At 37.2% G+C, this 54,072-nt stretch overlaps 2 protein-coding genes across 2 annotated transcripts in view; both read left to right on the top strand.

Annotated features, from left to right (window-relative positions):
* Nucleotides 1–12,021: 12,021 nt before the first annotated feature.
* LOC149070502 (acetoacetyl-CoA synthetase-like) lies at nucleotides 12,022–43,476 on the top strand. Its single transcript, XM_089249048.1, has 15 exons — nucleotides 12,022–12,329; nucleotides 14,513–14,968; nucleotides 17,726–17,823; nucleotides 17,972–18,086; nucleotides 18,941–19,022; nucleotides 19,315–19,459; nucleotides 21,334–21,411; nucleotides 23,598–23,787; nucleotides 27,066–27,188; nucleotides 29,472–29,585; nucleotides 34,353–34,472; nucleotides 36,811–36,880; nucleotides 37,037–37,095; nucleotides 41,155–41,357; nucleotides 43,184–43,476. The coding sequence occupies exons 1-15, from the start codon at nucleotides 12,269–12,271 to the stop codon at nucleotides 43,325–43,327; spliced, it is 2,058 nt and encodes a 685-aa protein (XP_089105174.1). The 5' UTR covers nucleotides 12,022–12,268; the 3' UTR covers nucleotides 43,328–43,476.
* A 7,977-nt stretch (nucleotides 43,477–51,453) lies between these two features.
* LOC149070501 (acetoacetyl-CoA synthetase-like) overlaps nucleotides 51,454–54,072 on the top strand; it is a 26,149-nt gene continuing 23,530 nt past the window's right edge. Inside the window, exons 1-3 of the mRNA XM_089248980.1 lie at nucleotides 51,454–51,796; nucleotides 51,895–52,020; nucleotides 53,826–53,929. Coding sequence (XP_089105106.1) covers nucleotides 51,727–51,796; nucleotides 51,895–52,020; nucleotides 53,826–53,929 — 300 coding nt within the window. The 5' untranslated portion in view covers nucleotides 51,454–51,726. The remainder of the gene's footprint in view (nucleotides 51,797–51,894; nucleotides 52,021–53,825; nucleotides 53,930–54,072) is intronic.

Below are 54,072 nucleotides of genomic sequence, written 5' to 3'. Positions count from 1 at the left end.
CAAATCTGGAAAGGACGTTAACTATCATAGCACAAACTAACGGACAACACTTCCATCCGTCGTTTATGCTGTTCTTTCTCGAATTAAATATTTCTCAGCGAATATTGCACTTAGAAACGTGGAAGTTATATTGTTGATCTCAGGAGGAAGAGAGGGAGACAGGGCAACCACTTTCTAATTGGGTTTTTGGGGCACAGGGTGTCCATAAAAAGCTAATTTTTTTTCAGTTTAATAACCCCTTGCAACACGAATGACATGTCCGAGTACTACACGTCATTAAGATACTTTTTCTAATTGGAAGAACACCTCTAGGATCAACGGATTGCCAGTAAAGTGCCATACACCCTGTATAAACTGAGCACATTTTTTTTTAACTTAGCAAAATTTGCTCTTGCTTGTGTTGTATATATATGTGTGGTCTTTGTTGGATGTTTTGCTCACTTAGTATTTTTTAAATCTGCCATTAAGAATTTTAGTTAGTTTTTTGTTAAAAAGTCTCGCCGCAGAGAGCAACAGGCCTACACAACGTCACAATTATTCATTCATTGTATTTCACTCACTATGCGAGTTGAGGAAAAAAACTCATAGTTTAAAAAATGGATTGCAGATGGCAGCAAAATACATAACAAGCATTACACAGAAACAAACTTCACGAAAGGTTCACTTTACATACACACACATTCCAACATGTACCAATTCATTAGAAGTTCAACAGAGGAATATGGACGAGGTGCATGTCTGGTTTAGTAGTAGCAGTTTTAGTAGTCTGTTTTTTGTAATTTGCATATGCGTTCTTTTATTATATTGTTTATTTGACATTCCATAAATGTGAAGTAAAAAAATTTAGTTTCTTCCCCCCGTACCATGGTTGATTGGAACAATATTCTCCCCCTTTATAGTTGATTTGCCCACGATAGTTATTTCATTCATAATGTAAAAAGTCCTGTGTATCATATTTACCCAGCGTATTCTCTTGTATAGGCCTTGGCCTATAATATTGTATAAATAAGTAAGTAAATAATAAAGTAATTCTATTTTTTTATCGTCTGTACAGTTATTTTTTTGTCGCTAGATAGTGAATATGTGTATCTCTTAGATTGATTTTCGAATTTTTTTCTTCTATTTAAAACGAATGAAATTGATTTGAACTGTTCTATGAGAGAGAGTTGTAAGTCTGAAAATGTGATTATTAATTACAATTAAAAACGGTAAGATTTTTCCCACTTGGGTTGAATACCAAATCTTAACGCTCGGTTGCTCAGCGGAAAAAGTACGTTTGTTCACTTCAAACATCATGGTCAGAATGAAGCTGTGAGCCTGCGTGAGATACTAATGCAGCGTTCTGATTGGACGCTTGCGGAATAGTGCCATCCGATTGGTCTATTCGAATTTTCTTATAATTCCCGCTCTAAATGAATTTAAGCCATGGTGTTGCGATCGGGGGTGTAGATTTATTATCGTTCACTAGTAGATTTTTGAAGGCCCGAATATATGTGCCTTCGTAGAAATCTAGATCAATTGTGGACTTGACTTTGTGAAAAACTCTCTCTTCTTGAAATTTGAATTTATGGTCTTCTTGCCAACAGTGAGCGGCGATGGTCGATATTTCACATTCCTGATTCTTAACACAGCGAGCGTGTTCATTTAATCTTGCTTTTATGGGTCTCCTTGTCTGTCCTATATAACCAAGAGAGCAATCACCACATGGAATGTAATAAATGCCCCATTGTTTATTCTGCGGTATAGCATCTTTAGGGGGCATGAAACCAAAGTTTTTAGTGGGCCTATCTATGGTTGTTAGATCAAACTTTTTAAGAATCGGTTTGATCTTCAGTGAGAGTATTGGATCGTAGGGTATGACTACACTTTCTCTGAGGGGTCTCTCTGTAATATTTTCTAGAGTGGTTCCTCGTGCCGGTTTCAAGAATTTTCTACTTAATTCGTCAACGATCTTGGTGTTGAACCCCCTGTCTATCGCAATTGCTCTGATGGTTTCAAGTTCATGATCTAATGTGTTCCGATCTGAACAGATGTTAAATGCTCTCGCTACATAGGTGCGAAAAGCCGAAAATTTCTGTTACATGGGTGGACAAGATCTGAAATGAGGTGTCAATGAGACCGTGAAAGAGGCTTACATAGACCGAGGTTTGGAACTGTGATTTCTGTTTAGTTACTAATACGTCCAAGAAAGGGAGTTCATTGTTAGTATCAAATTTGGCTGTGAACTGAACATGGGGGTCTGTCATTCATAACGACTAACAATTGTTCCAAGTCATCTTTAGAGCCGTCCCAAACCACAAAAGTATCGTCCACGTATCTCCGATAAAATGAGAAGGGCACGACGTTCAACAGCTTACTCTCAAAGTCGTCCATATATATATCACACAAAATCGGCGAGATGGGATTGCCCATTGCTAGACCATCTGTCTGGGTGTAAAACTTGTCATCGAAACTGAAGGCTGTTTGTGAGATACATGTGAAGGTGAGATTGCATATTTCTTCTACTTCAGGCTGTGAAAAATTGTGTATTTAAGTCGCCTTTCTAGACAACATCTGATACTACCAACCATGGGAATGCTAGTAAAAATTGAAACTACGTCAAAAGACACCATGTCGAGCTGTTTGGGTTCAACTGTACGTATTATTTGAGCGAAGCTAGACGAATTTCTAACTGTATTATTATTTGCATTATTTGATTTAGTGAGTGGAGTGAGAATCTGGACAAGGAATTTAGTGAGCTTGTATGACGCTGTACCAATGTTAGAGACTATGGGACGGAGAGATAGTGTTGGTTTGTTAACTTTGGGTAGGCCATAGATACGTGACGAAATGGCGTTTGATGGAATTGCTCTCTTTTTTTGCATGCTCGGGAAGAGAGACACTCGTTTTTACCACTTTCAATTTTCTCAAGTGAGAATCGGATGGACCTTTCTTTAATTCTTTATAAGGGTCACTCGAAATACGTGATGTCATTAACTCCGAGTATTGCTCTTTGGACATTATCACAATTTTTGTCCCCATTTATCTGCTCTAAAAATTACTAAGTGTAAGTTGTAAGAGATGCTTCTTATGTCCGTATAAGCGTTATGCAAAACGAAGTACGCACGAGACGCCGATAAATAAACTATTCTGTTGGAATGCATTTGCGTTTCTGTGAATTTTTGTGTTTTTACAGGATGTCCCAAAATACTGCTGTTGGCAACTTTTCTAAATTGACGTTTTCAGTATCACCAAAAAAGGCGCTTTTGAGTATTTATTCGCTGCAAAATATTTTAACACTTAACTGGTGTTGTGGAAATTCTTTGCGTAACTGGCGTCGTGGGGTCATTTTGATCCCAGCAAGAAATAATGAATTTTAAAAATCAACCAAAAGAGTTTCAACAAAAGCAATGCTTATTTTGCATGACTTCATTCGTCTGTCAATTAATTCACTAAATAATTTTTCAAATTTCTTTAATTATTTCCCTAAAAATTTTCTTTTATTAAGAAATATTCGAAAAAATGGGGGGGAGGGCGGTATGTATATTAGATTTTTTGAACGCAACTTTCATGATTAAAATAGGAACAGATATGATTGAAATGTACTCAAAAAATAAAATTTCCAAATTAAAATATTATTTACTATATTTTTCACGAGAACAAAAATTATTCATATTTATCAATTAATTATTTATAATTTGTCTTATTATCGTTGTATCGAGAGAAGTTTAACATTACAGAGCATGGGCTGTTCCAAACAATATTCGAAAAATACCGTTGTAGTGGGATTTATTGTTATATCGAGTATTTTTGTAGACAGTTTACTCTGTATATGTATCTGTTTTGTGGGCATTGTAAGTAAATCGAGCAATAACATTTTTTTTTGACATTGAAAACCGTTATTTTGATACTCCCCCTGAAATGCGCTTTTCCTGTCATACAACTTCTATATTCGATACTATATCTACCTCCATCTGTTTTCTATGATATTGCTCTGAATTGTGAAGGTGGACATTGATATTCATAATGATTTCGGATGCCACCCTTTTTCATATTTCTATGGCAACGTGTTTATTTTGTGTATATTTTTTCCTTCGCAACATGTTTTATCCTCCACATTCTGACACATCGCATCGTATTGACGACGGACACTGATGTTCATAATGATTTCCTCTGCCATCTGTCATGGAGGCATGTTATTGCTGCGTAGTATCTGCAATCGATGTAAATCTGTTATCTCTATCGATGTAATATCGGTTATCCTATCTTTAGCACCGTATCATATTGATGAACATTGTGTGTGTTTTGTGTGATGTTCACAGTGTTTTCCGCTGCCGTAATTTTCAGATTTTTTTAGCAATATGTCGTATAATATGTGCGTGTTTTTTTTTTCCGGAGGAGTGACGTTGGACGTCACTTTGTGCTGGCTTTTCTGATTGTTCTGGGGGTTGGTTACTGCTGTTACGACCTCTGCGTGGTGGCTCTCCCTGTCTGGATGCTGAAAGGCTTTTCCAGCATGACTTCTTAACCGCTTATATCCCTTTTGGGGACAGAGTGGGAATCATGTTCTGGTTTAGTGGTGCAGAGAAAATCTTATTTTTTAAAAAAACTTGAATCATGCAGATAAACATTTCGCCATATCGTTTGAAAATACAGAGAAGCACAGAAAACATGAAAAATAACTAGAATTTATAGAATTTATGGTTCATCAGTATCATCGTTTAATATTACGTTTCCCTCTTAACATAGCTTTTGCTAATTTAACAAGTAGAGTTCATCCGCTGTAAAAACCAAGAACGTGGTGATTTTTTTTTGAGCAATCTAATTTTTAGGATGATAGTTGATAAATAATTCTGATTAATAAATAATTATATTTCTTAATTTATAATTAACAAGATATGACGTAATCAGGGTTTTTGAGATCACTGACATAAAAATTGAAAACTTTGATTCGAGTAGAAATACGATTTCGATCAACTTCTAACGGTAGATGTTAATCTACCAATAAAAGGTAATAACTAATTAGTAATTAAAATAAATAATTAATCGCAATCAAAGGGTCGTCTCAGCACTACCTAAACAAAATGGGTGAAACAACTCCCAAGGCTCGATTACTTAACAAAATAGAAGTTACGTCTCGATGCCGTCATTTCAACTTTTTCCGGCGGACGGGAGGGGGGGGGGAAAGAACATGTACTCAATTTTTGTATGTATATATATACCATTTTAGTGTATTTTCAAAAGCCCGGGGAGTGACTCACAACTGACGGACCTGGGTGTCGTTTTCAATGGTGCGCGTACATGCGCCCTAATCTCTGAGTTTTGGATTCAGAATACCCCTGGGCGTGCGTGGCAGCCCAGGTCGATCAGATTGTCGTCTGAAGTACAGAAGGATGTTTAAAGGTATCGTGAGTTTGATACCTGGTTCGTCCTTGTCAGGAACTTTTCTGACACAGGGGTACAACAGTAATGGTGACATGACCACAGAAAAAGATCGCTACCGCAAGGAGTTCCACATCGAGAGATTAGCGCACCAACCTCTCGATGAGTATAAAAACAGGCTGCCGTTCGGAATCGGAAATAAATTGTAAGGTCCCGGTCTAATTAGCCCTCGTGTGCAGAAAATGACCGTGGTGCGACAAAAATGATTAAAACGATGGAAAAACCAGTATGGCAGAAATCCCTATTTAGTGGTACGTCGAGATGAGGTTCGGTTTTCGGTCCACCAATAGACCAACATCGGCACGTTACTTTATTGCTACTGTCACCTAGTGTGGAAGTTACGAATGAGACGATATGAAAAAAAATATATTTATTTAAAAAAATCTCGAAAATTATTTAATGAAAAAAAATGAACAAAGAAAACATACGTATAAAAATTAAATTTGAAGAAGGTATAAAAATATTATCATGAAGTAATGAAAATTTTAGAACTTTTAATGCTTTTTCAGAAAAATAATGTTTATGTATTAATTCCATTAAAATAAAGTGCACTCAGGGATTTCCGCCACGTTAGATCACGAACAGCTGCTCTCGTTAATGAGCTGGCTTTTCCTGACATACTGTACATCTGAGGGTGCAGAATGACTTCCCACCCTTTTCTTTACCCTATCTTTCTCTCTGTCCCACTGGGTGCACGTGCAATTTTTCTCCCTAGTCATTGGGTTCAGCTGTCCATTTCAGTCAAATGTCTTGTACGTTGCATCGAGTTGATGGCTGCCTTCGTGGGGAGAACGACGCGAGTGATTCGATTCTTGTGAACACGGGGCAAGGAGAGCCATCACTATAAATCTGTGCTAACTTTTCCGACACAACTCTGCCTCTTTAGGTAACGGAAGTAAAGTGCTTTGCATCAGTCTGGGGTTGTGATCGGTTCTATCTATCTCTGTTTCCACCTTTTCAAATACACATCGGCCATTCGATTTCTTTTTTATAGCACTTATTGTTGTTGATGTCTAATCTTGTTTAGTTTATTTAATAATAGAGCATTTCCCTCTGTGAATGACTCTACACTCGTAAATTTTTGCAAAATCATCATTTTGGAGATAACTAATAAATAATACTTCAAAATTTGCAATTAACAAGGCATCACTCCACGTAGTTGGAGGTTTTTACGATCTTTTGCATTCTAACAAAAAGATTTTGATTCAAGTAGAGAAGTAAAATTTAAATACATTTTTAACGAAAAAATAGATTTTGATGTAACCACAGAGCTGTTTTAGAGCCATTCAGAACTAAACAAAAGCGGGGGACAACTTGACAACTTTCTACACCCGAGATTGATAAATAAAATCCTCCGCCAAAAAGACCCTTCCCCCCCCCCCAAAAAAAAAAAATATATATTTACGGCCTCAGTTTTTTTCGGTTTCAGTATACTTTATGGAAAAATCTCGAAAATTATTTAGTGAGGAAAAACAACGATCAAACAGAAAAAAAAAGAAAAGAAAAATAATACAGTATACAGGGTGTTCTGTTAATGGACCGACAAACTCAGAGGGATTGTTCGTAGGCATCAAGAAAAACATATATTGTATAACATCGTGTTATACAATTATGTTATAATTGTTATACACGATGTTATGTATATAATACATAACATCGTGTCGCAAACCACGTTGAGAGGGTGTATTAATAATTCATGGTCCATCCCGTCGAAAATTTTGAACACTTCTATCATATCCTCCAACACCTGCGTTCATCCAATGTGAACATATTCAAAAAATGAAGTCCCTCTTTATAGTCAAGCCCCCTCGGCGGGATTGGTTCCTGTGGCTTACGAGCCGGGGATGCCTGCCGGGACCGGACATCAAGAGAGTTTTTCCAGCATGGCTCAGCCGCTAGGTAATCTGCCTCAGATCAGAGCTGGGCCATGTTTGATGTTAGTGTCTGTAGTCCTTTGCGTGGGTTGGAGGTCGGTCCGTGGTCTTGGTGGCTAGCGGGCTTTTTCTTTTTTCCAGCATGGCCCAGCCACAAGGTGGCCTGCTTATATCCCACAAGGGACAGAGTGGGGACCATGTTTGGTGTTTGCATAGTCAATCCCCGTGTGCCAACAAGGACACGCGTAGCTCTTCTCTGCTCCCCTTCAACCAAGTCAATGTCCCTCTGCAGGTACGGTCTCTAAAACCTTACAGCAGCTGTTCCCAAAATTTTTCAGTGTGCGTACCGCCAGTTTGCTCGATTCCTTTCCGCGTACCCCCAACCCCGAATCCTCCAGGCATCTCCCCCAATCTGTTTCACGCATAGCAGATTCCGAAAACTTCCCTGAAAAGGTATACGTTGAATTAAATTACATGGTATATTTTTTTCATTATAGTTTATTTTTTATTTTTGAACTAAGCAAACAAATGAACAAGATTGGGAGGGGGGGGGGGAATTAATGTGATATTAGGGACTGTATTGAATTACAAAGTTTTGAAAAATTAGGCTCAAAAAAGTATAAATACAAACTCAAATCCGGTGCTGCGTTCAATTTGCTTCTATTTTATTTTTCATGTAAGTACACGAAGGGAACGCTCGTTCAACAAGCTCCGTGCTAACAAACGGCAACAAAAACATTATGGTTTTTCTAGGAAGTTCACTGTATTCGTCGCTGCGACGAGCTCAAAAACTGACTAGGTTCACCATTCCGCCTCGGCGGAATGGAGGTCTTCAGAGTGGTATCTGATGCGAGCTCTAGCGATTTCTCCATTTCTGGAATGGACAATGGAGCCGGTTCAAAATAGTCTTCTTTCTAAGTATAAGATATCCACCGATCACCCATTTCCGGCTCTAAAATATATTTTTCAAAGGAGTATTTTAATCCTTCCCAGTACTCAATTATCCTTATCACCAACTGTTGAATTTACCTCGACTTGTAACAGGAAATCGTGAAGTGTTTCGAAAGGTGAAATTTCCAGTGAAAGGGCTACCTTGTGCCAAAGTTCGAACAGTCACGTCAGGACTTAACCCCGGGACAACCACCTAACTTCGGTGTGCAATAGCAAAGTGTTGTGAAGGCTGTCCATGTATTCGCACAACAGTTTAAACAACCTGGAGTTGATAGGGTTCACTTTGATAAACTTGACAACTTTGACCGCCTCATCAAGAACGTTTCGCAAATTTGGAGGCAAAGGTTTCGGTGCAAGGCTCTGTCTGTGAATAATTCACAGTCCATTCCGTTTTGGGGGCGACTTCTGCCACGCGTGCACGAAGGCCTGAGTAACAACCTTCCGTGGATATTCCACCATCTGTGGTGAGCCTCGCATATTGACCAGTGAATTCCTTTTTCAACGAAATAATGATCGATTGCTTCAAATAGGTCTTTGTCACCCATTTGGTCGTACGACGGTGACAAATAAAAAGATTTTCTTCGAGAATTCTCTTTTAAATACTTAGCAATTACAAGCAGCACAGAATGTTGCGTAAAACGTCGGTTCTTTTGCCGACTTTTTGAATAAAAAAAATTTCACAATTTCTGACGTGACTTATGACTGTGCTCTAAACATCGTGTATTCTTCGAGACACCGTATTATTTGACAGAAGTATTAAACTCATTATATGAGCACTCTCCTCTTCAAGCATGCATCTGACAGCATCTTTGATGCACGGTGAAATTAAATTTTCAGCAATGGTGTGATGTTTTCCTCATCTCGCAATACGGTAGTTCATGGAGGCCTCGGTAGCTTCGAGAGAACCACTTTTGTCAGATTCAAAATATATTTTCACGTTTACAGAACTCTGGTGCACGGTACTTCATTTTGGTTTCAACTTCCACTTCCGCACCGATCCAGTTTTTACCACTGATCCATAGCGTAGCGTAAATCACGTGAGTAGTACAGGGGTTAGACAAAATAATGTGAACACCTGTGCAAAAACAACACTCGAGGGAAACTGTCGTATACTCCCGCCCTCTAGTGTGGAAGAGTTCCACTTAGTGGATGAAAATGTGCACACATCAGTCTACTCGTAGCAGTGATAGCGTTCAGATGCGATGTATATTGGGACGTTAAAACTTCGTTATGGCTGACCTCACAGATTTCGAAAGCGCATGATTGTTGGAGCCCGTTGGGGGGGCCCGTCTTGCCGGGGCCACAGTAATGAAAACGGCCACTCTTGTTGGTGTCGGTGGTAATGACAGCCTGTTGCAAACAGGGAGAGACATCATCTACCAAGCATAACAGTGGCCGAAAGTCGAAGATGGCTGATAGATCCAGAAGGGTTTTGAAGCGATTGTGGCCATAAAGCGCAAGAAAACAGTATCCCAGATAACATCTGAGATGAACACACATCTACAGGAAGGTGTATGGACAAAAACTATCCGCCGTGAAGTGCATGCAACAAGCATACAAGGTAGAGCGACTATTTCAAAATCATTGGCGACACCATGCAATGCTTTGAAACGACAAACATTGAAAATACACAACAACAACGGGAGGATGTCATCTGGTCAGACAAATCGTCGTTCACATTATTCCAGATTAACGGACGTGTTTACGTTTGGAGAACGCCAGCACAAGCCTATGACGTTGATTGTCTCCTTCCATAGACTAAAGATATAATTATTCTAACTCTGTGTCTCCTTCCTACTGTAAAGCATGGAAGGGGATCAGTGATGCTGTGGGGCGCGATGTCTCACCGTGGTCTCGGCCCACTTGTTGTCCTGGATGGGCGGGTTAATGCAGCGGTTTATGTCGGTATTTTGGCGGACCATCTTCATTCAATGGTGCAATATTTGTTCCCTGATTCTCGACCCGTGTTCCAAAAAGATAATTCGCCCGCTCACACTGCTGGAATTGTCAGAGACTGACTTGATGAACACCATGATGAACTGCATCACCTCGTATGGTCCGCTTGGTCCCCTTATCTTAATATAATTCAACCTTTGTGGGGTATTTTGCAGGCCAAAATGTGCAGTAGGTTTCCACCTCGAAAGACACGTTCTGAATTAGCGGCCTTTTTTGCAGAAGGAGTGGCTATGTATTTGTCCATCCCACGACGGACACAAGCTGTAATTAATGAAAAAGGAGAGCCAACAGCCTATTAATAAAAATTTTGTCTCATTTCACAGGTGTTAATATTATTTTGTCCAACCCCTGTAGGTACTTGGTAGAAAAGTTGACGTAGAAAATTGTGGGAATAACACGCACAGACTCAATACAAACACCCACAACAAAAGTTAAGCATTAATTAAACGAATTAATTAATTCGTTTAAAAACGGCAAGTTCTTTATGAACGAAAACGTTGTGAGTCGCGTGCCTTGAAGTTTGGATCGGACGTAAAATTTATGTGATCTTGTAGAGCCCGTAAAAATTCCGGCTGTGTTGGCTAAGGATCGGAATTACAGAAGAATTCACCAGGTAGGCACAATGGTGATCCATAAACCATCTCAGCAGCAGAAGTATTGATGTCCGGTTTGATGCTGGCTCGGATGGACAGAAATATGGTAGGTAACACTTCAGTCCAACGTTCTGTGGCATGGCAGCGTATGGCACCTTTGAGCTGCCGGTGGAACTTCTCAACGATGCCATTGGAGGCCGGATGATACGCTGTAGTGCGTGTTTTCTGAGTTTCAAGAAAACGAACGAATGCGCGAAACAAATCGCTTGCGAATTGTCTGGGGGGTGGGCCGCCAGCATTAAAGGTGCAGTCGTCTGATCTAATGCATATGTGTATATATGAATTGACATCATCATCATCATCGTGCCCTCAGCAATAATGATCGCGTCCCGTCCACCCCAAACGTTCATGTCTATCTCCACCTATGTGCTTAGTTCTTAAAGTTTACTTGCGTTTACGCATTTTTTTTCTCTACAAATTAAAAATTTACAAAAAAAACCGAAGGTAACGGTTACGCTTTCGAAGTTACTCGGGATTACACTACAAAAATTTGATGACAGATCTTATACAAATTTGAAGTAAAAAAAAGAACAACCAATTATTATGAAAGAAGTTATGAAAGAACTTTTCTAAAACTTTTATAGTCTAATCCTGGTTTAAGGGACGGTAAAACCTATCATCGTAAGTTATGCCGCATGATGTAACACCAGCTTATATAGAAAAGTGCGCTCGAATACTGCTTGTAGTTCTGGACACGTAGCAATGTTTACAGAACGTTGGCGAACAATGTCTCGCAACTAGTTATGAACAGTTGCAAAACAAGTTCGGAATTGCTCAGAGCTCAGAAATACTGTCAACACAGTCTGGATCAGGCTTTAATCCTCACATACTCTTTTCAGTGCATGAATCGACATAAACATCACATTATGTGATGACATTGCACTTTTTTTCCCCTGTTTTTTCAAAAATGAGCAAACCAAAGTCTGCAAGTTCATTTCAGTCGTCGTGTTGTTTTCTCTCTTTCTTTCGGGTACTTTATCTTTTTCCATTGTGCATGGATAATGCAAGTTCTTGAGATGTAACACTTTTAGAAATCTTCCACGTGATGACGTAATATACCTTATGCAGAGATACTCCTTTGGAAAGAAAGAACTCGAATATGAAGAATATGAGCGTAAACAGCGATTTATCTTCCAAAAGCCAGATAAAAAGTAATCAAAATAAATATAATTCCTCAGTGAAGCAACTGAAGGTTGTGTGTTATTCTCTGGGGTTGCGATGCTTTCGGTGGCGAATTTTTTGTAGATAAAAGCGAAATATATATATCATAACGCTGCATTTTTTCCCCTGAAATCAAGAAAAAAAAATATTTTGTTTATTGGCTTCGGCTATTCTGTGAATGAATTGTTTTTTTTTTAATTTGACCTGGAGGTATCTTTCAAGCAAGTAAGAGTGAAATCTGTACAGAAACTAATGCCTTCCAACGACCACGACGAGAAAACTTTTTTTGATAGCCGTAATAATCATAATAAACGTGAGTATTTATATTAATGACTACTCAGTGTTTCAATATATGTGCAGGATTTTCGAGTGTATCCGTCATAGTATTTTCATTGTTTGTAGAGGTCAACGTGTCTTATTGTTAGTAATAATTAGTAAAGTTTTACTACTTTTTCGTAAGGTTGTTGCCTATAGGAAAATCGCATCGTCAATTTCACATTGCTTTATCGATATACAAGTTACTTATGTGACCAACAACTTCCAAAATCTATTACTTTACTTAACAAAAGTTATCAAATTTACATTCGTTTCACATTCAAAGTCGCGTGCCTACTTGCTCCTTATGTATCCTGTCAATACGCACTCAAACTCTCTAGCACAGAACTTCAGGCAATGGCGTTATATGACACTAAATTATCTTATCCCTGGGCCCTCGAAAGTTTATCTCTGTACACTCTGGATACTCATCTAACTGAGAGAGGTCATCAGTTGTATTGATGCACTCTAAATCAAAATTCCTAACGATCGTGTAACTAACACAATGATTAAATCCATAACTTATATGATATAAGTAAAGTCGTTTGAGGTCGAGAAAATTTTCGGTACAAATAAATGCAAGTCTACATTACACATGAATTTATGTGACTCCCCCCCCCCGCATACGGGTTTTCCTAAAAAATGTGGACGATGGGGTGAAGTACCCGTGATATGTCTCCGAAACTGATATCTCTATTAACATTTAGGAAATGGGGGTGGGGGGAATGAAGCAGATTTTACTTTATTATCAACCAAATACACTCTATCCCTTGTGCATAATATATACATACATACATACCCTGTATAATACCCTATATATTAATATATTTTAGAAACGCGGTAGCCCAGGTCGATAAGATATTCGCCTGAAGTACCAAAAGGATGTTTGGAGGTATCGTGAGTTCGATACCCGGTCATCACAGTCAATCGCTTTTTCTTATCTACCTCTTTTTAATGATTTCAAAGATATTATTTGAGTGTGAAACACGTTCGTTATTCAAAGAATAAACAATGGTCCCATAATTTATGGGTCAGTATTTATGTGCTTTATTACTTGTGAAATTTCATCTTCTTCGCCTCTATGTTTTCACATATGATCTTCCTGCCAGAAAACTGATTTGCAGGTCGGTAACGTCAAAAGGAGACAACAAGGAAGAAAAGAAAAAGATAATAATGCGCTGAGGTGAAGAAAAATTTCAAATTCCGTTCATAGTAGAGCTCCTTGAAGCACCAGGCTAACTAATACATAATTTTTGAGGCAATATGCGACTTCGGTATTAGCGCTAAGCCGATCCCTTTACCCTATACTGCTTTTTTATTACGATTTCCGAAACATCAGTTGGAGCAGATGATGATGAGCAGAAGATGCTCAAAGGTCGATGACGAGCTCGCTTTGCTTCATAGGTTTCTCATACGGTAAAGAACAAGGGAATGTCGAAGTGATGAGAGGAGAGAAAAGGGGAAAGAGAGAGAGAGAGAGAGTCACTCTGGTAGATAGATAGATAGAACCGCTCACAACCCCGAACTGATGCAAAGCACTCTGGTACGAGATTTTTCACCCTTCCCTAGTATGAAGCAGGGGCGGAAGCGTAATTCTTTTCATTGCAGAAAAGGACATAAACATCAAATATTTGAGTTCACAGAGAAACAATGAAGCGTACATACTACGTCTTGTGAATTCAAATATTTTACGTTACCATAATATAATTGGATGTTTGTCTTTTTTTCCGCCCTGAAAAAAAAATGTGGCGCATTGGTAAGATGTTCGTTTTCGACAATGAAGATTATCGCGGAAATAAAGCATGAAAATTTTCAAGGTCCACGGATTCGAATTTGGGGGGGAAGAACATCAAAAACAAGTTCTTTACCTAATCAGTCTGGAGCGACCACCGATCGTTTCGGATAGAGCCTTAAATTCCCACACAAATCCACTGGTTGGAATTTGCCGTATGGCGATATGACCGGAGTTGGTGTGCGGTAAAGTACTAGGCCTCATACTGGACTGGGTATCAGTAAGTGAATTATACGAAGTTATATCATGAATTTTGCGTGTATTTTTTTTTTATATTAAAAAATCAAGAAATATTAGAAATGAAAATATTGAAAGTACTTTGCTCACCCCCTAAACAGCATCTGAAAACTTTCCCGTAATGATCACAGGTTTTCTTTTTTGATTCTCAGGCCAGGGTAAGACTCTAGTTGACGTCATAGTATCCGGTAAGAAATGCATCTGGAACAAGAAAGTGAAAGACACTCAGATGGAGAAGTTCAAATGCCACGTCGAAAAGAAATACAGAGTCAAACTCGTTGACTATTGGGACCTTCACAAGTGGTCTGTGAATAACTACAAGACGTTTTGGGAGGAAGTATGGAGTTACTTTGGCATAATACACTCGAAGACCTTTGACGAAGTCGTGAGAGAATGCGAGTTCTTCTTTGACGCGGTTTGGTTCAAGGGTGCTCGAATGAACTACGCCGAGAACATTCTCAAGTATCGAGACGACCACGTTGCTCTTTTGTACCACGACGAGGAAGGACGAAGCGAAAGGGTAACGTACGCAGAGATGTACGACAAAGTGAAAATATATGCTCATGCCATGAGGCGACATGGTTTAACGAAGGATGACTGCGTCGCTTGTAAGTGGTCGTTCATTTACTTTTTCTGCACTTGAATTTCATTTACTCGTTTTAAAACATGTAGTATGGTTTTCGTAGTCGAGAGTGAGTTTCAGTTTCGTGAGACGATACATTATCGTTACGGATACGGAATTTTCATATTTACGAAATGAATGCAAAAGCAAAAACTTGATTTTTAGCATTTCTCTCTCTACGAAATCTTGATAATTTACATATTTTCAAGTGAATAAAGGCAGTAATTTTGCCGAGCACTTGAATTCTAGAACTTTAATTAATACAGTGTAGAGTATTAGAAGTATTAATACAGTGTTTCATAACTTTTTTTCTCCATGGCACCCTGTGCACCATATCTTCTTCCCGTGGCTCTCATGTTTTATATAGCTACCCCCCTCTCCTTCATGATGTACAAATGAGAACCTTTCTACTCATTAAATTGCCTTTTTTGCCGAAAATTTATAGTGAACAAAAATTTTATCAATTCGATCTTTGTGCCCCTGGGCAAAATTTCAGTGAGCCTCAATTTATGATAGGAAAGGGGGGGGGGGGAGGTTCTTGTGCTGTACCATCCAAAATCGTAGGTCCTCATAGAAATAAAAGGTTTCTGGGTGGGGGGGGGGCACATATTTAGCTTAAACTAACAGCTTACATACGTGAATACTTGAGCTTAACTTTTCAATGAAGCTGGGTTACACGAATCTGTCACGATTTGCAAATACCTGTGTTATCTAAAAAAAATTGATCCCTTGTCGGTGTCATTTTATGAGAGCTGCTGTTCAGAGATTTATGATCTCACCAGATAAAAGGAATTGAAAATTCAAGGTGTAAAAATTATTCAACTTTGCTAAACAAAATTTTATCAGTTTACACACAGCAGTAAACTGAAGAAAAAACCTGAAGGTTTTACCCTTACTAGGCCATTGCAAGTAATTTGAAAAAAAAAGTCCATTCTAATTAATTAAGTGGTCGTGTTAATGTATTGTTTTAATTAAAAATATGCTAATAGAACCAACTTACATCCATATTTGTAAAAAAAGGAAATTTAAAATACGTTTTTGTGGGATCAGAGTGTTAAGATGAATATCTAAATTTTTCAAGACCGTCTACCAGTTTTTTCTTAAATGAATGCTTTTAAATTATGTTCACAAATATCTATTTCGAAACTTTTTTTTTTTAGTCACAATTAATTGTAACATTAATGAACTGAGAAACAAATTTTGTAGAAAAACCATTAATACACAATAAAAAACTCTTAACACTGTTTCGTTAGAGAACAGGATAGAAATAATTGATTCGTAATAACTGTGACTAAACTGATAAAAATGCTAAATTCATACGCAAATAATTCTTGTATATTTTTTATAAATTTAAGAAAAAACTATTTCTCATCGATTGCGTAATTGCCATTCAGTGTGACGTCAATTGTCAATTTACTGTACACTTAAATATACAGGGTGTTCCATCAAGACCGCCCAAACTCTGCACAGCCAGATTCCTCGCTTGGAATACATAAAAAGTACCCAAAGAACTGTAATCTGTACGACCCTTAGTTTCCGAGAAAAATTCGAAAGAAACGGGGCTAAAGAAGATGTCTTTCTCGTTAGCCCCGGAAAGAAATGTATGCGTGGATAACCAGGCGGAGATAGAGATGTTGTTCATTCGGCATTCACACATATGCTCTAAGGAAGGGAGTCTGTCCTCTGTAGTTTATTGGTTAGAACACTCGCCCGGACAGTGAGAGATTGGTGGTTCGATTACCCACAGAGGAATGTGAATTTTCTTTCTGAACTATATACACCCAGACTTTCGTACTTCGTATGAATAGCGGAGATGGACATCGTTTCTCTCTACTGATGTTCATGTTTCCAATAAAGTTTTTTTCGCTTGCACGGATATAACATCATATTTTTTCTTTCGCATTGTTCTCGAAAACTATGGGTCGTACAGAGAGGTGCAGTTCTTTGGACATTTTTTATGCATTCCAAGCGAAGAATCTGGCTGTGTAGAGTTTGGGCGGTCTTGATGGGACACCCCGTTTATATAATTACCGTATATAACTTCTATAATTTCATGAAGTGAAATGTTCAATATATAGGTAGATTTAATTTTTGAATTAAAATCCTTGTGCATGAATCGAGATATATTTAGTATGAACATGTTTTTAGCAAATTAGTTTAGTGTGAATTGAATATGTATCACCTTGGAAAAGATGAATGTGAACATAAAACCGTTTATATATTGGGCTGGAATTTCTCACCGACTACTACTTTGACGAAATCCAACTCTGGTAACATCGCCATGGATCAATGTGGAATTTCACTGACCGGCCGTTGAGGTTATACGTGTCTGTATTCCATGAATCTTCCTCACTCGAAGTTTATGGTTCAATTCTTTTAAGAAGATTCAATTCGTTCGTTTTTCATTAAATACAGAAAACAATGAGGAATTCAGAAAAGCGCACATATTCATCAGATATATGGCAATCAATATAAAGTCTGTACAATGTGAATTGTGACTCTTTGAGGAAGACAAATCATCCCATAATCCACACATATAAAAGCAAATTTCTATACGTGGGGGGGGGGGGGAATCATGACAACACCATGGAATTCAGTTTTTCTTGATCCGATTTTTAGAATTCAATAATCATACTACGTATAAATAAAAAAAATTATGGCATTTGATTTTCTAAAAAGAATCTTAAGCTGATAAAACAATTATAAGTGGCTTGTATAACATTGATGTTTCCGGAATGTTTAGGTTACATGTCGAATAGGTTGGAGGCGGTCTTTGTGAAGCTTGCTGCTTCAAGTATAGGTGCTGTGTTCGGAGGACCATCGCCATTTTATGGAAAACGTGTGAGTTATTTCATTTGTGGCTCTACTGTGTGTTTGTGACTAATTTTGTGACTTCCATTGAAAATTTTCTATCATGAAACTTATAAACACCTTAACATTTAGTACTTTTAGGAACTTGATTCATATCAGATTTTACATGATATTTCAGGCAGCCACGCATATATTGAATGAGTTGAAACCGAAATTTCTTTTCACAACTGACAAGTTTGTGGATGAAGGGAGTGAAGTCAATCTATTAGAGAACTTGGCACATATCGGAGAAGGTAAATCAAAGACTGCGATCGCATGTTTAACAATATCGAACCATCCGTAGTGTTTCCCCGAAAGTAAGGCTTGAACAAAAAATAAGCCATAGCTGAACTTTTCAGAATGCTCGTTAAGCCCTACCCCAAAAATAAGCCTCAGTTAAAATCGTCACCCAGACCAACGCATTTTTTACATCTTCTGTATGACGAGTTTATTCAATTATATAATATTCATATTTTTACAATTATATTATTCACATTTAAATTTGAAATAGTGTAAATGATAATATAAATTATTTAGGATTTTTAAATAGACAAAATGGTGACTTTGGTCAAGAAGTAAATACAATATCAAGAGTTATGAATCTTACTCTAGATATTGTTGTAAACAAACTGTATAACGACTATTTCCTCACAGAAATGAATAACTACATTGCAAATGTGGGATGGTGAGAAATTATCTTACAAACATTATTAAGCCCTCCCAAGCCGTTAAATTCGTCATTTAGGTGAAGAGTAAAAACGTAGAGCCACGCATATAAACACATACAACACGTTCCTACAAGTATCAATTCATTAGAAATTCTGTAGAGGAATGTGATATGAATAATACGAGGTGCATGTACGGTTACGTATTAGCAGTAGCTCCAATGCATTATTTTGAGTATGTAATAAGATTACGTAGGTCTCATTTTCGAGGACACACAATATATTTCACAATAAATTTTGCGAGCATTATGTCGGGGTATTGTTTAACAGTTCTATCGCAAATGGATTCTGTTTGTTATTTGTACATGAAGAGAAATAATAATTAGTCATTACATATTAACTATTAGAAAGGTAATATATTGGATTAACATTTGTCATTTCAGAAGTGAAAAGCTTGCAAAAGATAGTAATAGTTCCGAACCGAGCTCAACGCACACTTTCGGATATTTCTTCGATACGAAACAGGTTTGTTTTGCGTCAATTTGTTTTTATCAAAAGAGGAAAGTGGGTTGTTAGTGTTAGAAGACGTTCATGCCCGAACCGGGATTCGAACCCAGACCTTCACAGACAGAAGCTAGCTTCTTAACCACTTGACTGTCAGGCGGCGTTTGCTGATATTTTTTCACATTGTACTATTTCAATGTTGCTGATCATTAGAATTTTTATTTCGGACACTCTTTTCTTTTCTAATTTCAATGCTTTTTCCAGAGTATATCGGATTCGGCTTCTGAGAAATCTCTTTTCATTTTGTTTTTAGTTGTTACGAGGATGAATTCATATCGAGTGATGGAAGTCCAGTCCCGGATTTAGTGTTCGAGCAATTGCCTTGCAACCATCCTCTTTTCGTCAGCTTCACTTCAGGCACTACTGGCTTACCAAAAGGACTTGTACATTCGACGACCGTAAGTTTTTATATCGAGATATCAAGTTCCAGATTGCAGATGAATACCGCTGAAGCTCTTCTTATATTTCGATGTGATCTATCAAAACTATTTGATGCTATACATTAGTTTGAGCAGGGGTGCATAATCTCCCTCTCATCTTGAGGCAAATGCACTCCGTCAAGGGGACCCCGTCAGGCCCACGAAAAGTTTTCTGGTAGAAACGTGTCAATACACACAAAACGATGACCATATTTCCTTTGTAACAAAAAATACGGGAAATCGCCAAAAAATTTATCAAAGGCAAGTAGAGTTGCGTATTGCAGCCAAACAAATTGCAATAGGCAAGTAGAGTTGCCGATTACAGCCAAAACATTTGTGAAATGCAAGCAAAGTTGCCAAATACAGCTAAACAAAGTTGCCAACTACTGCTAAAATTGCTGAGAAATCTCTAGTGGCAGAAAATGATGGCTGCTGCAAGTCGCACTGGGTAAAAATGTTATTTTCCAAAAAACGTATATGTTTGACAAATATGTGAGATGAATGTATTCACAGTCAACCTTTGGTTCACGAACGTCTCGGTTTGTGTACAATTTGGCTTATGAACAATAAAAATCTTTCAGTTTACGAACATGAAAGCCGGAAAAAAATTCTATGAAATCCGAAGGAACAATAAAGAAATTGAGAAATTACGGCCACATGGCTATTTTTTTTTATATAATGTTACTTTCTTCAAATACAACTCCTCTTATCCGGCTCATGGGACAGCATGTCGTTTCAAAATTAAGAGGTTTTACATTGAAACTACTTTTCAGAGATTTTTTTCAGTAATCGCTGACACAAAATCAGCATGCACTGACTTTTAGAAACAAAATTTTAATGCCCCCCCCCCCCTCCATTGCCCACAGTGCTTATTGATAAAGCTTGGTAGCAAGTGCCTTACAGAACCATGAATCCATCTTCGAGGAAATTGTGGCCAGATTGCTTTGCATGCAGAAATGCAGATTGCCAGATTACTTTGCATGCTTTGTCTGCAGCGATTCTACGCCATTCCAGAGTGTTCAAACCCAGACATTCAAGCCTCTCACAATAAGACCAACAACTCATGCCAGCTATTCGTTTGGTAAAGGACCTCTGTGGCTTTATGCCCTTAATTTTGTAAGGGCTCCATACTTGTGAACAGAACTCCAGAGTCGGGTGAACGTACACGCAGAAAGCATATGACAAGGTATGCGCATCACATTTGTGGTATGCATAACATGCATGAAGTTCTTTTAACTTTGCAGACTATGCCATGATAATGATCAGTAAAATCCAGGAGGCGGCTTATTGCCATACCTAAATCCACGCATGTATCTAATTGCTCTGTAACGTTTCATTACCTAGTTGATAATATCCAGGATCGGTGCACACTAAATGCACTGATGCACTTTTTGGTGTTGAAATAGATGGATTATACTGACAATTCACTGGAAGAGTTGTTGGCATACAATTCTTAGGCCCCTAGTGTTTTCTACTGGAGAGAATAACTTCATGTCATCAGCAGCGAATTGAAATAGAGGGGTGGGTAACACAGCCTGAGTGATATCGTAAGTGTACAAAGTAAATAAGATCGGGCCTAACTAATTATGATAATGAGCTTAATTCTTGATTTCAGAGAAGAATACAAAATTTAAGTAAGCCTCGTTGAAAACAAATGATCAACTCGGTGGAAAAACTTGATTGCCAAAATTACGGGAATGTCCCTTAAAATGCAGATAATATGGTCTATCTTCTCGCTCGCGAACAGCAGAAATACCTCTTATCTGTCACGCAGACATAAAAGGTTTTGCACCCTTGCATTAGAGCAATATATCTTCTTTTAATAAATATATTTTTGAACTTTATTCTTCTAGTATCTACTAGGCAAGTTTGTCCAATACATTTTACATGATAACTTGGGTAGAGATGACATTCTTATGGAATGCTTACCGGTAAGTGCTATCTGTAAATGGTATTTTTAGAAAATCACCACAATTTGTATATCACATTTTTTGCCAGTAACAAAAGACATATGGTCTAGAATAGGGGTTCTTAACCTATGGGTCACGACCCAAACTTGGGTCACAGGGGATTCCTAGATGGGTCGCTCAAATCCACTAGCAGTAAAGATTTTTTGAGCTGCGGGTTTCGACCCAAACTTGATTCGAAGCGGCTTATAGATGAGTCATACGAATCCACATACAGTCCTGTTATAAATGAATTATTGCGTCTGGTTTCACTGAATTATAAAAAATAAGGAAAGAAACCAGTCCCATGGGTCGCGAAGCTGATATTTTCGGGTAACGGCTGAAAAAGGCTAAGAACCCTTGGTCTAGAATTTTCCGAAACCTATGAAAACTTATTCCATAATTGTAGGTTTCACGCACAGGATATTTTTTTAATTTTGAGATAGATGTATAATTTATATTTCCAATTTGTTTACACATGAAATTTTAAAGATTAGAGCAAATTTACAGATACAGGATATTCCATAAATTCCTACATAGTTTAAAAGTTCTTAAAAATTGAAGAAATTTGTACATTTGAATGCGGTATGCGTCAAGAGTAATTCTCAGAAACAGGATTTTTCTTGGTTACGAAAAAATATTTCAAACTATTGTCGCTAGTAGGCGCTGCAAGAAAGCAAATTACTAGAAATATGCAAATCAGTTAAATCTATTAAATGCAGGGTGTACGATTAACAGGTCATATCTGGATTTTTCTGTTACCTGCGCTTGCATGCGGTTTCACTGGGATTTTGAAATTGAAGTACTTTTGATGAAGTTGGTTTTACATCTGTCACGAGTCGCTAACTTTTACGAACGTTTCGGACACAGTAGGGATATAAGAAAAGTTGAGGTCCAACCACTGTTGCCGAACTGGTTTCCCTAGCCCTCTATTGACAAAAATTTTAACTAATTTTTTTTACTGTCCAGAAAAAAAAATCTCTCTTCGTGAGAATACCTATTTCGCGAACCGCATTTGAATATACAAATTTCTTAAATTTTTATGAATTTTTAAACTATTTATAAATTCATGAGACACCCTGCAATATGTTCAATTGCCCATTGCCTGTACAGTCTTCTTCAATACATTGCAACTATCCAAATTATATTTATAAAATACACAGTAAATTTACAATACAATTACAATTGTAGGTACAATTGTACTTGTGGGGGTACGGGACCAATACTTTTGAGGGCTACCTCCCACTCGATTTCCTATATTTCGGGAGTGGAAATTCAGCATCCAAAACGGAATGCATAAGTTACAGAAACTATAGAAATTCTGAATTCCAAATCTGGATGAAAGAAATAATTTCAGAAATTTGGAAAAGCAAATAATTTCAGAAATTTGGAAAAGCAAATAATTTCAGAAATTTGGAAAAGCAAATAATTTCAGAAATTTGGAAAAGCAAATAATTTCAGAAATTTGGAAAAGCAAATAATTTCAGAAATTTGGAAAAGCAAATAATTTCAGAAATTTGGAAAAGCAAATAATTTTAGAAATTTGGAAAAGCAAATAATTTCAGAAATTTGGAAAAGCAAATAATTTCAGAAATTTGGTAAAACAAATAATTTCAGAAATCATGAAAGAAATAATTTAAGTTTTGAAAAAAAAAAACTAATTTACAAAATTAAGAAAACAAATTTCAAAAATTAAAAAAAATAATAATAATTTCAAAAATTTTGAAAAAAAAAGAATTAGCTCAATTTAATGAATAAAATTCAATTCAATCAATGAATTTAAATTATTTGGTGCTCCACTGCTAAGTGCATTAAGCCAGTGTTTCTCAAAGTGTGCGTCGCTACGAGTTGGAGAGATTGATTTCTGTGCCTGTTTACGTTTTGAAGTGGTTCCCCTTTATAAGATATAAATACCTACCGAACTATTCCAGGGAGCCGCGTGTGGCAAAAAGTTTGAGAACCACTGCATTAAGCCCATGCAAATGCGATTTACATCTTGGAATTCCAGATAAGACAGTACGCGTTTGTGGTTTGCGGGCTACGTGAAAAGTTACAATTTGGCCAGCAACGCCTGAAAGATTGAAGACCCCCCTGTTATAGGGGTCTATATCCTATGAAAAAAGTTAATGATTACTTTGATGAAAATTTACTCATTATTATCGATACATCAGGTCGGGTGGAACGTGTGGAATGGATGCTTGACTATGCTTGCATTGGGAGCAACGGTGCTTCTGTTCAACGGAACTCCATATTACTTATCGAAGACCTACTTGTGGGACATCATATCAAAGTATAGAGTTACAATGGCGTGGTTTGTTCCATCAACGGTAGATAACCTCGACAAAAAAGGTATTCTTCCGAGTAAGTACCCATTGGAAAGTATTGTAGCAATAACTAGATCTGTGTACTGCTCTCCTTGATATTTGTTTATGACGTATCAATTAATCGAAATCGATAAGCGTTTTAACGACTCGCAAGCTATACTTTATAAAACTGTCGCAAATTTTCTTGTTTTTCAAACCTTTGGCTGCGCAACTTGTCGCGAAATGCTTCTTTCTAGGCGAGAGCAAAAAGATATGTATTTATATTTGCTGTTTCTCACCCTCTTTCATGGATTCTTTGTCTTATTTTGTGAAAGATAGACGGCAATCAACTCTAACGTTGCAAATTCAGTACAATCGAAGAAAGAGGTAGATACAAACATAGAGTTCGAATCGACTGTCGGTAGCGTGGAACTGTTTTCTACTGTACTACTACACCATCTCATGGGCACCCATCCGATACAGTACCCGCAAACCTGTAAGAGAATAGAGAAATAATGAGAAAAGAAAAACACCTAGAACATATATATGCTCACGCCATTCTTGCGTCATTTTGAGAATTTCATCTCTAGAAAAAGCAATTAAAATCATCAGAGGATGATTTTTGAGGGTTAATACGTCCATTAGGTATAGATGATGAAAGCACTTTAAGCGACAAAATCTAAATAAACTTCGAATTCAGTTCATACATTCTGAGTGAGCGAGTGATTAAGGCCGGCATTGCTCTATAAAAGTTTTGCAAAAGCTTTTTGGTAAAGCTTGAAAAATTCGGGCACATCGGTTACGTTCGAGTGAATACCAAGAGGCTTATTGGTAGTTTTTTTTCAAGTTTTTAAAAGATATTTTACCAAACTTTTACAGTGTAATTCCGGCATTACAAGAAAATATCTCTACGCAAAATGTTATAGTATACAGCAGGGCCGTAACTAAGATTTAAACATTATTCAACAACCGGAGCAAACAGTATTTTGCCACCGCCGCAATTTTAAAATTCGATAATTTTATAACGGGGTTCTTCGTACCTACCTAATATTGCCACCCTATAAATTTTTCCGTCCGGGGCACTTGCCCCCTACTTCCGGCCCTGGTATACAGGGTGGATACTACCGACCACCCAATAGTGGCACCCATTATTCTTCGTGAAAAACTAATACGGAAAAAAGTGGGGTTTTTTTTGATTCGACCAATAATTTAGGAGTTATAACGTTTTGAATTTTGGCGACATGTCAGTTTTGTAACGCTCAGTTATTCACCAAACACACTACGAACATAAATTTGGCTCGTTGCAGCGGGTTGACGCTGTTTGAAAATGAACTGAACTATTCAATTCCGTTAGAAGAGAAGTTCTTCTATCGTCATCTTCAACGATTGGCGCTTTCTCTTTCTATGAAGTGTGATGTTATAACATTGTTAATATGCGTTAGCTTTGTCCACTGTATTGGCAAATTTTTCACTAGATTTGTAAAGCATTAGCCTAACAGATATAGATCTATTTGAAAATATTTTCAAGCAAATCAACACTTTGTTGCAAAAAAGAAGTAATTTGCTCTTTGCCGTTGTTAAGCGAAATCTTTTGAGGAAAGGTACATGCAGTGCATAGTGTACTGCATGATCGTTTTTTTTTTCGCCCTATCTTTCGAATTTCGTCACATGTTGATCGATAAAACAGGGCGCAGTACTTTTTGAGTTACTCTAAAATTTCATCGAAAGTGTTACGTGTAAAAAAGCTTGAATTGAGGATGCAAAAAGGATAGCTTAAAGAAGTTTGAATGTCGGAAACAGTAGAATAGTACGAACGATTCAATCAGAAACCTTTGATCAAACTAATTATTTTATGAATTGACGTATTCAAAATAATTAGTGGTTTCGGATTATTCATCGAGTCACATTTTCATACCGATTTCCACACGTTGCAATAAATATTTTTCATTTCCTTGTTACTGCATTTCATTTTTATCGCGCTGAAATAAATAAAAAAAATAAATTTATTTTACATTCTCGTAGCGAGAGATTTTGACACGATTTTTAAATTTATTCCAACCTGCTTGATTCGCGTAGATTAAGGTCATTTTTGAAGATGGAGTTTCATTCGGCTGCGTATTTATAAGGAGGAGGATGCCCCGGGCTCTAGTTAGCACAGAGAGGCTTCAGACTTCACCGTTCTAAGCACTACTAATTTTGTCGCCCCTGTGAGACGCTCTTATTCTGTGAGTTTCGTTTCTTATTTTTTTTTCTCGAAAAATCATGCGCATCCCCTTTAGCTCTCAATTTTCAAAATGAAAGCCATCTCTTTACAATTTGTTCTTCTAAAAATGTTTTTGAATATTGTTTCATTCACGCAGTCATAACATAAAGGAGATGTGGTAAAAGTTTCAATCTGTTAAACCAGGATTAGACTATAAAGTTTTAGAAAAGTTATTTTATAATATTTGAAAAATGTGACCAAAATAAGAGTATCGGTTACATTCGAACAAATAGTTGTTTCCTTCAAGTTTTGTAAAACATCTATCAAACTTTTATAGTGAAAATCCTGCCTTGGACATCATCACGATAATTTGTAACTGTGACCGATTTCATTCAACAAACTTATTGTATTAATCAAGTTGATTTTGTGTTGCATAATCACAATCAAAAGTAGTGACACAACATACGTAAATCTTTTAAAATTCTTAATTGGAACGGTGAAGGAAAAAATACTCATCTCGAAATTCTTAGCGATACTTTATTTATTTGAACGGGACAAATCAAATGAGCACATACGTTGTGCAACTTTTATGAAAGAAAAAATAATTTCTTATGTTTGAGTGTAAACGATCGGGTAAAAATTTGAAAGCAAGTAAAAAAAAAATAACTAGTTTGGATATCTTTAGATTTCTCGATTTCTGTTAGGAATTATAGCATTATTTGTCACCGCAAAGTTGTAAGTTTGGTGTACGCTCGGTGAATTTGCCGGGATCACACTGTAAAAGTTTTGTAAAAGCTCTTTAATAAAATTTGCAAAAATGAAACGAATAAGCATATCCATTACATTCGAGCGAATGTAAGCAATAGGTTTATTTGTTGTTTTTTCACGTTTGTAAAAGATCTTCTATCAAACTTTCTCGTCCTTAATGATGTAATCATTTTTTAAAACGTTGTAATTCCTTAATTATGGATCAAATCAATAAACGGAAAACACTTTTCCATATTAGTTTTTGCCAATTAATCACGAGTGTAATTATTGGCCGGTTGATAACATATCCACTATAACAGTCATATGCTATTGGAGTTTAATCAATCGATGTGAATTTATTACTTTGCTTTACCTATTTTTTCCAGGAGGTGGTCGTATCCCGAGCCACGTCCGCAGGTTAACAATGGGAGGAAGTCCAGCAAAACTGCAAAATTTCGAATTTTTCGAGAGAATTAAGCACGAGGATTTATTCGTTGGCAGTGCATACGGTATGATCTCGGATTCTGTATTGTCAATCGTTACACAAAGACATAGATTAATTTGAAACGCATGTCATGTATGTCTGCTCAGATGTACAGGGTGCATATAGGAAAGCTACTTTATCCTGGAATAACTCGCGAACCGATGATCCTTTGAACATACTTCCAGTGGGAAAAGGTATCCAAATGACGTGCAAACGTCGGATACGGCATTCACATTGCAAGGGGTTGGGTGGTTAATAAAATAAAAATAACTATTTATTTCGTTGTAACATTGGGGATGAACAATCTCCGAACCGCAGGGTAAATGCGGTTCTCCTGAGGGATTTCATCCGGCCACCAAAGGTGTTCCGGTAGAAGATTGTTGCCACTGTGGTGGTCTAGTGGCCATAGCGACGGAATTTCAGCGCGAGTACCCGGGTTTCGAGTCCCACCGTCGCCACAGTGGCGTTCGGCTAAAGTGGGTTTTCTGTGATTTTTAACTTCGAGGTGCGAATGGGAGCTGATTTCCCCGGTGAAAAGTCTCGCCACTGAGAGCAACAGGCCTACAATTATTCAATTATTACATTTCGCTTATAGTTAGAAAAATTGATGGTAGATGGCAGTACACTAAACATACAAGCATTATATAGAAACGAACCTCACTTTAGGTACACAACACCTAGACGCACACTCCAGCATGTACCAATTCGTTAGACGTTCCGCTGTATGTATGTAATTTGTATGCATTGTGTATTTAGACCATTCTCAAATCTCTCCCAGTTCAACATGCCAGCTTCTTTTTCTTCTTTCTTGTCCACAAGTATTTTCCACCCTTCTTTTGAAATCCCAGGCTGCGGTCTCCGGCCCTTATGTGCCACTGGGCGCACGCGCAATTTTTCTCCCTAGTCATTGGATTCAGTCACCCATTTTTGTCAAATGGCTTGTACGTTGCACCGAGTTGATGGCTGTCTTCATGGGGAGAACGACGCGAGTAATTCGAAACTTGCGAGCACGGGGCAAGGGGAGCCACCACTATAAATCTTTGCTAACTTTTCCCACACAACTCTGCCTCTTTTGAGGTAACGGAAGTAAGATGCTTTGCATCAGTCCGGGGCTGTGAGCGGTTCTATCTATCTATCTATCCCAACCCCCCCCCCCCCCACAGAAAACGGATACTTATACGTGTTTGACAAATATGTGAGAAGACAATGCATTTATCCTACTGTAATTAATTATGATTGAATGATAATTATCATAATATAATTTAGTAGTCGTGAAAGTAATATCTTAATTCTTGATTTCAAAAATTCAAGACAGCCTCTTTGAAAATAAGGGAGTAAGCGGGACATTTCTATCCTTAAGCATGGGAGGAAGGGGGCATTAAAAAAATGCGCTAGAAATGGTATACAAGTTTCTGGTCTGCAGCCTGAAAAGGTTTCGCACCCTCGTCTTAGATATTTGAACTGAAAAATCGCTGAAAATGAAGAAAAACCTCATAAAGTCCATTCTACGCTTTTCACGTGTGGTTCTTTACTTCATTTTCAGCGATTTTCGAATTCAAATATCTAAGCAAGTATTTCACTTAAAACATGGATTTTTTTTTGTTAATCGCAGGAGAGACAGAACAGTAATTTTCTCTAATTGGGTTTCTCGGAGCAGGATAACCAAATAGAAATTATTTTTTTTAATTTCAATAACTACACAACCCCTTTGCAATATGAATAACGTAGGCTATTTGAGATCTATACAAGATTCATCGAAAGACTGGTTATTTGTGGAGATGAAGATTACAAGGAAGAAAATTAATCACAGTGATGAATCACTTTCGATGAATCTTGTATTGACAGGTGGAGAGGACGTTTCTATGGGCCGTATTCACCGACATGGTTTAAACTGTAATCACAATTTTTGGATAAGAGATCAATATAGATTGGTTAAAAACCTGAATTTAATCAACCCGTGCCGATCTCTCATCAAAAAAATTGTGACTAATGTTTAAACCATGTCGGTGAATACCGCCCTATATATTATTTGAGATCTGCACGTTATTTGGACAGCTTACGTTTCCCAATAGGAAGTATGTTTCTATGATCAACGGTTGGTGAGTTATTCTAGAGAATATGACTTTTCTATACACCCTGTATATTTGTCAATTGCTATCGCACGAGTTTCACTTTCTGATTTAGGAAATGAACCATGATATGCATTTCAAATGGATTTATTTGTCTTAATTTATATCGCTTTATTGATTGTGTGGTTTCTATAGCGTGAGCTACAACTTGTTTAATACAAAATCCTCGTTAAAAACAGGAGCTACAGAAACTGTAGGGTGTTTCACCGGTTTTGATTTGAATCTGCCGGTATATTCTGGTGAGATGCAGGTTCCGGCTCTTGGCGTGGATATGCGATGTTTCGACGAATCAGGTGAGTGCATGCATTCTTGTTTGAAATAAAATTATAATTCTCATACAAGTAATATAAATTCACACATGTATTTCAGGGCAGTCATCCCTCCCTATAGTTTCGTGACAGAGGGTTGAGCTCTCAGCACGTATATATAGGTCTAAACACTAGTTTGATGCAATAGCGGTTTTAGTTCATAAATATACCGTAGAACCTGACCTCTCCCATGGGAATGTAAGTCTTTTGTCCCGAGGGGAGGCTGGAGATGATTCATAAAGACACTGTGAGGCATTTGTGCAATTTAGGTGCAAGAAGACACGAAGCGCTTAACCTTTTGCAGCACTATGTTGAGATGGCAGCGCTGAAAAACCACACAACTACACACACCTCCATTTCCGGCACAACTCACTCGGTAGTAACTTGCCCATGGCGATAGACCAGAGTTGCGCTCGTTTTTAAAGAAAGAGGTCCATAAAAAAAATGTCCTATGTACATGGACATAGAACATTATCCGGAAACATCGGTACTTCATTGTCATAACAACCATTAACGATTATGGGACCCCCCCCCCCCCACCCCTGTAAATTCGGCGTCTCGTGTTTAACATGAAGTTCTAAAATTGACGTATAGATGGCGCAGGCATATACATTCTAGTTTTTTTTTATATGCACATTTCTTATTTCTCAACAGATTTGCTTGTACTTGGTAAAGCAGGAGTACATTGTTGAATTGCGGTGGAGTGCCTGCCTGCCACCAATTACTATTTTGTCAGTGATTGTGGGTTCGAACCCAGATTCTCTGTACGACACTTGTTTTCCAATTGTATTGTACAGTGAAACCTGCACGAAACGGAACGCCAAGAGACTGAAAAAATGTTCCATTTTAGTTAGGTTTCTGCGTTGTAAATGTGCACACACATATAAAATGTCCTGAGGGAATAAATATGAAAAAAGAAGAGAAATGAAAATAAAAATGCAAAAAAGGGCAGTAGAAAGAATTTATACACTATTTACACGGTAGATTGTACAGTGTACATAGTGTATATATTGTATAAATTATTTCTACTTCACTTTTTTCATTTTTATTCTTCTACTATAATTTAATTGTATTTCATGCCCAAATCCAAGGCGGGGGGAAGCGTTCCCTGGACCTTTAATAACGCTACTATTTCTAAATGCAACTCTGACCGATAGGTGGCGACACTAATTTTCATAAGAACCGCAGAGCAAGAAAGCGAAACTAACGTATATGAATCTAGTCTTCTACATGGACTAAAATATTACTTTCATTGAGAAACTGTTGGTGACAACAAGCTACTTAAGGGGACCCCTAGAGGTTTTTTATTTCGCAACAACATCGCGGAAATGTTTCCTCATTTTCCACTAAAATTTCATCATGGACTTGCTTCGCTAAACAAAACCTGGACATTATTAGTGCATAACCATACTACGACTCCCTCTTTCAGCTCACGGCAATAGCATTTTACCTGCGAAAAATTTCGAAACTGAACTCTTAAATCCCTAATTTGACTTGACTTTTTTCACACCACATATACACGCATTATCACATACACACACATACACGATCCAATATAGGCCTCGCACCTCGTGGCCCGCGGATAAGTCTGGTAGAACGGCCATAAAAAATTTTGCCGCGGGACCAGCGTAGCAATCTTTAATTCAGTTCAGTTCAGCCGTCCTGCATATCTGATCTTCTGAATGTACTAATTTTTCTCGGTCAGAAATTGCATTTCAAATTCAATCAATTTACCGTATTTTAGGATAGTATGTTGTTTCCTCACAATATAAAATTCATAGTATTTTTATAAGTCTTAGGTTATATATTTTTTTATCATATTTTATCGTGACTGATGAAAGTTTGATGCTTAACGTGTGGGGATCCGAGATATTATTGCAAAGAGCATGTTTTAGCCCATTGAGCTAAAATGTTCTGTATAATAATTATTTTTAAGAACATGTGACAGTCCGTTGAGCTAAAATATCATGCATAATTGTATTTTGCAGCCAGGAGGCTGAGTTATGAATCCCATTTTTGGCAGCAGCAGAAAGAAAAAAAAATTCACCAAAGAATGCATCATATAAATTTCTAAATAATACAAGTGACACTGTATAATATCATAGACAAGATATTATTTTATGAATACAAAAAAGAAAAAAATCAAATTAATTCAATGATTAGTTTAAAAGTTATGATTTTTTTAATAAACATCTGCGAAAACCAGCGATTCCATTCAAATCTCTTCCAACGAACGAGATGGGATTCATCTAAATATTCTCCGGGCTTGAGGGGTTAATCAATGAAGGGGACTATTTTTTGGTTCCGTCGAAGGCAGTTCTCCGTCTCATAGTGTCCGTCTTAGGCCGGGATTACACTATAAAAATCTTGTATAAGCACTTTGATAAAACTTGAAAAATTCAACCAATAAAATCACCGGTTGCATTTGCTCGAGTGAAACCGATGCAATTATTGGTTATATTTTTAAAGTTTTATAAAAGATCTTTTATCAAAATTTTATATCGTAATCCCAGCCTTAGATAGGTTTCACTGTATTTGCAACGCATGAGTTTGAGTGTCATTTATCTTATATCACAAAAGAGAACTGAAAGAAAGGGATATTTTTTTACTCTGTCGTAATGAGAGAAGTTTTTCTCAGACAGTTCCTTGCACATTTTTCCATGGATCTCGCTTGTTTTATAAAGTGAATATCTCTGTATATTTCTGTTATTTATTGAAATAGGATTCATTGTCTTATAAATCAGATATGCACCTCGTCCATATTCCTCTGCGAAACTTCTAACGAATTGGTACATATTGGAATGTGTGTGTGTGCGTGTAGTGAACCTCTCGCGAGAAGTTTGTTTCTGCATAATGCTTGTTATGCATAACACTGCCATCTGCCATCAATTTTTCTAACTATGCATGAAGTGTATTGGTTGAACAGTATATACCACTCTATGCCTGTTACTCTAAAAACGAAAAATTACTACAAATTAATAGCGTTACCTCAATATTTGATGGAAATGGGGATCCCTAAACAGGAGTATAGAAAGAAACGGCAGAGGAAAAAAAATGTTTCTGAGAATTTCGCGCGATAGAAGTGAAACTTCTGGGTTGCGAGAATAGTGTGGGAACACACACATTCCTTCCCAGTCCACCCTAGCCCAATTTTCTTGTCTTCCAAACGGCGTGCATCGACCATCATATTAAAAGGGGCGTTCCACGATTCCAGCGGTTTCACGGGGGTTAGGGAAAGGCAATAAACCGTCTTTGTCCTACGCAAAACGTCAAAATCAATCCCTCACCCATCTTTATTTTCTTACACTGCCGAATCTCAATAGAAATTCCCACCACCACAACTTGTCTGCTTTTCGGAGCTTCATCACACAAGCAGTCATTCTACGAAACCGATTTTGAGGAAATAGAAAGCGTTCCACTTTCTGTGGTGGGTTTTCTTTCCCACAGAAAATTTCACTTTTCTTATGTCGCTAAAGCAGTTTCACTTCAAAAGCAGCTTATGTCCACGTAGGGTTGCAATTTAGGTTCGGACTCCTTTGACGGGGCAGCAGTTGCCGGTCTCCAATTTTGAAAGAAAAAAAAAAAAACAACAATGTTTCTTTCTTAGACAGCAGGCATACCTTCAACACGATAATTGCATAGCATCAAAATTCCGGAATTCGTTTCACTTGTTGTTTTCACTTCAAAATATGGAAACCAGATGGCAGCACCAATATAACACGTAAACAAACATGACTCTGACAACATAAATACGTTAAATCCGAGCATGTTCACAATGCGTTCCCTCATGTAACTTGTTCTCAAGAAATTTCAGATAGGAACCTATGCGAGGTGCATATGTTCGGTTTAGTAGCAGTAGTAGTAGCATGATTTGAAGCTGGCAAAACGTTTGACCTCGTGAAAGGATATTTCTGATTGAATACGCTGATTAGGATGGATCCGCATTAACAGACACGGTTCTCTAACATAAAACCAATCAACGTGTTCGTATCTATCGTATCGTGGCGGCACACGCTCAGACAGACATTGTTGTGTTCAAGAATGTTTGCCCTGTCTGATACGACACGGTGAGTGTCTGAAGATGTGAATCTACCATAAAACGTCGCGTGGTTTATGGTGGATTAACCCTTTCACGTACAAGAGGTTGGCGATAAACTTGAATGATCTGTGTAGGCGATGAATATAATGGCCTTGTTCGCACGTTAAAAAAAGGGAGAAAGGGAAAGAAAGAAAGATGGGAAGAATGGGAATAGTACAGACAATAGATAATTAGATAAGAGAGTTACAGAGAGATAAGAGATGTATAGTACCTTGCGTTCTCGCCCTCACCTACGAGTTATTTTTCTCTCTTCCATGTACAGTACATAAGGATTAGTTGTGAGAAAGATACATTATACGTGGGGATACCATGGAGAACGAGGAGGAGGAAGCTGAGGAGAACAGAAAGGGGCAAAGGGGAACACGCACAGAACTTTGCTTCATAGGGTTAGTATATAGCTTCGCGATGAGGAAAAAAGAGGTTGGAGAAACAGTTAACTCTGGATTGAATTTATTGCACTGGCACTTGGACGCAATATTACGTCCCCGATCGCAAAGGAGTTAAATGTGTTATTCCAGGTGATGTTGTTCAATATCAGACATAAATGTTCATGTGAATATGTGAAATTTATAATAATATGTACACAAAATTGTCCTAATTTATGAAAGTACTTGAAAAATCAACTCCTAATTATGAAAGTGCATTGTAATCAGGTAAACACGTGGTTGGCAAGAAAGGAGAAGTCGTATTGGCCAAACCTCTTCCGACGATGCCAGTGAAACTCCTAATGGATAGGAAACTCATGCAGGAGAACTACTTCTCCAAATTCACAGGTGAGTTGCCTTCACATGCATATACAATGCATAATATCGTTTGTATAATGACTTTTGAATACCGCTTTGAATACACTGGATGGGGTAACGGAAGGTGTTCAAAACGAATATGAATTCTGTAAGTGAATCTAAAATTAAAGGAAAAGGAGGAAAAGTGTATTACCATTTATTTATTCAATATTGTTTGGCCGAGGCCTATACAAAAGGATGCTGAAGTTATGTATGACGAAAATGACGATTGATGATACGGGAAAATTCGGAAATCTTAGTACAATCTACAATATTTGGTGGTAGGTTGTTCCAGCCGATAATAGTTTTATTAAGTAAAGTACTACAAAATTGAACCATTTTATGAGAATGGAATTTCAAATGAGGAAAGTATGAATTTTTTTTTTTTTTAGATTTATGAAAACGATTTCGTATTCACGGTCTTCTCCCCCCCCCCCCCATTTACGAGAAAACACTGTTCCAGCTTTTTTTCTGGCATCGAAACACGAGTTAACGATGGCGCTCAACTCTCCAGGCTTTTCTAGTGCTTCTGGAAGTTTTTCAGAAAAAGACAAAACAAAGTGAAAACTTTGCAAAATTCGACATAATTGACAAATCGTAACAAAACTGAGTCAATTGTGTGTCATTAAGGTGTTGATGAATCGATGTCCTTGCCATGAATTATAATTATATCACATCATATCATCCAGTCGCTTGATCAGGACATGGTGTTCCAGGACATACTTATCATGGTGTTTCAGGACATAAGACTCACTTATTATACTAGTTACTTAATTGTGAATCCAATCAAAGAACATCAAACGTTTCACGTTATAAATGAATTACGCCATCGCTAATGTCATTCGTGTCTCTGCTGTAGACGTGGGAGCTATAAATATGGAAACATTCCCGCGTGGGAAAAACTCTTTCTTTAATTCTAATTGGTGCCGGAGGATACTTCATTTATACGGAACCAATCGAAAGGATTATAAAAGATATTTCCACGTCAGGTTGACGAGGGATCATGAGCGGATATATGAGGGGGCAATCAGTGTCAAAGGTGAAGTCGGTTGATCTAATGTATATGTGTATGTATGAATTGGCATCAACATCATCGTGCCCCCCCCCCAGGAATAATGACCATGCCCCCAGACTTCCAAGTCTATCTCCGCTTATGTGAAGGATGGATCGATTATATGGACACAGAAAGAAATCCAAAAACTCATTAAATAGCAATCTATATACATTGATAGAGGCGGAATTAATCGAAATGACTGCTTCTGAAATTGAAGTCATTTTCCCATGAAGAAGAGCAGGTAGGCACAAGTTCATTATGAGCAACATAGCTTGTGGGCTTCGTAAGTTTAAATGGTCAGTGGATTATTACATTGACAAAGAAATAATACACATCGTAATACCGATTCTCCGCATGTAGAAAACTTGGTAGACGAAGCAATTGCCAATTCCCCCCCCCCCCGACACATTTAATTAAATGAAAAAAAAATGACAAGACAATAAGACATTACTGAAATTATTGTGAATATCACTAACTGAAAAAGTGACTGACAGATGGCAGCAAGAGCTTCACATCCAAGAAGGTTTTCGTGTATTTTATAAGGCCGGGATTACACTATAAAAAGTTCGATGAAATATCTTTTACAAAATTTGAAAAAAAAAAAAAAAAAACAATTAATAAACCAATTGGTTATATTACCTCGAATGTAACCGATCCGTTAGTTTGTTGCATTTTTTAAGTTTTATAAAATAACTTTTGTCTTTAACATTGTAATCTCGGCCTCATTCGCGTACACTCTCGGAACGTAATGCCGCGGCAGACTCATAGACTTGGAAGTCTGGGGGGGGCACGATGATGATGATGATGTCAGCTCATATATACATATATACATTAGATCAGTCGACTCCACCTGTGACGCTGGGGGGGGGGGGCAATGCCCCCCTCACGCCCCCCCCCGTATCTCCGCCCATGGGCAGACTGTATATTGTACCTGGTATTACGTCCCCGAGTTCTGTCTGTTCGCTCACGTTTTCTCCACATCTCCGTTGTCAAGGTATGGCTTAAAAGAATGATAGCGAGATGGTGTTTTGGGAATATTTATTATTCAGTATTCAAACTTTATGCGCCAAAAAACCGAAGCAATAGACTTCCATTCCTTACAATCGGCCACCCGGGTGCACAGCACACCTTGCAACCTAGCTTAATCAGCACCTGCCGTCAATTAATTAGAATAAGCCATAGAATGTGCACTTTGGGCACTCTTCACGAAATACTCTGTATGCAGTTGATGTGCAGATTCATTTCAGTCTTTGCATTTTTCGGTTTCATACTTAGGTTTTTATACTCAAAACGACGAATGCTGGCAAGATCCTGAAACGAGGGGATGGATCGTTACGGGAAGGAGGTATTTCTGACAATATACGAAAAATGAAAGATTTTTTTGATTATTTTTTATTTGTGTCGATTATTTCCCACGATCGTGTCGATTATTACATTATTTTTTCAATCTCATTATAAAACTGTTTCACTAATGTTATCGATAATCCATGTTTTCTTTCAGCGACGAAACAATCAATCAATACGGTGAAAGGTTCTGTTCATCGGACATTTACTTTGCTAGTAAGTTATTTTTAATGTTATCTAAGAACCTTAAAAAGGAAGAATGATGTTCTGTTATTTTACATTCAAACTATACATGCTCAAACTGTGGCTCTCTGAGTCATCTGATGTGCTCCTTGGTCTCAAACCTTATTTTGTGAAAATGAGCTAAGTGGCATATTTTTAGATCACTAAAGTCACCTGCGGTGAAATTACGCATCACTTGAGTGGCCCGTGGTACATTTCCATTTGACTTAAGGGGAAGCGGGACTGTTGAACCTTCGAAAACATATTTACAGATCACTTGAGTGAACCTCGGTGCAGTTTCAGTGCACTTGAGTTGCCCGCGGCACATTTTTAGGTCACTTAGGTGACCCGCCGCACAGTTCCAGGCCAATTAAGTGACCTGCGAGTCGTTTGGGAAAAGGAAGATTGCAGTGTCCGGTTTTTATTCGCCGGTCTATATGGACATTAATAATACACTGAAGAGTCGAAAAAACTGGTACACCTGCCTAATATCGTGTAGGGCCCCCGCGAGCACGCAGAAGTGCCGCAACACGACGTGGCATGGACGCGACTAATGTCTGAAGTAGTGCTGGAGGTAATTGACACCATAAATCCTGCAGGGCTGTCCATAAATCCGTAGGAGTAACAGGGGGTGGAGATCTCTTCTGAACAGCACGTTGCAAGGCATCCCAGATATGTTCAATAATGTTCATGTCTGGGGATTTAGGTGGCCAGCGGAAGTGTCTAAAGTCAGAAGAGTGTTCCTGGAGCCACTTTGTAACAATTCTGGACGTGTGGGGTGTCGCATTGTCCTGCTGAAATTGTCCAAGTCCGTCGGAATGCACAATGGACATGAATGGGTGCAGGTGATCAGACAGGATGCTTACGTTCCTGTCACCTGTCAGAGTCGTTTCTAGACGTATCAGGGGGGGGGGGGTCCCATATCACGCCAACTGCACACGCCCCCATACCATCACAGAGCCTCCACCAGCTTGAACAGTCCCCTGTTGACATGTAGGGTCCATGAATTCATGAGGTTGTCTCCATACCCGTACACGTCCATCAGCTCGAAGCAATTGGAACCGAGACTCGTTAGACCAGGCAACGTGTTTCGAGTCCTCAACAGTCCAATGTCGGTGTTGTCGGGCCCAGCCGAGGCGTAAAGCTTTGTGTCGTGCAGTCATCAAGGGTACACGAGTGGGCCTTCGGCTCCGAAAGGCCATATCGATGATGTTTCGTTGAATGGTTCGCACGCTGACACTTGTTGATGGCATTGAAATCTGCAGCAATTTGCGGAAGGGTTGCACGTCTGTCACGTGTAATGATTCTGGTCAGTCCCGTTCTTACATGATCTTTTTCCGGCCGCAGCGATGTCGTAGATTTAATTTTTTACCGGATTCCCGATGTTCACGGTACACTCGTGAAATGGTCGTACGTGAAAATCCAAATTTCATCGCTACCTCGGAGATGCTATGTCCCATCTCTCGTGCGCCGACTATAACACCACGTTCAAACTCACTTAAATCTCGCTAACCTGCCATTGTAGCAGCAGTAACCGATCTAACAACTATGCCAGACACTTGTTGTGTTATATAGGCGTTGCCGACCGCAGCGCCGTACTCTGATTGGTTCCATATCTCTTTATTTGCATACGCATGCCTGTACCAGTTTTTTTGGCTCTTCAGTTTATATGGACGTTCCATAATACGACCCACTCTATAAGTTTGCCACTATTGATGGGCTGAGTTGCCGGCTGAGCCAAGGGAACTTCTTTTTCTGAATTCACTACGGCATAATATTCGGGAAAGAACTAATTCCTTGAAAAAGAAATGTAATTATAATGAAAATTACAAAGGGTAATTAAAAACTATAAAAGGGGTCTTTTTAGCTAGACATTGGGGATTCGATATGACATAATTAAACCAAACAAGACCATTATACAAAAACAGTTTATATACATAGCACCTAGAGCAGTGGATCTCAACCTTTTCAAGCCCACGGCCCGGTTTCATTCATTTTTGTGAGTCGAAGGCCCGGCCAAACACACGATCAAAGAAAATAAATGAGGGTAAATGAAACGGCTAATCACTCGCGGCCCGGTATGAATGATATCAGGGCTCGGTACCGGGCCGCGGCCCGGCGGTTGAGAAACACTGACCTAGAGAGTATAATGATGAAATAAAATCGGAAAAATCTTTTACGCAAATTCAAAAAAGCAAAATAATCAGCAAAATAAACGAAATTGAATAAGGATTATACTTATATATAATCTAAAATTTTTTTTCTCTCTCTTCTCGAGTTGAGAACAATATTACACCAATGATTGGTCTGTGGTCGGACCCCAGTACAAGTGTATACCAATATTTATAAATTTCAATTTGACCTGGACGAATTGTTATAATCCCTTGGGCAATCACGTCGGTGAATAATGTATACTTGTATTTTGAGTCTGTGTGTGTATTGTGTTACTGTGCTTGTTGGTGTGTTATGACTAGAGCTCGGATATTTAGGACTAGAGCCAGGAAGTTTTAACCCTAAAAATGGTTGAAATAGGCAGGCAAAAAAAGGCGTTTATAAAAAAAAGGCATTTATAATTTATGGAAGGAAGAAAAATAACTGAAAAATATATAAGGAATTATGATGGTCCAAAAACTAGCTGAAAATTTGGTGGCACTTAATCCGTCTACTTGTTTTAATTATAGTTTGTAACAACAGCATTATTATATGAGTAAGACTGATTTTGAGCGCCCCAAATAAAATGATATTAGAACTTCAGGGTCAGGTCAATTCCAGGGCCACCATTACCAAGCGCAGAGCACGTCGAGAAAATTATCTTTGGGGGAGGGGGGGGGGGCCCTCTATAGTTGCGAATAATTCTCGTTTATTTGTTGCATTTTTTGGTCTAATAATAATTATCATTTCTTGTTCAATTAATAATTATCATTTCTTGTTCAATTAATAATTATCATTTCTTGTTCAATTAATAATTATCATTTCTTGTTCAATTAATAATTATCATTTCTTGTTCAATTAATAATTATCATTTCTTGTTCAATTAATAATTATCATTTCTTGTTCAATTAATAATTATCATTTCTTGTTCAATTAATAATTATCATTTCTTGTTCAATTAATAATTATCATTTCTTGTTCTAGTGATAATTATTCATTTTTAGTGGAAACTGCTTTGTTCTATAGTTGTAAAAAAAAAATCAACCCTTTTTTATATTACCACATATGCGGGACTCCTTCAAGCGCGGGACCCTGTGTGGCTGCATCTGCCACACACCGCAGAGGGTGACTGGTCAGTTCAATAGCATACTAAATATGTTTGTGCAATTAGCAGTCATGGCTGTTTGCAGTGCATTTATAGTGTAAAGAAGGAAATCAAAACAACACGAGGCCCCAGAGCCCCGTCTGCTTTCACCCCGATTTGTGTGATCCATGACGTCAACTGATGATCTCTTGGGACAGTGATCGGTCAGCTATACATGTATAACGCAGTCCAAAGCCTGAGCAAAACGTGTGAAGCATGTAGAGAAGCAAAAATGTCTAATTTTCCTCTGCTTTTTCTATCATTGGCTGCTTTCATCTGAAACAAAATCATTCACCTCAAACCCCATCAGGTCAAAGCAAAGCTAATGCACGTGGCAACACCAAATTCTCAGATCATATATCTCTCAGATCACTTATTCGCGTTTAAGTGGGACTGAAACTGGTGTGGGGGCTTTCTAACACACCGAGAGTTGAAAAATCGATTAAAAAAAGGGCAAGGCAATTTGTTTGTTCCAATGCTCAAAATATGTTTCGAATTTCATTAATAAAATTAATGAAATTCGTTAATAAACTTAAAACTTTTGAAATAGGCATTTATGGCTGTAAAAGTTCAAAAAAAGGCATTTTTCTACCAAAAAATTTGAAAACAGGCATTTACGGCATTTTGCTTGAACTTTTAATGACCTAAACATGAAACATCGTTGCTGATGGGTTTACCGATCAGCAACGACGTTTCATAATAATCCGAGACCTAGTTATAACGTGTGGTTTATGTAAATATGTATAATCCTTTTTCAGTCCATGGAATCGAAGCATTAGCGGATTACTTGTGCGTCGGTCAAAAGAATTCCGATGGTGACGAGAGAGCTGTTCTATTCCTAAAGCTCCAAAATGGAGTCTCGCTGACATCCGAACTCGTCAAGAGAATCGAGGACGCTATAGAAAATGAGTTGGGCATCGAGTATGTGCCTCAAGTGATACTAGAAGCCAAAGAAATACCGGTAAAAAAAAAAATTTCGTCACATTTTCGTACATCAGTTTTATCGAGCACGTTGAAAATTGACTGAAAATGAAATTCGGAATCAAATACTATAAAGATATGAAACGAAAATTATCTGGAGGGTTTTGCCAGAACTTGCTTTTTTTTTCCATTTAAACAAATTACAAGATAAAAATGTAAAAATTTACAAACATAAATTACAAAAATACACAAAATACACGCAGGGGCTCATTTATGGTTTTGCCGCCCCTCTCTCATTCCAGTCGGATTTTCTTGACCACTCATTCCTTGAATTCGCCTCCTTGAGCAACAATCAGCTTGACCCCTCTTGTTACTACGCCCGTATCTCTAAAGTCAGGTTTTCCTAGGAGCAGGTTTCTACAGCGCACGCAGCGTTAAAACGCTAATTGGTAAAAAAAAAAACAAAAACCTGAATTTCAGTTTTTAACCAATTAGCGTTTTCACGCTGCACACGGCGCAAAAAACCTATTCTGAAGTCAACTCTTCCATACAGTCGAATACCGTTTTAACGAATACCGTTATAGCGAAAATCTCGTTTTAACGAACACTTTTCTAATCCCCCAGATAGGTTTGCATAAGAAGAATGCAAAGAACCCGAATTTTCTTTTATAACGAAGTGATTTCCCCTATCTCTTGGAGTTCGTTATAACGGGATTCGACTGTATATGGTTTTTGTCTACCAACGATTTTTAAAACTGAATATTTCAATTTTTTTCTCTCCCTAATTGTGATCTTTCGGAGCGCATATTGCATTTGTACTTTGGACATGACGTTGGACTAGATTTATGTTTAACGCACATAAGCACACACTCATGCTTTGCACGTACATGTGCAAACTTGTCTTTCTCCTTCATAACGCCTCCGAAAGGCTATTTGTGAGTCGTCTGATAGTCTCATTGGGTTGGAAACGACAAAATAAATTAAATTCTGTTTTTGTTCGGATACATTATCTCTTAAATTCCGTAAGCCTGTATTGCATTTCAAGTAATGTAAACCACTGTGTACAGAAAAATAAAAAGATTTATGGCGCGAAGAAGAGAGATATCTAAAAAGACATAGAAAAAAAAACCCCTCCAACTCCCAAAATGCTTAATACTTTTTTTTTTAATTGAATGTGACCGTTGAACGTTATATAGAGTATTATAACGTTAATTATGTACAGAATGTTCTACAAAATTCGAGATCGTGAACAGTTTAAAAGTTCATAAAAATTGAAGAAATTGTTGCATTTGAATGCAGTTTGTGCGAAGTTATTTTCACACGATGGTGGGGGCGGGGGAGGGAATTCCATTGGTAGCTGAAATAGAAATGAATCAAGTTTTTGTCGATAGAGGACGCTGCATGTCGGTCTGACAGATTGATTGGACCCGAATCCTTCTTCTAACTCTTCTGCGTCCGAAACCTTCGTAAACTTTACGATTCGTGGGCAAGGTAAAACAACTTCACAAACAGTGCTTTAACAATTAAAATAAGACACAATAAAAACCTTATGCAATCGCTACTAACAGGAAAATTTCGAAATGAGCTGTTAATCGAGCGTCCTGCATTTTATAGGACTCTGATTTGCATAGTTGAAATGATTTACTTTCGTGCAGCGTCCTCTATCAATAAAACTTGAACTTTTATCTTTCCTGTACTGAAAAAATCCTCCTTCATGAGAATAACTTTTTTTTCCAAACCGCTTTCAAATGCACCAATTCCTTCTCACAATTTTTTTAAATGAATTTATATGAATTATAACTAACTAAACTATTTGTAACTACTATTTACGAACTTATGGGTATTATATTCAATTTTCATTCTTAGTACAACCTAAACAATAAGAGGATGGAAAAATTGGTGAAGACGATCATAGCGACAAATGTTGTACCTGATGTAGCCAACATTAAGAATCCAGAGTGTCTGAAAAGCTTCAGCGATGTTCCTGAACTTCAGGATTATTTAGAATGAGTTGTTTCAATAGACGCCATCTATTCAAGTTTGCTCTGATTCTGATGACTTCTGAGTGAGTGTAAGATATGAGATCATGTAACAGAAAAATCTACCAATAAAATTACATAAACAAAATATCTTTTTCGGATGGAATTATATTGATCATGAAAACGTTTTCTTTTTTACTTGTTTTTTACCATGTGGTAATATCGCGTAAAAATCACGTCGTAGCATGTTCTTTTAGTTTCAAAAGTTCGAAAATCTGTGGAAGTTCTGATACAGTCGAATCCCGTTTTAACGAATACCGGTATAGTAAAAATCTCGTTTTAACGAACACTTTTCTAATCCCTCAAATAAGTTTACATAAGAACAATGCTAGGTAATCTGGAATTCCTTTATAACGAAATTTCGTTTTAACGAAGTGATTCTTCCGGTCTCCTGGCGTTCGTTATAACGGGATTCGACTGTATACAGGTCGTCCATAAACTAACTAAACCATATACGATACGATCAAAATGCCAATGAAATTCGATATGCATATATTTCTCAAAATATATGCTCGAGAATGAAGAGAAAACGAAACTCACAGCTCTCGTGGCTATAGCAGCAACAACAAAATTTCGAAAAATTCAAATAGCAACACACACTTTTATGCACTACAAAGTGATCAATGTAGTAAAAACTATAAATGGTATTAGAATGGTACCTGTAACATGAAAAACGCCGGTGCTAGACGCAGACACAGAAACATGTAGAAACAACTAGCGCAGATCACATTGCTTCCTCAAGAAATCTCTGCCGTAGAGGGGCTAGCGCATCCTAGGTGAGATTTCCTTTCTATGTCTGCATCTAGCCAACACCATCCATAGCAGAAGGCCTAGGCGCGAAGCTCGTGACGTCACTGAAGAAAGTCATCTCACCTATAGCCATTGGATATAGCAGGCCGAACATATTTACCCTTTTTTAGCAGGCCTATATTCAATGGCTATAGGTGAGACGACCTTCTTAAGTGACATCACGAGCTTCGCGCGGAGGTCTTCTGCTATGGATGGTGTTGCTCTAGTACCGGCGTTCATGGTGCTACAGAAACCGTTATGCACATAAAGCTATCCGTGGTCTCTTGTTGAGTCGATCACATAGCAATGCACAAAAGTTATTGTGTTGCCATTTGAATTTTTCGAAATTTTATTGCTGTGACTGTAATCGTGAGAACTAAGGTTTTGTTTTTCTCTTCGTTCCCAAGCGCATATTTTGAAACACCTACATCTCGAATTTCATTCGCTGATTTTTTGCGGCCGCTAAGATCTCTTACATCAGCAAAGTTGTTTTATGAGCGACTGTATATGAAAACTCGACTAAACTGCGGATTACCCCTCCTCCCCTAGTTACTTCTAATTGGTTTGGATATATCCGCTTTCAAATTGTTTTAATTTTTCTATCAATAATATTACAATATATAAATACGAATTCACATACTTATCCGTTAGTATTACTCCTTAATAATTTTTTTTGATAGAAGGAAAGATCACAAATTTAATCGCGATCGGTAATTACCCCCATTTTTTACTGCTACAAGAAGAATAAATCGCTCGTCTTGAGAAATATTTTAACAATAGATGACAGAAGTATAGTAAAATGAATGATTCAAATTTATGAATGATGTAGATATCCCAGTACGTATAATTACTACGCGTACTAGCGAGCGTCAAACCTGGGAGAACGTATGAACTGTCGGTACATCAAATAGGCTTTGGTTCCGGCTCGTGGATTTTGTGTAGTGAAAACTGTGGTTCTGCGATCGCAACCAGGTCGTACGAGGGGAGAAGAAAAGCAAAAGAAAGAGTTCAGGTTATTTATTTGTTACTCCCAAACAGTAAGCATACGTGGACGTGCCTTGAGGGTGCAAGAGGTAGCCATGATAAATGATTGAGAAAACTGCAGAGAAAAAAGAATAAGGGTAACGTAAAGAAATTAGACTTTTATATAAGCGATGTATGGCGTTTGAAAAAATGTGCGACTGCTTCCACAATCAAATGAGTACTGCCCAAAGAATCAGGGAAATCTTAAAGCTTAGGCAGTGGCGGCTCCGGGGTTGCGCGAACCATGTGGCTGCATGGGGTGCCGCTTTATGAGGGGTGTGGAATAAAAGTAAGAAAGAAAATTAATTGCAGAAAAATTGGAAAAAAATAAATGTTTCGTGTTTAAAACTCAATTTATGAATGTGTTGGATTTAATATAATTTGCAGAGAAAACTAATTTTTGATGCACACACAGACACACATGGTATATACAAATCTGTGAGTTTATTGGGTTATTTTACCCATGCGGCTCATATACGGCAGAGAGGGTGCCTGCATTTGTTTTTCCTTTGCCATAAGGTCTAAATTATGATATCTGGTTTGATGATTTTTGATAGAAGCTCTTACCTCCAGCTAAGTACTGGGCCGAAGATCAATTTCGTGTCCCATGGGACTGTTCGTTTTTCGAAATTAGTGGAACCAGTGACGCAATAACAGCCATTATAACCGGATTGTGAATGGATTGATACGATCCAACTCAAAAGTCCTTGCGAATCAAGTTTGGGCCGTAATTCGCAGCTCAATAATCACTAGCGTAAGAAATTTTCGACAGAATTTTCATTGGGAATCTCAATAATTAAAAAGTTATATGGTATTATGGCCAATAAAATTTTTAATTTCTTGTTTTTTTTCGAGTTTTTAAAACTAAAACTTATTTTTTGCGAAAACCTTTCAAAATTTCAATTTGAATAAAATGTTGATTATCCAAACAACTTTGAGAAATTTAACTCTGTGTGTTTAAAATCAAAATGAAATCAGTGAACTAATAACTGAAATATTTCCATTGAGCCATGAAGAAAGACTTGATTTATTAAATATATTTACATTGGAGGAATGTGTGTGGAGGTGTCAGGAGAAGACATGATCGAAGTGTTTAAAATTTCCAACTGGACGGATAGGATCGACCATTAGTTATTAATACACCGTCAATCAGTTTCTTCGACAAGGGGAGACCAGTATCGTTTAATATGCTCCCGAGTGGTGCAACAGTAAGATGATCGTTTTCCACCATGAAGGTTACCATCAAGGTCCACGGGTTAAAATCCTGGGAAGAACATCAGAAATAAGTTCTTTACCTAACGAACCTGGGCGCGACCACCGATAGATGGCACCTGCATTTCTCACCCAAATTCACTGGTTGGACATTACTGTGAGGCGATATATGGCCGGAGTTGGTGTGCGGTAAAATAGTATCATTTAGTAAGGGACAATTCTCCAGGTTGTGGTGCCGCACGGGAGTTTTTCTCTAAAGGGTTGTTAATAAATGGAATAGCGTACCTCTTGGGTCGTGAATTCTAATATAATTGACACGTTTAACAAATAAGTAAGATAAACATAGTGTGGGATAATACAAGAAGCTATCTATACTTAGACAACCAATAATCTTTTTATGGGCAATGTACTACAGTAAAACCTCTCTTTTGCGGACAAAGACGGGACGAAAAAAATTTGTCCTTAAAAGAGGGGTGACCGTTAACCAGCGGTTTGAAATGCATACTTTTATTACACAAGGGGAAATTGCTGTTGAAAAAATGTGGTTGTGACCATAACCAGGGAATTTAAAGTTCAAAAATGAGACTACGCCTCTAAGCATATTGCCATACATGCAATCCCAATTCGTCGGATTCTGTTCGAAAACGAAAATACGCAGATTACCTTTTTACCAATACAATCACTTTATGGAAGATACACTGCTGGCCACCCAAATCGCAACACCAAGAAAGACAAGAGATATCGCAACAATATTTATTTTGTAGATAACATGTTGACCAAGCATCAAATGATTAAATTTATAGACTTCTGTGAAGTGTGGTTCCTGCCAAAATCAGTAGCCAGAGTAGCCGCCATTGTTGGAAATCACCGCTGCCACACGCCTCGGCATTGATTCAAAGAGACTTTGGATGTGTTCTTGGGGTACAGCAGACCAAGCAGCTTCCACGCGTTGCCAAAGTTGATCTGGTGTGGCAGCTGGGGATGTAATCTGGGTCAATCGTTGAGCAACCATGGACCACATGTTTTCTATCGGTGAAAGATCCGGAGAGCGAGCTGGCCAGGGAAGCAATTCAATCTGGCGATTGACGAAGAACCTTTGGACAATGCGTGCCACGTGTGGTCGCGCATTATCCTGTTGAAATATGGCTGTGGGCAAGCCCTGAAGGTAAGGAAGGACAACTGGCTCCAACACCTCGGAGATGTAGCGCTGGCTTTTTAAAGTACCGGCAATGCGTACTAGAGGATTGCGAGAGTGATATCCAATACCGCCCCATACCATAATACCCGGTGCAGGACCAGTGTGGCGGTGCATAACGCAGCCGTTCAGCATCCTCTCTCCACGGTGTCTCCAGACTCGAATCCGACCATCGTGGTGTTGCAGACAGAAGCGTGACTCGTCAGTAAAGACAATTTCATTCCATTGTGCCGTCCACATCCTTCTTTCATCGCACCATTGGCGGCGGAGACGTCTGTGGTTCTGTGTCAAGGGTAGACGAAGCAATGGACGTCTTGCGGACAGACCACTCTGCTGTAAACGGCGTCGAATGGTACGCGCAGACACTGGATGATGCGGTACAGACTGAATGTGCTGTGCTATGGTTCGTGATGTGGCTGAGCGATCCGTCACTGCCATACGCACAATACGCCTGTCATCACGTGAAGTGGTGCACTGAGGTGGATGCGATCGAACACGTCGGTCCGTCGTACCCTCCTGCATCCAACGATCACATATCCGCATTACAGTTGTTTGGTTTCGTCCAACACGACTACCGATTTCCCTGAAAGATAATCCACAATCTCGGTAGGCCACTATCCTTCCTCTGTCGAACTCGGATACTTGATCAAAAGATGATCGCTGTTTTCTACGAGGCATAATTGATCGTTTTTTTGAAAAAACCACAAGAAAAACACAATTGCCGTACTTCAAATCGTCGAAATCTCCAAGCCTTAAATAGCGCTTTGAAGTGGCGCCACACGCGCGCGTGATGTGCGTCTGCGCTGAAATTCTAATCATTTGTATATCTCACCTCCACTAATGCATGTTGTAAATTTCATATTATTTGCATGCTTCCTTCAGGGTGTTGCATTTACGGTGGCCAGCAGTGTATATATTACTTTATGGAATGATTCTTATTTACTCAGTTTCAGTAGCTACAGGAAGCAAAAAAGTAATTTTTTCTCCCAGTATCCTCAGTTCCTGACTGACTGTACAACCGCGTCTGTGAACCCATTTGACTGCTAAATCTACAAATTTTATACTTCGAAAAATTGTGAAAGATTGATTCAATACAATTCGACAATTTTAAAACACCACTTGATTCTATACATTGATATTATGGTACGCATTTATGCTAAATAGATGATCCCATTACAAGAAACATAAAGCGAAGAAAAAGATGAATGGAAAAAAAAGAAAAACAATACGCCAAAATTGAGGGAAAAGAAAGTGTTTCACGTAAAGGGTTAATTTTTTTTTCTCTCTCTCTCGCAGACATTAGAGTATACAATACACCATCACCCTCCAACGTAATTTAACCCATAGGATCCTACGCTATATAAGTAGCTTCTACCGATCCCCTGGAACATTCTACGGCCCCCCCGGGGGTCGTTAACGCCCACGTTGGGAATCACTGCTATACACAAATACAGTAAACCGCTCTTTTACAGACACCGCCGAGACAAAAAAAACTTTCGTTCGTAAAATAGAGCTGACCAGGGAAGTCAATAGCGAGGGCTTTAAAATGGAACTTCATTGTTTGTAGATAAAAGGGGGTTTCGCCATATTTACAAGAAAATTCTTTATTATCTTGAGTTCCAATTTACTGCTTCTACTTGCTGACATCAACACACAGAACGATGCTTAAGTGAACGAAGGAAACAAGAAGAAAAACACAGCATGTAAAAGCTAAAATTAATAAATATATATAAAAAATTACTTTTATAAAATTTAAATTTTTTTCTAATTTAAAAAAAAATTGTGTTTTATTTTATATTTATTATTTTTCTTTTCTATATATATTTCTGCTCGATGACGAGTGATGTATTGATAATTGCAAATTACATTTACGAAATAAATACTTTGATGTAACAAAACATCACTAGAGGACAGCACAAAGCTTTAACTTCCAAACATTTTTTTTTCTTAATTTCATAACATTCAATTTTAAGGAAGGGATCAATCTATAAAAATTTGATAAAATGTCTTTTGCAAAACTTGAAAAAACAACCAATAAGCCTTATGGCTACATTCCCACGAATGCATCCGGTACACTTATTGGTTGCATTTTTCAAGTTTTATGCAAGAACTATTATCAAACTTCTGTAGTGTAATACCAGTCTTAAAACAATAATCCGAATAATGGTGACCATTAAGAAATGAATATTGAACCGTAACATAATTTTTGTTTCGATTCCGAGTTAGATTTGTATGTTCAAATAACAAATAACCATAATTACATTTTTGTAATACAAGTCACTCCTATTAATGAAGACGCGTAAAAGTTATTACTTAAATACTTTGGTCGGGCTCGGAATCACACTAAAGTTGAATCCCGTTTTAACGAATACCGTTATAACGAAATTCTCGTTTTATATATATATAACGAACACTTTTCTAATCCTCCAAATACGTTTACATAGGAAAAATGCAGAGACCTGGAATTCCTTTATAACGAAATTTTGTTATAACGAAGTGATTTCTCCGGTCTCTTAGAGTTCGTTATCACAGGATTCACCTGTATAAAAAATTGATAAAACTTTATCATATTATTAGTATACAAAATTATCATACAAAACTTGATGGAAACAGCCAATAAGCCTACATTCGTTGGAATGATATACGCGTTTTCGTTGCATTTTTCAAGTTTTATAAAATAACTTTTTTATCAAACTTTTATTCTGTAATATAGGTTTTAAACATTTTTTACACAGAATAACACATGGATTTTAATTTTCGTGCAAGGGCTACTTCGCTTTCCCGAAGAAGAGAAATATCGATCAAGAACTAAGCAATAGATGCAATTGCCACACAAAACCTTTTAAAAATAAATTTAAAAATTATGTTATCTGCACAAAAATTTGAAATACTGCATTTGCCGTTCACCAATTTTGAAAATACATTTGAAAATATTAATTTTGCCAATCAATTTAAAAATTTAAAACCTGAATTAAAAAAAAAAACTACTTACATCTCGTACCAATTTCAAAAAATATATTTGCTGCACATAAATTTATAAAAAACGGTACTTTCTGCACGTAAATTTGAAAATAAATTTATATAAAAATGCTATATAATTTGCTATAAAATGCTAATAAATTTGAAAATAATTGTTTCTGCCCATCAATTTTAATCATAAAATCGTAAATTTAAAAATATTTTCCACACATCAATTTTAATCATAAAATCGTAAATTTAAAAATATTTTCCACACATCAATTTTAAAATAAATTTAAACGTGATACTCACTTAACATGAAGTTTAAAAACAAATTTACAAATATTATATTCAATGCACATCAAAATTAAAAATAAATTCAAAATATTATATTTGATACACATCTCTTATAAAAGTATTATTTGCTGTAAATAAATTTTGAAAATGGATTCAAACTAATATGTGCTGTACATTTCAAAAATTAAAAATTAAAAAATTATATATGGTGCACATAAATTTGGAAAATGAAGTCAAAAAAAAAAATATTGGGTATACATAAATTTTAAAAACTAGTTCAAAATTATTATTTTCTGCGCACCAATTTTTAAAATTAAATAAAAAATAAAATTTATGCACATCAATTTTGAAAATGAATTCAAAAATAATATTTGGTGCTCATCAATTTTAGAAATGAATTTAATACAGTATTTTGTACCCATAAATTTCAAAATTAATCGGTGAGCGGTTGTAAAGAAAAGGAATATGACTTAATTTCTTACGTGTTTTTGAATTATCACAGCTGAAAATGAATTATAATGCTGATGGTGCAAGTCAGATATTGCAGATTTCCAAAAAAAAAGAAAGAAAAAATCGATGTTTTCCGTTTATTTACTGTGTTTCCTGAGAAAAACTTCTTCTAAATTCTCTCTACAATCATAACAGGAAGTAAAAAGGTAATAAATGGTGATACCAAAAAAACGTTATCTCTCATATCTCCGCCATTGAACTTGACTAGGTCAATACCAAATAGAAAGAGATAGTTTACATTCGATATCACATGACAGGTTGTTCGTGTACCATACAGTTATCCTTCAGAATTATTGTTTCCGTATTGTATGTCGGGAGATCCCATGAATTCTGGAAGCTATCTTAATACAATATACTGTGAAAATTACGTAGTAAAATAAACAAAAATGTCGGACATCAAAGAGAATAAATATCCTAATTTTAACGGATGCGAACGGACAGTAAACTCGAGTAAAGGTAAGTTCATGCGTTACTCATTTACATAAAGTCAATTAGTTTTAGAAAAAAAAAAATCTAATATTTGTTTGCAAAAAACTTGTTATTGCATTTCACAGGTCCTAAGAAAACATTTGCTGACATCATAGCAAAAGGCAAAAAATGCGTTTGGAACAAGAAAGTTCCAGGAACGGCTTTGGAAAAATTCAAAACTAAAATCAGTAAAAAATACGGCATTGAACTTGGTAAGTTTCAGTATGTTTCTCCATTTCAAAACACATTCTTAGTAAGATGCTTTATTATTTCATTATTCTTTTATATTTTCAAGTTATTTACTATTTCATGATATATATATAGCAATGAATTTGAAAAAAAAATCTCTCTACTTAAATTTGATTTTTTAAGGCTACTGCCTGGCTTCGGGGATACTTTTTTTAAATAAAAAGGTCATTTTGGATGAAAAGAATGCGGTTTTGGTTTGGATAGGGTATAAAATTAAGAAAATAAAGGTTATTTCATGAATATTTTTAAAAAAAAATATTGATAATTTTATATGTAAAACTACTACTCTACCCTATATTCAGTAGCTCTGCTAGATGTTTGAAAACCACTGCTTATATCAACATGATTACACTTGATCACACTGATTATTGCTATGACATTGTTCTGCGCAATGAACTAGAAGTTTTAGAATACAGTGGAAATTTCAGAAACGATTGTTTATGTTACAACGAATATAATACTTGATATTCTGAATCTAAAATTATGCAAATAACAAGTTTCCAAACATATCGCTTAGTTTTCAGTTAATAATCTTTTCTGCACATCAATTTAAAAAAAAATCAGTGAGGTAAAAAGCAATCATAGTATAACCGCAGCTGTTTAAGAGATATCTCTTGGAAAATGCTTCAGAAATCTTTTCGTAAAGTGAAAAAAAAGCAAAAAACACAAATATTCAGAAAATAAATTCAAATGTATAATTTTCAGAAGAGCATTATATACGGGGTGATTATAAAAAAACTATCCCGACATATGGGCCCCTAACTATCATACCACTCACAGAAACTGTATGAAATTTTGGCATAAGGTATTTTGAGGTATGTGCTCAAGAATGATATGGAAAACAACAGTGTCACTCTAACAGTTACAGTTACAGTGAGAAAATTTCGAAAATATCAAATGGCAACACCAAGTTTTTTGTATTGGAATGCGATCTCCATACTGAAAAACACTAAATAGCGTTGGAATGGCACCTGTAGCACGAAAATCCCCGGAGCTAGGCAAGGAAAAAGAACTTTGCCGTGCACCAGAGCATTAATGTTCGTTTCATTCGTCACACCGTTTCTTCGGCTGAGATCCCAGCCTGATTAGTCCTCCACAAGGTCATGTGGAAAATTTGTGAAACACAATAAAATGCTTTATTTTATGCTGCTTCTCTGTCCTTATTGGTTGTCCTCACTTTTAGCCTATCTACCGCCGGTGATTTTCGTGCTACACGTGCCATTCCAACGCTATTTAGTGTTTTTCACAACGGAGATCGCATTCCAATACAAAAAACTTGGTGTTGCCATTTGATATTTTCTAAATTTTCTCACTGTAACCGTAACTGTTAGAGTGACACTGTTGTTTTCCATATCATTCTTGAGCGCATACATCAAAATTTCATTCAGTTTCTGTGAATGGTAAGATAGTTAGGGGCCCATATGTCGGGATAGTTTTTTTATAATCACATTGTATATAAATTTGTTTTAATTAATTCGCAATAACTTTGTTTCTTGATATTGCAAGCGTGAAACTGATACAGTTTTGGACTCTACAATAACTGCGCTTTTTTAAATGAAATTTCTGTGAAATTAGTCATTTCAAAGCAGGCAGTTGCCTTAATGAATTTTCACGTTGTGTGAAACCTTCTCACGAAAACATTCAAGGAAACTATTAATTTTCGAATAATTTACAATATCATGTTAATAATAAGTTATTAATATAATACGGTTATCACAGTAAAAAAATATTATTATGCTAATAATTTTTACTGACATTTTATTAATAGATTCCTTCTGGAGCCTCCATAAATGGTCGGTCGATAATCATAAACAGTTTTGGGCTGAAATCTGGGACCACTTTGATATCATTTGCTCCTGTCCTTACGAAACGGTTTGTATGCTAAATAATGTACTTTTATATTATTTGAGATTGATGTTGATGAATATATTCATTTATAACGTAATTTTTATTTTATAAGCGCTGAGACAACCCTTACCCAAATATTTTGTATAATGAAAATAAAATCGCAAAAA

This window comes from Pholcus phalangioides, unplaced genomic scaffold (assembly GCF_987345545.1).
Source record: "Pholcus phalangioides strain wild (caught in Gottingen) unplaced genomic scaffold, Ppha-v1.0 ptg000021l_1, whole genome shotgun sequence".
Lineage (NCBI taxonomy): Eukaryota > Metazoa > Arthropoda > Arachnida > Araneae > Pholcidae > Pholcus > Pholcus phalangioides.
The sequence above is the reverse complement of the archived record's forward strand: the minus strand, read 5'-3'. Positions and strand labels throughout refer to the sequence as shown.

Bases quoted from the DNA above. Each gene is read 5' to 3' on its own strand.
- LOC149070502 (XM_089249048.1), top strand. From the start codon at position 12,269: ATGCCTTCCAACGACCACGACGAGAAAACTTTTTTTGATAGCCGTAAT. The intron at 23,788-27,065 runs GTAAGTACCCAT...TATTTTTTCCAG, and splicing joins CAAAAAAGGTATTCTTCCGA to GAGGTGGTCGTATCCCGAGC. The intron at 34,473-36,810 runs GTGAGTTGCCTT...TTTCATACTTAG, and splicing joins CTACTTCTCCAAATTCACAG to GTTTTTATACTCAAAACGAC.